The sequence below is a fragment of the Quercus suber genome, unplaced genomic scaffold (genome assembly GCF_002906115.3).
Source record: "Quercus suber isolate HL8 unplaced genomic scaffold, Cork oak 2.0 scaffold_293, whole genome shotgun sequence".
Taxonomy (NCBI): domain Eukaryota; kingdom Viridiplantae; phylum Streptophyta; class Magnoliopsida; order Fagales; family Fagaceae; genus Quercus; species Quercus suber.
Genome location: NW_027069749.1, coordinates 342,108 through 413,933, shown reverse-complemented (window position 1 = coordinate 413,933; position 71,826 = coordinate 342,108). Strand labels below are relative to the sequence as shown.

Here is a 71,826-nt window from a genome sequence, read left to right as displayed (position 1 = left end):
CTAAAATTAGTACACTTATATATAATAATAATTAAAAAAAAATAGGGGGCAAGTCCAATCGTGGCTCCATCCTGAGTTTTTGGGTTCCATTGGTTTTACCCATGGACAAAGCTCTATTTTTAGAGTTTTTGAAAACAAGATTGCAGTTTTTTGGAAAATAATAGGAAAATTCAAAATGATAGAATTTTGTTCATATGGGTTTTGGAAAATGAGGATTTATTTATGAAATTTATTCAAGAAAATAGTTTTTGCATTTTTGCGAGGAAAAGAAATTTTGGAGTTCTTTTTTGAAAAATGAAAGATGCTTGTTTTTAAAAAGGAGGAATTTCCATGGATTTTGAGGAAACAATTTTTTAGTGTAAAAATTCATTAATAGAAGATAAAGGCCAAATTTCCTGTAGGGCTGTCAAGTTAATTGCAAAAGGATTTGTTCAAAATATTACACTACAACAAAGTTGATTTTTTTGGGGGGTCAAAACCCTTGAAAAAGTATTAAAAGCCTTCAAAAGATATTATTTTGAGGGTTTAATTGACCCTTGATGACTTTTGAAACAAATTCCCTCGAAACAGAAATTTCTATGGCCTTTGTGACCCTTGAAACCGAAATTTCAACAACCTACATGACCCTTGAAACAAATGTTTTATTTTTATAGGATTGGCAACATTCGAAAAAATTGAAAGGGATAAAAGAACAATAACCTTTTTTTTAGGGTCTCCTAACCCTCAAAATAAGGTTTTTCTCTTTTTAAAAAATAATATAAAAATAAAAACTCACATATATGCACATTGGCTTTAAAGAACCACATTAAAAAATTTATATTATACCAAAACACAAATATCAAAACAAAATTCAATTAGCTTTACAAGTTACTAAATTCTTTTGAAGTTTATGTAGACATTTTCATATTAACATAAAGGAACTTATTTTAACTAGATAAAGGAGGGAAAAAAAAAGGAAGAAGAAGAAGAAGAAGAGAAATGAATTAGTACAAGAACCATGCATGATCAAAATCCTAATCTTAATATTATTCTATTTAAATGCAAAACAACCTGATATACTAATATTTAAAGGGTCTAACATTAAGGAAAAAAAAAAAGTAGCAAACCTAACAAAGTTACAGATGATTAGGCCATCAGCCTTTTTTCTTTTCTTTCTCAATAAGAATAATATCAACACAAATTAAGTAAATGACAGATCCATGAGTCTACTTGCCTAGCATATTCAAATAAGATTTATCACCTCCATATTTGCTCCATCTTTATCAATTATAGATAAAAGCCATTTGATTTATTTTCGACACCTTGCTTTCTTCTCTGAAGACATAGGAGATGCGCTTCATTTGCCATATACAATATCCAACAATTAGTAGAATTTTCAACCCAATAACCAAAATAATTGGAAAAAGAATTGCTCCAAAGTGCAAGACAGAGATTATGATATTATGAAATTACTCGTTATGATATTAATCTCAAAATGAAGTACTTCACATTGAACATAAGTTAGGCTTCAAAAAATCCATGTCAATGATAAGAAAAAGGAGAAAATAAATCTGAATTTCATAAGAGCTCTAAAACAATTATGGATTTTCGGAAATCATATTTGTTGGAGAATTTAATAAATGGTGTGGATTCAAAATGTCCATCTACAAATTTATTGGGTGAAAAATATATCCATTTTACAAAAATCTAATCATGGGAAAGTGGCTAATTTATGGCAACTATGAGGTTGGAGCCTTTAGGGATGATGGCAACCTGGAAAGCATTGCAAGGCATTCAACTTATTATTTTTATGGCAGAGGGAAGACCTATCTAGAAACAATTGACAACATCAAATTTTCTTAGGCTCTTACAACCTAATTCTTACAACCTGATTTGAAGCATAATAATTATAACAGATTATGTAGGTCTTTTTTTTATCACTCCAAACAGCCCATGTTTGGAGGGTCTTGAAGTAGGTGGTCAAATTAATTAGAAACTCATAATCAAATTTCCTCCACAATTACCCTAAATGAACCAATCAAGGTAGAATCAAAATAACTGCATCTCTAACAAAACAAAAGCAATCCTGGTAAAACAAATTAGATGAAGACAAAGTGGTCAAAGAAGAACACACACAAGGGTTTTAAAGGTGCTAAAAGCTTCTACCAATGGATGTAACCCACAAATCCACTGAAGAACCTATAAATTTTGATTCCAAAAACAAAAATAGATTTATAAATAAGCAAGAGAGTCATAGTCACTATATTAAAGCAAAATTCCAATTAACAATTATTAACAACTTAACATAAATTAAAAATTATTAATAAAAGTTGCTCTGGAGGCTATTGAATTATCTACCAGAATTCATACAATATGTTATAATTGTTAACATCATCTCATAAGATTGATTCATAATCTACGTCCATTGTAGCTTTGGTTGTCCCAATATGCCCAAAATTGCTATTGAACATCAATCTTTGAAGACCCACAATATTAATTCTCCCCCAAGCTGCCAATGACTAAGCCTTCACTCAACAACAAAAATCCATAGTAAAAGAGACATCAGTGAAATCCACAGAGCTTTGCAAAACTGAATCAATAATAAAGGGCACAAATCAATGATTAAAAAAAAAAAGATTTATAGTCACAAAAATTTTCATCATATAACAATATCAATACAATCGGGTTACATATAATACACGGTAAACAAATATCTAAATTTGATTGCAAGATTTAAAGCAGTAAGATCTATCACTGAAGGTTGAAAATTTGGCAATCATTAAAGCATGTCCAACCAAATTCAATTTCCAATCTAATATTATCCAACACTTGCACCACTTATAAATGTGTATTGATAGTTATTCAAAACAATACTTTCACAACAATTCTTTTACACATGTTCTATGCCTTTTACACCAATAACGATAACAGTAAAGCCTCAATATCCCTTTTACATTTTCACAAAAAATAAATTATTTTTGTAATATATCAACAACCTTACATTCAGGGTTTGTGGAGTCAAATTTTATGGAGGTAAAAGCCAAATTCAATAACATACCTTTCTTAAGAAAAAGCTTCTCAAACGGACTATGAACAAAGAAACAAAAAACCCTCATTTTGATCGTAGCCTCAATCCTCAGATTTCCTTGCATTATTTGTGAAATAAAAGCAGCAGCTCAACTCAATCAAAAGGTATTTTGATCTATCAGAAAGAATATTGCTAAGGATTATCAAACTAAACCCTAGAAATCAATAAATAGCAAATAGAAAAAATCCTAACCTTGATTTGATTGCTCAGTTATGGCAATCGAAGAAGGAGTGCTAAAGAAAGAGAGAGAGTATGAATTGCTGAAACTGTCGCTAGAAAAGGGGAAGCCTGGCTATTATGTATGTTGAGTCATATTTTATGAAGGTGGAGTATTAGACAATGTAAGGTTTTCTGCGTTGGATTAGTACTAAGGTTTTGTTTCTGTTTTTCAAAGGTGGAGCTAGAGCATCACGTTGGATTAGTGTGTTATAAATCATTGTACCAATTTAAACTATAGACATGAAAAGCTCATTAACACACAAGTACACACACTTACCCACTCTGTTTTGAACTTAATCAACTTGACTTGCACCATAAAACTTTGAGTTTTTTGAGAAATGTGTGAAAGGAAAAGTAAGTTCATAAACTGTTCGTCAAGCAAGGGCTTGCAAATAGGAAATGAAATATTGTCAATCACTGTGTAACATAATAAATAGTAGAGGTACAGGCATGCGTCCTTCAAAGACTCGCTTCCTATTCATTTGTGGGTTGGAACATGAGGGCCTTTTTTTCTATAGAGGCAATTTCAAGAATCAACCAACCAGAATATCTCACAAATGGAACTTCTTGAGAGTAGTATACTACTTTTAATGCTTCAAGAAAGTATTTTAGTGCCACAGAAATACCATAAAATCCTTTTAGAAGCAACACCGACCAATTGCAATCTTTAATAAAATATCACACAAAACAGTATTCAAGAGGTTAGTAGGAACTATGATTCAATTGCAAGCTTACAACTGGACCCTAAAATATAGTAAAGGTATTATCTGTTATTTTTATTTCAAATAAAAGATATCAATGCGACTGACCTTTTTTTAAGGAAAGTCATTTCCACATGCAAGGAAAATTGCAGAGTTTAAGAAGCAAGTAACTATAACCAACATTTCTTGGACTCCTCAAAATCAACCAGACAATGCATAGCAACTTAACTTATAGCAAGTGATACTAGATCCAAAACTCATGTTTAATTTAAATTTTAATAAATTTAGATATCCTCTGCCTCGAGACAGTCAAATTCTATCATTGGATTGATGTGACAGTGATCCTTCCTGCAAATTCAAAGCTCCTTTTAATACAAGTTTAGACAACAAAGGAATGAGATGTGGCATATTGGGTTTTGGCATACAAGTTTAGATAATTTCAACAAGTGGTTTAAAACTTTAATCAAGAGAAACAACACAAAATACCAAAAAATTCCAGCCAAATACCACAAAAAGTCAGTCCCATAAATTCCTATGAAACATACCTTATAACACAAATCAGTACTTTGCCCCACTTTAGACATTTTTACTAGAAAAAATTGGCCATATACTGGATCAATTAGAAGGAAAACATTAAAAAAAAAAAAAAAAATAGCAAGATCTATGAAAACACAACTAGGACAAACAACAGAAACAAACTTCAAGCAATTAAACAGAATAATTGTTCGCTCATCAAATATGCATGCAAAAAGCCATGTCTCATCCCATTTTATTGTTTGGAGAAGGTGCAAATTGTCATGGTTTCTACACTAGGACAGATGAAAGTCACTAAAAGTAAGAAATAGAAGAGAAACAGCTACATAGAATGAAGAAGTGATCATTTACAAGAATAACACCATCTGCAATCTGCAGCTTGCACAACTTGGTAGAAGTAACCCTTAGTATCTCAGCTGCCTGCACAAAACAAACTTTTAATATATTAAAATTAAATTAACAACAGGCAAAAAATCCTAAGAGTGAATGCTGTATAAACTTGTGAAGCAGCTTTGGCACTCTTCCATAAGATTGCCACACATGCTTCTGGACTGAACAATGATGAGCATAGAGCCAAAACAAAAGAAACAGATGAGAACATAGGTATTTATCATATTAAAACAATTTGCGAAAATTGAGTTAGGAAGGACTTGTATCCATAATGGGAAAGAAAAAGATAAAACTGCATCACATGATCCAAAGCATGGGTGTGTGGCCACATAAAGCTAAAGATGAAACTATTTTGTTTATAAGGCAGGACCATTAAACAACATAAACATTACCTCATTTAGCAAAAATAGCTCTTTGCCTACCTCAAATTGAGAATCAAAATGGAGAACTATGCTAGCAACTTCTAATGCTTATAAGGAGACTCAGCTCATTTTACAAATGACTATATTATTAGTAGCAAAAGGATATATTCAGTAGCCTCACAAGCAATTATTACAGATGACACTTTTTGAATCTAGGTACATTTTTGTACGACATTAATCCATAGTAATTAATTTTAATGTTAAGGTAAAGGTATGCATCATGAAAACTTGGAAGTCATCATTTAAATGTCAAATTGCCCATATTTGCAATCAAAATTTTAACTTAGATGGAAGGTCTTATTCTTGTCACCCACATACTCAAATGGTGAATTTTCTAGCACTACAAGAAGTTTTACAAGTTTATAATGCATCAATATTTGCATTGACACCATACCATAACTACTCCGAGTTAATACTTTTAGGTCAAACATAAAATCTTATCAAAAAGAAAAAGAATGCAAGCTTTGTATTCATTGGAACAAAACAATAACAAATATAAGGGAAAAACATATTACCAATTTGAAGCCACATAACTTGAAAATGAATTTATAAAATTCATAAGCTCTAGTAAATTTTATAAACAAAATGAGTGTAAAAATCTCTGCAATGTAAAGAAGTTGAACAGAGCATTGAATTGTAATGACCCAAACCAAGCAAAAATTAAATTGATACTATTGATAAACCAATGCTTGTTTCCATAGGAAACCTCAAATTAACAAACACAGCAACACAAAAACACCTCATAGATCCAACCCATACTTAAATTGATATTATTGAAATACTACACCATTAACAGTTACCAACTCCTTTTTAAGCATTTCTTCAATATAACATGTTCAAACCTCATACATCCAACTCGTACTTCAGATTCCAAAGGATAGGTATGTAATTTCATTTCCAAAGTATCCAAACCCTAGCCCCAAATTATATTTTTGGTGAGGAAGAGAAATATCAATGGAGAGAATGAGAGAGAGAAAACAAGAGAGAATGCCAAAATTCCTTTGCAAAGTTCTACTAGGTAATTTCCAAATTCAATTTTTTTTCTCGTGAAACAAACAGAGAGAGAGAGAGAGAGAGAGAGAGAGAGACCTGTAATCAAACAAAGAGGCAGAGGAGAGGGCTTTGACTATCAACAGCTGGTCGTCGTTGGAGATAGGAACGCCAACCACCACGCCTCAACCTATCGTCGGAGATGAGATGAGCTCCAGAGAGAGAGAGAGAGAGAGAGAGAGAGAATTTTCTAAGAGTTCTCATTTAGTTTGGAGGATGGTTAAACAAAATGAAAATAGGTTTTCAAAGAGAGTGAGCAAAGACTTTATTCAAAAATTGGTTTTCTGAATTCTGAGTTTGTGAGAGAGAGAAAGAGACTTTATTCCAAGGGTTAAAACATTTGGATATCTTTTATTAAGCATGAAAGCCAGGATCTTTCAGAAAATGAAATGGGAGGTATCGGGAAGGAATTGGAATGGGGTTGTATTGGAATTCCATTGAAGAATGTAAAAATTTGGAGGCAACAATAACGCAAGATTTTAGTGTTTTAGTTTATTTCAAGGGTTTTAATGACCACCGTAACAAGATTAGTCATGCGCCAGTTTTTAATGTTTGTTTCAACCATTTTCACTGAACCCTTGGAAAAAGTGGGTTAAAACAAGTCATGTTTTTTGTAGTGATATTAGGATCATAACCTCAAAGCTTTATGAATTGAGTTGTCGTCAAGGGTTTTGGAAACGCCGGAGTAGGTCTACCTATACTAGCAGTTTCGCAAACCGTCATTGTAGGACTCCTATAGCAGTGGTTTAGAAAGTGTCCGTTTTAAACTGCTGTAATAGGTCAACCTATACCAGCGGTTTCTGAAAGCGCTGCTATAGGGTAACCTATTACGGTGGTTTTTAAAAGTGCTAGAAAAAACAAACACTGGTGTAGGACGAGTCTTTTGTAGTGGAGGTTTAGAATCTTTGATTTGATTATCTCAATTTTTTATTGTCTTTTGGCCTCAAAATCCCAAGGAACTGGCTTTTGGTAACATTGTTAATAACCTTGTGTTTGTGTGTGTCACAAGTTTCCCATTGGTGGGTTTCGAACTTTCTTCAGGTCAAATTGCTAGAGAGGAGGAGAAATTGTCAGCACTACAGGTCACTAAGAACAATCCAAGCCAATTTTCATATACGTAATTTGAGTACATAAAAAAGCACTAGCAGATAATACACCGCATCCCTTAGTACTGGAATTTGAAAAGCAAGATACATGATCTTGACTTACCACAATATTATTAGACAACAACACTATTTAAGTCGTTGGAACAAGGAAATGACATTATTCAATCAACCATATATAAATATCTTGATCATCCTCTTTTTGTCATAGAAATAGTCACATTGATAAATTGAGTCTTCTCTTTAGAAATGTGATCAGAAATAATTTCCTTGTACCTACGGAAGACCTCATCAATTATTGCATCTCCAAAGTGACTAACAAGTAAGGGTTCAGCCACTGCTCTCATGCACTTTGCAACATTGTATCCATCATCACGAAAAGCATCAGATGGGTTGAAGTCATTGTCATAGACGTTCCAATTGACTTCAGAAACCTCAAGGCGATCAATGGCGAAGTATCCTCCTTTTGAAATTTCGAATTTCACTTCTGACGGGGATGGTGTGTATTGAGGAATGTTGAATGAATCCATTTTATCTTCTTCTATGAGTCCCTGGAATATACATCCCATACTTTAGCACAATAGACTTTATGCAAAGTTGGGAAGAGTTTTTCCTTCTTGAATGAAAGTTTGTTTTATTTATAATATATCAAAATATAAGAAAAAGAAGAAGAAACAGAAAAAATCGTTATCAATAGACAAAAGATTTATGGCTTAGTAAATCTTGCCTAATCCATTATAGTGAAAAGATGTGTTCAATTTTAATCTTCCACTATTTAAGGGGGAAAAAACAAAAATAAAAAACCGAAAGATCAGTTTATTAGTTGTCAACTTGTCAGTGGCCTTATATTCCAAATTCTCAATGGTACTTCGTTCTCCTGTAGAAAATAGAGAGGAAAAAAAAAAAAAAACCTTTTCTCCCACTGTTACATGCAAAAAAATCAATCGCTTGTTAGAACATGGCCAAGAACCTCCAGTTGGTCCACAACAACATATTTACCTTTGCTTTTGAAAATTGCATTAACTAATTCGAAAATAAATAAATAAAATGTTGATAAGGCAATAATACATTGTTATAAATTTATAATGGGCAATTATCTTAAACACACAAGATATCATATACATTATAAAAAATAAATAAATAATGTTCCTAGATTAATTACTACGTTAATTAATTTAATTATACATCGAATTTTTTTTTAAAAATATAGAAGAATCTGATTCTTTTTGGTCAATTAATAGAAGAATCTAATTTTGTTATTAACTTTTCATCAATTCAACAAAATTCAGAATAGCTTCTAAATTGTTAGTAAATACTTAATAATGAGTCTGCTAATCATAATTAAGTGAAACCAATAGGAAACTTTCCATCATTTGGTACCCAGAGTTGAATTTGTAGTAGCGCAAGTTACCTCAGAGACCATGTCATTGAGTGCCATTGCCAAAAGCTCCCAAATGTAACAACATTCTTTGCTAGATGGGTCTTCACTTCTTCTCCCCAAAAATGTTAATACCATTTTCCCTCCTGCTACCAACTCCTCTGCACGACACTTCAAAAACATCGAAAAATCTATTTGAAATTGCTCATAGTAGGCCTTAAGTACACTTGTTGGGCTTGTACATGCCATGTAAATGTTCCCTTTATTATTCTCCAGCCCTTCCGGAACCTAATGCACAATAACATTAACATTCATTAATGCTTTATTTTAATGTGGTGCCAATAGAGTGTCAATGTGTGAACTATATTAATTTGTCATTGCATATCTTGAATAGTGACCTTAAAACAAACACTTTCACTTCAATAACTCAATCCACTTGCAAGTCATTACCAATTGCATTTGCATATATATATATATATATATATATTCTGAGGACCTTGTTGACTGAGCAATTCCAAATGACCTCATATTATTCCCTTCCTCTTGCAGTTTGGGATGCTTGAAAGTTTCCTTATTCTTGTGTTTCTATATTTAAGATCAACGGAATGTAAAGGTTTTTTTTTTTTTTTTTTTTTTTTTTTTGAAGGGAACGGAATGCAAAGGTTATTCTTTGAGTGGTTGAAAATATAAATTACACTATTCATATATAACCACTTACTTCACAATGCTTAAAATTCAAAACATGAAATGTGAATTTCTTTTGTAATGCATTGTATTATCAGGGAAGGTCTAAAATAAGATGGATTGTTACAACTTTGATTTTATTATAAACCCATATCACCTAATTTTAGATATAATTAATCATTTTAGACTTCTCTGTTTTAAGAATAAGTTACCTGAGACAACCATTGGAGACCATAAGAAGAATGGACAAAATGCAGACTTTTGCTAGGAAAAAGCCTGCCATAGAAGGAACCAGGAGTTCCTGATAACAAACATGGACCAGAACCATGCCCCAGTTGATAACTCATTTCTTTCTGGAAGCTTGGCAACAGTGACTTGAAAATGGTATTAAAATCATTTCCGGGAAGGTCGTTCAAATACACTTGATATTCAGGTGATTCATGGCCTAGCTTTTGGCGAAGCTTGTCCACTACCTTGATAATTTCAGAAACCACAAATAAAGTATTTGGTCCTGAAGAACAACCCAAGTCTGCAATGGCTAGGTTTCTTGGCATGGTGCTGCAGTAGAGATTAGTTATAGCTTCTTCTCTGATGGGTTTGGTCATGTATATTACTTTTTGCTGCCCAAAGTCCAAAACAAAGAGTAGTTTGAATGAGTTGTGATCTATATTTTGCACATATACTGCGCAGATAAGATAACTCATTACCTTCAGTGATTTTAACTATAAAATATAAACATGGTGCAATTGCAATTTAACAATAAAGATAGAGATGAATTGTGGACAAATTATGTATACGTATTACTCCTTGTTACGTCTAAATAACATTATTAATTCCTTTGTATTTTTCCCCTTTCGCACAAGTGAACAAAAGGCACGTATAAAACTATATATTTTACGGCGTGACTGTGAGAATATACCTAAACAAAACAGGAACAGCTAGGATTTGGAGCTGGGGGAGGCAGTTTTATTGTTGGCTATATGCAGTAGTTTTGGCTTTTGACTCTATTGCTTAGCCAGCAAAAATTTTCTTTTATTATTATTTTTTTATGTGTGTGTAGGGCGTGTCTTTTATTGGTAAGAACAAAATTATTTTGTTTAAAGTTTTTTAAAAGGCTAAGTTGTTTGTTTTTGGTAAAATTGGTTAATTAGTCTCAAAAAAAAAATTTTATTGTCTATTAGTAATTTTTGTTGCTGGGCTAATATTTTAGGCTTGTATATATATATATATATATAGATTTTAAAATGAGGAAAATACTAGATCTACAAATTTTTTTATAAATTTGTTGTGATTAGTGGTTATTAGTAAGTAAAAAAGTGATATAAGTGATGGACCCAAATGCAAACCAGTAAAAATTTGCTACTTCAATAGTCTGCAAAAATGTTATATAAAAGTTTATAACTATAGCATTTCTCTTATAATAATCAATAAAGGGGACAAAATGTAATTTTATTGAATGAAGTTGCTAAAATTAGAAACTAATTATATAGTTATATAATTATATTATTTAAAAAAAAAATTAGTGGGGGCAAGTCCATGAAACAAAATACCATGCGTTAAAATCATATTCTATTAATTATAGCTTGAAATACATCAAAACTATTCTACGTGTTATTGTTTATGGGATGTATAATGCAATTTTTTTTTTTTTTTTTTTTGGGTATAACAGAATGTGGCACACAAAAATACCCATTTTGCAAGGCATTGGCCTGGCTTGAGCAATCAATGAAGTTGGAGAATCATCTAGCTACCACCTGTATGTAGTTTGTAAAATATTAGTGGAGGACTGGGCTGCTAATTAATTAAGTTTACCTGAACCAGGGAGTTGTTGGCATAACTTGTTTCTCCAATTCCTCCATTCATGTGGAGCACTTGAACAACTTCCATCTCTCTCTCTCTCTCTCTCTCTCTCTTGTATAGCTGAGTGAATGTGAGTTTGAGCTGAATGTGTTGAGAGAGAGCAACCCAATTTATAACCATGGGTGCCTCCTTGAACAGTGGTCATGGTTGTCCATAAAAAATAAAATAGTGTGGCCATGATTATTTTGGTTTCATGGGGTTAATAATGGACATAAAATGACTGAAAATTGGGTTGTATGTGCTTGGGCACAAATCGTGGAATCCATGGCCTGGTACGAAATGTCTGCGACAATGACCTTTGCCAATCATCTTTGCATAAATAATAGTAATAAATGAAAACTTGAAAAAAAAAAAAAAGAGAGAGAATCATTCTTTACCTGGCATGTGTCCAAACGCTTTGGTTGGTAAAAGATCCATAGAAACTCTACTACGTTTCACACCTCCCACAAGTCGTTTTCCAGATTTAGGTAAGTTCATTTTATTTCCTTTATTTGGGATAATTGTTATCTGGGTCATTATTTTATTTCGATCATCCAAGTTTGTAGTTGTTGTCAATGTGATGTAATAAGATCATCTACATTTCATTTCAAATGAAAAGAATTCCCGATCTAATCATATATGGAACATCGTGTTATTTAAAATTTTAAATAACGTAATATTAAATGTATCTTTTAATTATAATATTTAATCTGTAACATAAAATTAATCAATATCATTCCTACAATATATATTTTTTTCCCCCTTCAAATATTGGTTCTAAGAAATAAAATAAACTATTTTTCAAAAAAAAAAAAAGCTATACAACCTCAACTTTGAAAATCATGTCATCCCTACTTTATGAACCACCGACCGGTAACTATCCCAATTTCCCATAAATAAAAATCATTTATCTCACTTTTTATAATTTATTTTATACTCTATCAATCAATTACGTCAATTCATCTAAGTGTTATCTTTGATCTTTTTTGTTTTTCCTTCAAAGAAAATTAAATTATACATTTGGAAAATATTTCACCTCACATCTTTTCCAAAAAAAAAAAAGATGGATATTAGTTTTTCTTCTTAAACAGAAACCTTTCTGTGTCTTTTTTTCTTTTTTCTTTTTTCTTTTTGGCTAAGCTTTTGTGGCTATATATTTTTATGAATGTGGGTGTTTAGAATTTTTATTTTTTTTCGAGCGGTTGATTATTCTAATGAATATATAGAAAATAATTTTCTTAAGGGTAACCCTGTGACTATTTAAAAGAAAGAAATTGGAAGTGAAAGTAAAACATTGGAAGGCGATTTCGTTACGACAAATACAAACCGACCTCATATCCATGAGGTCATCACTCATCACAATGACGCTGGCTGGCTCTATAGTGTTTTCATATAGTATAGTACTTATGTAGTATTATTGCTTTTATATTATATATAATTTGATTCACAAAAAACTAATGTGTGTTAGTTGAGTAGAGTGTTCACCAACCACAGTTCTGTCCGTTTCGAGTGTGCTAGTAGCAGAAGCAAACATAGATAACATCGTAATAAAAATATAAAATACTTGTCACATGGTAATCTTAGTGATATGTCTACATGACTAGGTTCAACGTATTCAGTTCAGTTCTACCAAAAAAAAAAGTACTCAGTTCAGCCACCTCTTGCTCTTAGTCTCTTAAAAAAGAAAAAGAAAAAAGAGATACACTCATACACGTGATTTTTAAAGTTTGTTCAATTTTATAATTTCTGTACCTTGAATTTTTTTTTAATGAATAAGATTAATTATATAAATATGGAACAAGGAATAGGCCCAAGACTCCAAACCATCTCATTTTTAAGGAGAAAAGACCCAAAAAGAGGAAGAGAAGAGCCCATCCTAGTTCCAAAATACTAATTTGTACTCTATATAATGTCAAATGTTTCAATTTTGGTCCATACAATTAATCTTAAGGCTAATGTGTTATTTGATTGGGTATTATATTGGGTATTATCCCCCCCCCCCCAAGAGAGAGAGAGAGAGAGAGAGAGAGAGAGAGAAATAAGTGATCTAAAAATTATATGTGAGCAACTATAATGTAAAATAAAAGTGTTATGTGATCACAAGTAATTTCTGTTAATCTTGTTAAGACTTAAGAGTCTTGTAACTCAATGATATTGTTTGTTCTCTTTTAAGAGGAGAACCGAAGTTGAAAACTCTCCCCGCCTCCAATTGCCATAACTATCGAATTATCAACTAGTCAATGAAGCACTTTTAATCTACTTGAAATGCTTGCACACTTTTCAATTTACCCAATCAAATGATATATCCATGTTCAGATGAGCATATGAATTAATTAGGACCATTTTATTTAATTTAGAGAACAAATTGCTACTTTGAAGCTAGAAGGAAATTGAAAAGCTCAGCAAATTTCAAAGACCAAAGAATATCTCTGCAAATTTGGAGAGAGAGGTATACGTGATGTAAATCACCAGCATATTTCTTTTTCCTTTTTTGGGTAGAAAGGGGGAATTTATTCAAATATTAAAGAGCAAATACATCAAGTATATTCATCAAACACCTATAGGTGGTGTCTAGTTACAAAATGAACCATAGGGCATTCTCTAGGAGTACATATCTGCAAAGGGTCCCAAGTATATCTACATAGAACAAAAGATGGACAATTGAAATAGATCTCTAGCTTGCTTCTTTGCTCCCTTTTCCTTTTTGCAAGCCCGTTTGCAATGCTATTTGCCTCACGGTATACCTAGACAAATTATCTACTCTCTATTCATGAGAATTTTGCAATCACAAATTAAAAGAGTCAAGCTGGAACTATGTCCCCAGAAGAAGTTAAAGCAAGTTATCACTAAAGTGGAATCAACCTTTACATTTAAAAAAATTTTACCCATGTCCCATGCAGTAAGAGCTATATTATTTGTTGTCACACCTATATGACAGCCAGGAGAAGCCGGTAATCCATCTCCCTTAGGAATCTAAAAAAACTAGCATGTTTTTGTCCTTTTGCTTGTATATTGTAGGATGAGGTTTTTTATGTGGTTAAAGTGTGGTCAAGATTAGTCAAAAAAATAATGTGGGTCGAGAAGAGAACAAAAATGTGGTAGAGAAAAATATTTCTTCCTAGTGGCGACTGGCGAGAACCAATTTTATATATAAATAAAGGGATTTTATATGATGGGATGTAAATCCCATCGTATTTAACAATTTTTTCATCATTTGTAAATTCTACGTATGGTGATGCATGGATTAGAAAGTAATTTACAATATATAGTGTATTTTTAATGATGCATTAAATTTTATAGGTAAATACTATTTATGAAGGGATTTTTTTGGCACCTCATCTTGATCTGAAAAGAGTGATTATTTTATTTTTCCTTTTAACAAAGAAAAAGTTTCATCAATAATACAATAATGCATATTACAATTCTATGTAAAACTTTCTCACAAGGGTTCACGACAAGTAAGAAATAATAATTGAATGACTAACAGTACGTATTCATCACAAAAATGATCTCCTTTGTAATTGGAATATGGACATTTTAACAAAGCGTGTTTGCAATACCACACCAAACACGCAGTTTGGAATTTAGGTAGAAAAAAGTGCCTTTTGGGCTCCTTGCAACTTGTTGCAGGTGATTGATAGATACTTGAGACAAATTTGTCTAGCTTTTATTCACATATATTTCTGGTATCCAATATTATTCTATATTTATCCGTATTTTTAGAATAAATTTTGAAACCGACAAAGAGTGTTAGATTTTGAATCATCCCCTTGCAAGTTGCAAGTCAGGTTGATTCAAGGTTTCCTTTGTTGACCTGGTTCTCAGCTAGATTCTGGTGACATATGTGCCTATGTTGAGGAAGCACCTCATGTACTCCATGGAAAAGGTCTCTCACAAGAATGCAAGTCCCATATTTTCATAGAATCCGCATCCTTGTGAGAGGCCTGCTCCAAACAAGAGATAATGGTCACTGTTAATCTGGGTTAACTTGTGTGGAAAACACATTAAGCATCCCCAAATTATTGGTCTACCGAAAATTAGGACAATTGTCAGCTGACATAGTAAAGCATCCAAACCTCCAAGGCCTCAGATGCATCTCAAAATAAAAGACATTTGTTTATATAAGGAGAAAATTGCTTTTTCTGCCATTTAGATTTTGTTGTTGCAACCTAAACGTACAATGTTCCACTTAAAAACCACATGCTTTTATTTTCTTTTTATAAATATTTAGTGAACTCTGGAACCATATGTATCCAAAACTAAAATGTTTGTTTTAATACCTTCATCACCTATGCAAGTGAGCTAAAGCATAAGTATGACTTACAATGGTCACTTAGATTAGAAATCACAGAAAGATTAAATAATAAAGGGGAAAAATGCAAATTGTCCCCTCTATGTTTGACCAAAATTCATTTCAGTTCTCTTAACTTCACATTTTTTTCAAATGAGTCATCTAAGTTTCATGTTCATTCAGTTAAGGTCTCTCCGTCAAATTTCATAAAATGGTGCGGTTAAGTGTCCAAAAATCAATTGAATGAAAGCAAATTTAGATGACTAAAATAAATTTTGGTCAAACTTAGAGGGTGCACTTTGCATTTTTGCCTAACAAATAAAACCACACTTGTCAAATAGCCCTCATCTATCCTTTCCTAGCAATCATCTATCCTTTCCTTCCATACACTTGAAAAGCAAAAGCTATACACCAGCTAATATATGAACTTAAGAAGATAAAACAACTAGCCAACCTAAGTGCCAGTATCTGTACAAACTTCTAAAGCATGTTCAACATTCGCAAAAAAGATTCTTCAAATTATAGAACATCAGCTCAAAAGCTCATCATCTAAAACACATATTTTACCTATTCTTCACCACCATCTCCCCAAAAGAAAGGTAATTGTGATTCATTTCTTGGCTCGCCTTGTTCCACTAGATAAAGAGTTTCAGGACCTCCCAAAAATCCACGATCAGAGCAACTGAGTGAACAGACAACATAATGTTAGCAAAACAGACACTGAAATAACGGCAATTCAATCTTCTAGCTATCAAAACAATTTCATGAAAAATTAACTCCAGTCAAACATTACTCGCATGAATGCCACCAGAATTGTTTGCTTTATCAAGCTCAGACTTGGTGGAAATATATAGCATGTTAGCAGAAGTATTGAATTATCTTTCAGTTTGTAAAGATGATGCTAATTGCAATCTATTGATAGTATATCATTGTAGCAATAGCATGTAAAAATCTTTATGAAAATTGTTTTACAATTAACAGATTTCAAGGTGCTTTTCAAAACTGAGGGTAATGATTAAATATTATTCCTATTTGATATGCATCCAAAAATCTTATGGTGCAAGCTCGCCAACAGTTTATGAAGCCAGAGTATAAAGTCCAGTAGTCATCTAGCAATATATAAACTAGGTATTGAGGCAGTGGCCATATACTTCCATAATAAATACAAAAGTGTAAACATTACAAGCACCAGGACAATAAAAATTAAAAATTCGTTTAGATATCTACAAGATAGGAGAACAGGATAAGATGAAAATAATAGATCAGATTGTAACATGCTATCTTTGGATGGTAACTTTTAAAACATTATAACAAAGATTAAAAAAAAATGATGCCAGGAAAGTTAAACATGAGTAGGAATTTATCCTTACGAAAGAATGGAGTCATTAACATCAATCTAAAAAAACTGACAATACACCATATCACAAGCAGTTTAATTTGAGCAAGTGGAAAATTAATTTAAGACCAACCTCGACATGGAAATCCTCTACCAATGCCAGAATAAATATAAAAAAATGAAACATTTCAGTTGGTGTGTACTTCAATTTTTGAATTCCAACACTATTCGAACTTCTAATTGATTTGCTTGTAATTGTTTTAGGTACTTTGCATTCATCATCGTGAACATATAGATATAGTACTTTTTTCACGTTCAATAAAACTTCTATTACTTATCCAAGAAAAAAAGGAGAACTTCCAAAAACATGGCAAATTATGTTAAGTCCTGCCACAAATCATCTAACGAACTAACTAACAATGAATAATAAATGCGAACTATCTACAGTAAAAAATAAGTGATTTTTTGTTAATAAAAAAATGCTGAACCCCAAATACAATGGCAGTACACTTGAGCAATAATGTAGAAGCACAAAGATTTTATCATAGAAAAACTACTCCAATCTAAAAAAACAATATGCTTAATAGTTTGAGAAAATATATTTGGCACCAAATCAGCTACAGAACACCATACAAGAAAAAATTATACATGATAATGTTAAAGTAGTTTGATTAAACTCATAACTATAGTACCTTGCTTTGACATTTTGCACATTCGGATGATCTCCTCCAACAGCATCCTTAAGAGGGATGAAACTTGGTACATGGGTAATTGCTTCAAAGACTGATTGAACTCCATGAATCACAAGAAATCTAAAATGTCTTTCTATGGGATCATATGCATATAATTCCCTCTTACCATGTATCATTAATAAATCTCCATTCTCCAGTAGCATTATTGGTCGATGTGGGCCACCAAAATGCGTGCTTATGACATACTCTTTAGTCCAAGATGTTGGATCACCATACTCCTTCATCATCCATATATCCAAATGATCCACAAAAGTGCAATCACATACAGAAAGACAATCTCCTAATACTCCCATATTCAAATGGTGCAAATTCTCTTTTTCTTTGTGTTTCTCTCCAAAGTGAGGAGGCAGCGGGAACTCATTGAACCTCTCTTCCTCAAAGTCAAAACCCACAATAAAAATCGAACCCTTCTCATTATCACTTACTCTTAACCAATGAATAACCCCATTTAGATATGTTGCAAACAACGATAAATCAAGGTCAAATGGAGCAGGTCCAATGTTCCTCCATGAGGCTGTGCCTAATGTATAAACCTCAGTCATCCTTTGAAAAATGTTCTCAAGACGAAACACCAATCTTACAACCTTGTATTTGTTACTTTTTCGACAATGACCAAACCCTGGAACCACAGAACCCCACAATGAATTGTCATCTACAGATTTCGGGACAGTTATAAATTCGCCTGTAATCGGATTGCATACGATATGAGGATTGTTAAGCATGGGTTTGCTTAAAAGAAGTATCCCATTACATGAATTTACAATAAAAAAATCATGGTCCATAATACTACTACTGCTGCCACTACCTTCAGTATCAGAATGTGCAAGTGGGAGATAAAGTTTGGTATTGAGCTGAGTCTGGTGGTGATGGTTTGGGTGAAAAGGAGGAGAGGTATTGAGAATGGAATGAGTATCAACCCAATGAAGGGTTGTGGTTACATGAGAGAGGCTATTGGGGCGGAGAAAGAGCTCAAGGGGTTGTTGAGATCTTGAGAGGTAGAAATAGGTGAAAAGAGGGTCTGAGATTAAACAGTGCCAAGTAGTACATACACACCTAGACACCAAGATTGAGTCGAGAGGTAGCCTTGACAAAATGTCGATGAGTGTGTGGCCTGGAAGGTCCATTATGGTTGTGCATGGTGTTGAAGATGATGGTGGCTTTTTGGTGATTTGGGAAATGGGTGGGGTTGGGGTTGGGGTTGGGGTTGGGGTATTCCAAAAACATGGCAAATTATGTTAAGTCCTGCCACAAATCATCTAACGAACTAACTAACAATGAATAATAAATGCGAACTATCTACAGTAAAAAATAAGTGATTTTTTGTAAATAAAAAAATGCTGAACCCCAAATACAATGGCAGTACACTTGAGCAATAATGTAGAAGCAACAAAGATTTTATCATAGAAAAACTATTCCAATCTAAAAAAACATATGCTTAATAGTTTGAGAAAATATATTTGGCACCAAATCAGCTACAGATCCAAGAAAAAATTATACATGATAATGTTAAAGTAGTTTGATTAAACTCATAACTATAGTACCTTGCTTTGACATTTTGCACATTCAGATGATCTCCTCCAACAGCATCCTTAAGAGGGATGAAACTTGGTACATGGGTAATTGCTTCAAAGACTGATTGAACTCCATGAATCACAAGAAATCTAAAATGTCTTTCTATGGGATCATATGCATATAATTCCCTCTTACCATGTATCATTAATAAATCTCCATTCTCCAGTAGCATTATTGGTCGATGTGGGCCACCAAAATGCGTGCTTATGACATACTCTTTAGTCCAAGATGTTGGATCACCATACTCCTTCATCATCCATATATCCAAATGATCCACAAAAGTGCAATCACATACAGAAAGACAATCTCCTAATACTCCCATATTCAAATGGTGCAAATTCTCTTTTTCTTTGTGTTTCTCTCCAAAGTGAGGAGGCAGCGGGAACTCATTGAACCTCTCTTCCTCAAAGTCAAAACCCACAATAAAAATCGAACCCTTCTCATTATCACTTACTCTTAACCAATGAATAACCCCATTTAGATATGTTGCAAACAACGATAAATCAAGGTCAAAGGGAGCAGGTCCAATGTTCCTCCATGAGGCTGTGCCTAATGTATAAACCTCAGCCATCCTTTGAAAAATGTTCTCAAGACGAAACACCAATCTTACAACCTTGTATTTGTTACTTTTTCGACAATGACCAAACCCTGGAACCACAGAACCCCACAATGAATTGTCATCTACAGATTTCGGGACAGTTATAAATTCGCCTGTAATCGGATTGCATACGATATGAGGATTGTTAAGCATGGGTTTGCTTAAAAGAAGTATCCCATTACATGAATTTACAATAAAAAAATCATGGTCCATAATACTACTACTGCTGCCACTACCTTCAGTATCAGAATGTGCAAGTGGGAGATAAAGTTTGGTATTGAGCTGAGTCTGGTGGTGATGGTTTGGGTGAAAAGGAGGAGAGGTATTGAGAATGGAATGAGTATCAACCCAATGAAGGGTTGTGGTTACATGAGAGAGGCTATTGGGGCGGAGAAAGAGCTCAAGGGGTTGTTGAGATCTTGAGAGGTAGAAATAGGTGAAAAGAGGGTCTGAGATTAAACAGTGCCAAGTAGTACATACACACCTAGACACCAAGATTGAGTCGAGAGGTAGCCTTGACAAAATGTCGATGAGTGTGTGGCCTGGAAGGTCCATTATGGTTGTGCATGGTGTTGAAGATGATGGTGGCTTTTTGGTGATTTGGGAAATAGGTGGGGTTGGGGTTGATTCTCTTCTTGTTCTTCTTATTCTCCTTCTCTTTGTGGATTTTCTGATTCTCCTCGAGCGGTGATTGGTGAAATATTGGAAGAAAAATTTCATCTTGTGGATGTGGAAATGGAACACACAGACTTGGTGGGTCAAGTGAAATTAAAATCACTCAAGTGATTTTCCTTTCCTTGACTCAAGATGGCTGATTGTTATTAACACCATATCTGAGGTGAGGTTAGGAGGATGGAGGAGGTCCACGTGAAATGTGACTGGTCAGTGATTGGAAGGAAAACATCCTCTCTGTTTGAAATGGACAAAACAGAGAAGATTCAGCTGAACAATGACTCACTTCAGCTGCAAAACCTGAAGACACATGTACAGAAACATGAGACATATTAGATGAAAATAAGATATTCAAGTTGCTCTAAAACAACTATTGTCAAATATATATTATATTTGGTCAATAGAGCACTCAAATGCTCTCTCTCTCTAAATCTCAGTCCTCCATTAACTTGGAAATAATCTATATATTTAAATATAAATCAGGATCTAAGGGCTAGTACAATTTTGTCAATTATTTGTAAACTCACTAAGAGACCAATCTCTTTAAAATACCATTCACTTGACTTAGTTATTCAGGAAAATAAAGTGTCATTAACAGGACTATGAGGTCTAAAAATACCAAATTATTGGATGTAAGCTGCCATTTTAGATTCAGTCCTTCAAGCAAGGAAATGAGATGACCAATGGCAACTAAAACCAAGAGAGGCACAAACCATGAGGTTGACTTAGACTAATGCAAGAGTGAGTGCATGCTCCAAAATGGGAATGAAAAGAATATTTTGCAACATGATTTCACCCCAAAAAAATACACCCAAGACAAACTAAGCACATGACAATTGAACAAAAGATTAATGATCCTGTGTTGGCAAGATTGAAGAAAGGTCTTCATCAATTTCAAAAAAAATTCAAGTTGGAATCCTAGGTTGGATGATTTTTGTCCTAGTTTAAAATGAATCCACATAACTTCAAGCCTGACTGAATTATGTTGGTCTTTTTAGTGAAATTTGAATTTGTGGATATAGGTTGATTCCTTACTAATATCTTAATTAATTTGAAATTTGATTGGATTGGTCATGATTTCAACTATTTGCTTCCTTACTTTTTCTATATGTAAAAAATGACAAACCTTGTTATGTGTGGTGTATATTGCAGCTATAACATTGTGTTTTAACAAGAATAAGACATAACTTATCTCCTAGTTGCTCAAGTAGATCCTACTCATTATATGTTAAGATCCATAATCTTGTATTACTATGATGAAACTTTATAGAAATTTAAGCTATATGTTAAGCTCAACAACAAAGTGGAGGTTCTTATACAATCTATGGACCTGTGGACCCAAATGTGAAACTAGGGTCACTTGCATGACTTGACATCAAAGCTTTGCCTGTCTCTGGCCAAACTCCTCGACAAGCGCTAGCAGACCTGCACACTAAGCTTTTGGGTCTTCCAAAAAACCTACATATTGAATATTTATAATTGCCTAATTATATATTACAATCTGATTACAACCTCTTCAGTAGAACCGAGCTAAAAACAGTCATAACCCTAAAAATTCTACAAATTAATTATATGCACCCTAAAACAGTCAAAAAACTGCAGGTGAAGGATTTACTAGCATCTTAGTAGGGAAGTTTTGGTCACCACCGTAATGTCCCAATTTGGAGGCTTGTGTCTCATTCCTTAATGTGGTGTATTTGGCGGGAGAGGAGTGCTCAAAGTTTTGAGGGATGTGAACAGTCTATTTTTGAGTTTAAATCTTTTTTCTTTTATACATTGTTGGATTAGGCTAGAGTTTTTCAATTATCCTGCTGTTATTATGTGTTAGATTTGTTGGAGCATTGCAATTTGAGACGTTGAGGCTTGTTACTTATCAAAAGAAAAAAAAAATGCACCCTAAAAAATTAGATACCAAGGAATCAGCACAAATCCAATCAGATATGGTGATGGAAAGTTCAGTTCAACATTTCTTCAAATACTTTAGGATTAATAGAAGGGAAAAAAAATTAAAAAAAAAAAAAAAAAAAAAAAGAGTTTTTTGGACTGAGAATATATATGGAATTATAATTAAAAAGAAAATTATATTGGCAAAAAGAAAAGGGGTTACACAAAGTCACAAACTGTTTGCAATATACTAAAGAGACTTGTTCATCTTATTGTCTTAAACATAAACAAAGAAATTTATTCTTCACTCACCCTATCCTAATCCACTTAAAGCTGGTAGCAAATTTAACTCATGGATGTGGAGGGGATAGTAAAATATGCTCCCACTTTAAATAGGCATAGACACAGAAACTTACCCCCAAGAGAATGTACTTCTGATAGAATCAATGATTTGAGAACTTCTACTTCTAAGAACCCATCCAACAGAAGCAGAGGCCTCACTGAAACACCATATCTACAGTTCTGGTTAAATATCAATCAGTCAACAAATTGCGTCAATCGTTTTACATATTCAATTAGTACTTGACTGACAAACACAATACAAAAGCAAACTTGTGAATTTATAAGCCATATGCATGCAAACCCACATCCCAGTGTCCAAGCCAAAGCCAAAGCCACATTTTTCAGCTTGGCTCAGGCATTTTGTCGAACACTTTGAGGGTAATGGGGTTGGCATTTCATCTCATCTCATGCAATGAAAGAGTCTATCAGAGAGGGTACTGATTTCCACTCTTTATTTAAAAAACATATCTTGGAAAAACGAAAACAAAAACAAAACAAAACAGAGTGAATCTAAAAATTACTACAAGAATAGAGAGAGATCATAGAGATTGAGATTGAGATTCATAGACCTGGTGAGGCCAACGATTTGGGGTTGTTCTGCGTCTGGGTCCTGATGGTTTCAGTTTGAGGTTTTTTTATTTTTAATCAGATCGTTAATGGCTTTCTTTCTTTTTTAGAGAGGTTAATGGCTTTCTAGTTCCTAGTATCAATTGGTATCTTCCCGGTTTAATAAAAATATTATATGAAAAATTCAAAAATATATTTTTTAATTATATAATTAGAATTGAGAAATACCAATATCAAAAAATTTGAAATAAGATATATTCTAAAAATAAAATTACAAAATTACAAAGTGTGGGGAGATTGTTTTAGATTATTATAAGATAAATAATGAAACTATTGTTAAATTTTTTGAATTTTTTTTTTATAATTAAGTTCTATTTTTCTTTTCTTTTTTGAAAAATGACCATCAAAACTTTTATTTCATCGATGAACTAAATCAACTCTAACAAATACATCAACATCTGATGGAACCTAAAATCATAGTCCATATTTGTTTTACTAGCAAGAGCATGAGCAACATTATTTCATTGAAAAACATACATGAGAAAAACAAATGCTCTTTGTTTGCTTTGCCAACAACGTTGCACCTTAACTTTTAATTAGAGTAGTTTTATATATATATATATATAGTTTCACTAAAAGTAAACTATATTAATAATTTATAGCAAAAATATCTTTCTGTCTTTTTACTACTTTTTTTTTTTATAAGACTTTTTTTTTTTTTACTACTTTTATATATATATATATATATATAGTTTCACTAAAAGTAAACTATATTAATAATTTATAGCAAAAATATCTTTCTGTCTTTTTACTACTTTTTTTTTTTATAAGACTTTTTTTTTTTTTACTACTTTTTAATAATTTGATAGTTTCAACTTTCAACAACGTGGAGAGGAAATTAGTAACATGAACCTCTCCATTGAAAACATCAAAAGACTCTTGAGTCTTGGCACCTCTTGGTCTCTCTTACTTTAGGTTTGCAGTCATTTTGGACTCTCATATTCTAAAATTGTCAATTTACATCATCCAATTTAAGAGCACGTCTAATAAATTAAAGGTCACATTAATGAGTGTCTTTAAAAAAAATTTTAATAAATCATATCAAGAAAGTTTTTACATCACTTTTATAAGAAATATTAAAAATTGTCAATAAAATTAATTGTATTATCATTTTCTCAAAAAAAAAATTTAAATAATTCTTAAACCAATACTCTTAGGACATTTTTTTAACATTTCACATAAATTAATAATATAACCCTTCCATCCATATTTGTTTAAAATTTTCTGCTAACTTCACTATTTTTATTACCATAAACAAAATAACAAAAGCATAAAATTTAATGGACTAGAAAAGCATAATAAATTGTATTAACGGGAATTTGGACGAATGTTTAATCTTTAATATGCTTCATAGTTCATATTGGGAAGGCCCTAAATGATTTGGAAACCTTTTTTTTTTTTTATAAGAATGATTTGGAAACTTAATTCAAGTGCAAATCTTTTTTTTTTTTTTTTTTAATCAGAAGGGCAAAACGTAAGGCAGAAAAGTCTTAGACATACATTTATGATATGGGCGAATATTTTGCAAGAAAAAGTAGCTATCTTTTTTCTTAGTTTTCCGTTTTTGAGAACAATTTTCTATTTTCAAACTCAAAAACTTGTTTGGTAACTTAAAACAAGTAGAAAACAAAAATATTTTTCATTCTCAAAATACAAAGGAAATTGAAAACTGGCTTTTACCTATTTTCTATTCCTCGCTCTTAAATAACACGGAGAAAATAATCAGAAAATCACAATTAATGAACCTGCGTCCTAGTTCGATCCCCACTAGCAAAACACGAAATGTCAACAATTTTTTCCCTCTTTTTCTCTCTCACATGATGGGCTGTTTCCCTGCACTCCACTACGTGGAACTTGACGATCTTAGAGAAAAGGACCACCTTTGTTCTTGGTGGCATCAATAGGTTTCAAGGGGCTTCAATTTATTGCTGGTGGCATGCATCAATAGGTTTCAAGGGGCTTCAATTTAATGCTGGTGGCATCAAATTGTAAACTTGTTTGCCGTCTTGTTCCAAAACAATTGCTACTTATATGTTTGCCTCACCAGTATTTGCGTTGATGCCTAATGGCAACGAAGCTGTGAGTTTGGCCAGGCCGTGAATTGGGTTTACAAATAGTAGACCAATTTCCCTTAGCATTTAATAGATGAACTGCGGCTTATGGTTTAGTTTTATCTGATCAATGGCTATGGTTTCTTTGATATGAAGCTAGAGCCTTATGGTTTATCCGATGGTAAAGTGGGCGCCCATTTTGCTTAACAATTAAAATGTGGGTTTGCAAATGTAGTGTGTTAAGTTGGCGCCATATACTAAAATGTACGTCACCAAATTGACTAAGCAGTTGAGCATCGTAGGACATTTGCTAATTGTTGGCAAGTGGCAATCATACTCCTACCAAAGACGTCATAATTAATGAAAAAAGACAACCATATTTACCCCTTTTTTTTTGTGGGAAAACAGTTTTATTCTTTCAAGTAACCAATCGTGTTTTTGATTTTGAAAACACAAAAAAAATTGCTTTTTGATTTTATTCTTAAAAACAAGTTTTTGAAAACAAAAATAAAAAACATTTACCAAACATAACCTAAACAATTTTTATGTGGGTTCAACCATTACGACTTACGAGGGAGTGCTACATGCCAAAATTTGACGACAAACATTGTCGTAAACTAAGGCTACAATTTCTTTTTAAAAAATTAACATTATTATATTTTTTTGAAAATATAACAATTAGATTATATGTTTTTTATGCTCTTAACACACGTCAAATTTTGTGTCAATTGAATGTTTTTTACTATATGATTCATGTACTGATTTTTTATGCATAATCTTAGACTATAAAAACTAGCAATTTAAACAATTGATTAATGATATAACCATTGATTTTTGATTTTCTGAAAATTTTGTAAGCATAAAGAATATAAGAATAAAATGTAATCCAATAGTAATATACATCCAATAAAAATATATTGAGTGAAGTTACAGGCTTGGGCTACATGTAGTGGTAGGTAGGTTTAGGTTTCCTTTAAGGGGGGGGGGGGGGGTTCAACATGTTGGTATATTCTAAATATATAAGATGATTTAATTTTGTACTTTAAAGTTGTTAAAATTTGAATTTTATTCTTAATATTAAATAAGGTCATGTTAACAAATGTCCTTAGAGTAATTGTTAATAAACTATTTTAGGAGATTTTTTATACCAAAATTAATTAATTTTTTTACATAAAAAAATTCTAAAAATATTTCCTAAACCAATACCCTTTAGAGCATCCGTTAACTTTTTCCCTTTACATATTAGGTGGATTTAAGTCATTAATGGGATTTGATAAGGTGTTCCTTAACAAAGGCGACTCCACATGTTGTCCAGGGGTTCAAATGAACCCCTTAACTTGAAGAAAAATTTATATATATATATATATATATATATATATATATATATATATATATATTTAAAATATATATATATATATATATATATATATAATTTACTAATTTAATTTACCCTTAAAAATATTTTTGCACTATGATCACATATCAGCCCCACCTAAAACCAAACAACATAGATCACATATCTCTCTCTCTCACTCCCTCCCCTCTGATCTCTTTTTTATGAATCTCATCTCATTTTTTCTATTTGACTATCTTGATATCTATGACTTTAAAAGTAATGAGTAAATGTTTGAGTTGTGAGTATCTCTCTCTCTTTATTATAATTTTATATTTCACGTGTACGTATGTGTCTGATATTGATTGTGTGTGTTTTATTTATTTATTTATTTGTTATAATGTTATAATAAATTTTTGTTATAAAGTTAGTGATTCAAGAAAAAAAAAATATATAGTTTAGTTAGTGATTATTCAAGTGTTTAATCGGTTCCTTCTAAAAAAAAGTGTTTAATTTTTTAAGTAAACATTTAGTGTATTATTTATGTATGGATGAATGTGGTTGTGTGGGATAATAATAATTTTTTTTTTATGAGAAATGTTGCAATTTTTATTAATTTGTTTAAAACAGTACATCTTGAGTCAAAGCGGACTCGATAGGTGTAGGGATATTCTCATCAAAACATTTAGGTCTTTTTGGTCAATAACTCAGTATATTCAATTTCTCTTTTTATTTAATCTTATTTAATTTAAATTTCTTAATGTAGGGTCACAATTTGTAACCCAATCCCAAAAGGTATGAGATATAAGCCCAATGAGCCCAGTACAATGAAGTTGTAAAGAGTGGGTGAAAAAGCTAGGCTTTTGGTGGTTTGGACAACAGTTAATAAGGATTTCAAGGATGAACAAGCATGAAACACATGTAAACCTCAATAAAATGATTGTCCAAGGAGATAGATTATGAATTAATCCAATAGTTCTGAAGGTTAGTACAGTTCTTAGTACTACAGTAATTCATTTTCTCTCTTTTTCTGTCTTCTTTTTTTTGTCTTCTTTTTTCTATCCTCTTTTTTCTGTCTCCCTCTTATGGGAGGTCTTTTACATTATATAGTTCCTTTCAGGCCATCTTGATCATACACTTATTAACCATCTAAGCTTTCACTTGAGTGCATGTCCCATCAAACATTTTCTTTGGCTCTCTGTGAATGGTGGTAGCTGAGACTGTACTGTTCAGGGATCTTCTCCACATAAATGCGGCCAGAAAAGTTACTGCAGTGCATTTAATGAGGTAATAGCAGCTTTTCTTTTAGATATTTTTGTGTTCTTATCACCTTTGTACATACTTAAGGTTCATCCTAATCATTGGAACTCCCTGGAAGGTCACCTAAATTATCCAAATGCATGCTTGACCGATATTCATCGTATCCGAGAAGGAGCTACTCCTCGGACTATATTCCTCCATTTTTTACTTACATGATTCTCAACTTTAGGGCCTCTCCCAATCATTTATTCCTCCTTGAACATATCCATGTCTTCAGATAAGGCCCAAGGCCCAATATACAAATTTAGGCTCTTATCCTCACAATATCCCCTCAAAATTTCAGTTTTTCCCTCGCATTCGAGGAGAAGAAGTGGAATTTTGATTTACCTTAAAATTGAGGGCTAGAAATGTCAAAATATCTGAGTTTAGACGTGTGCAGATATAGTTTTTCGTGCGTCATCATTGCTACTGACGTTTCGAAATCCGCGAAGCGTCATTAATTACTCCAGACGGCGTTATATTCCCTGCATCTAACGGTGAGACCTTGATCCGACGGTTAACATTTTTTCATTAGGATTTGGGTGGGATAACTCCCACCCATTATTTGCCCACTATATAAAGTCTTGTAGGAAGTCATTCTTCCCTTACTTTACAATCTCTCAAACTCTCCAGCAAACTCAAGCATTCAAGTTCACAAGACTTGTTGAACTATCGAACTCCTACTTCTTCAGAAATCTTTAAGAGTTCTTCTAAAGATTTCAAGGATCACTGCTTATTTTATTCTGCGTAAGTTTTGATTCCTTTGAACCCTTCTTTTTCTCCTCAGCCAACCTCCTCGACCTTCAACGTCTCATTTCCACCAGTTGTCATTTCCAGTGTTTTTCCTCTTTACTTGTCCGAAATAGGTAGATTTAAGTATTTAGTGGATAGCCTTGGGAAAATAGAGATTTTTAAGAGGGAGTATCACATACCACATGAGGTCGTCCTGCGGTATTGTTCCCCGGAAGGAATAGCAACTAATCGAGAAGTGGGAGAAGTCATAATCCCTATGATAGCTTTCATAGAAAGGAGAATGACTCTCCCCATGGGTGATATTACAAGAGAATATCTCCGTAACCATAGGATCTGTCCTCACCAGTGTGCACCCAATCTTTTTAGGATTCTAGGCAGCATTGACACTCTGAACCAGCATTTAGGGTTGGGGCTCACTTGGCATGACGTGGTTTATATGTACGAGTGTCACAAACAAAAAGGGGCGGGATTTTACCTTAAATCTCGATCCGATATTGTCAAACTCATCTCCTGTCTCCCTAAATCTAACAAATGGATGAAAGCTGACTACTTGATTACTTCAGGAGCGTGGCATGACGGTCTTCATTGCCCAACCCAATCGGGAGAGTCAAATGGGATATATTAGATTTAGGTTCCCTAACAATAGATTTAGGCACTTTGTCATCGGCCTTGTTTTACTTCTTTTTGTCTTATTGTTTTATTACTGTTGCTGTTTTTTTTTTTTTTTTAATAAACAATGGACTTTAAGTTTCTGACTACGCTTAGTTCTTTCTTGGTATCAACAGATATAAGGCATACCTGCTGAGATCCCAGATTTTTGTAAGTGAAGACGGGCAACTTCGGGCTGTCCATCTAATTTTGGATTTCAAGCCTCTTTCGGACAAATTTCAAGAGGTCCGCAAGCTATAAAGGCGGGTGACCAGCGGATAAATCGGATCGACGTGTCTCGGCCAAATTTTTTTGCTCCATACGACCTTCCCTCAGTAGCTCACCTAGTCCCATAGGGTGTTCCTCCGGTCACCCTACCGATTCAACAAGTTCCCCTCGGAGTAGCAACAGTTGAAGAAGGGGTTGCTTCTTCTAGTTCCTCGCTTGAAGAGGAAATTGATAAATTTCAATTCGGAGAAGAGGAAGCATAGGGCGTTCAAGCGATTTTAATATCGGAGGCCAAGGAAGAACCGGATAGACATTCAAGTGTTCATGCCCCTGCTCTTGTGATCACTTACTTGGAAGACACTTCAGACGAAGAAGAGGAAGACATGGCTTTGAAAGCAGACGGCAAGAGTTTAAGGGAGCTTATGAAAGGGAGGAATAAAGTATCCACCTCGAAAGAAGCCAATAAGTCTAAACCCTCAGCGAATCTTCCTCCTCCCCCTCCTCAGCTTCCTGCTGACCTTGGACTGAAGCTAATCCCTGAGCTGAAAAAGAAGAGGCCAAATGAAGTCCTTGAAGAAGGCGAAGTGGGCCCTTCGAAGGGAAACAAACAACAAAAGGTGGTCAAGGACCAGCGAGGCAAAAGGTCCTCTTCTGTTGAGAGCCGAGAGGATCCTCTCGTGACTGATGTATGCCGACCACCGCGCATATGGTCCCCTAAGCTAAAGGTAGATGGTGCCCCCATCGCTTAGGACACCTCAGTCAAAAATTATCAAGGAGGGCAGGCAATTCATATTATTGAGGCTCTGGAGCAGCCACTTCTCCTGCTAAGAGATATGGATGTTTACAGGTGCTTCAATCAGCAAGAACTTTTCCTATCCCTTAAGAGGGATCTGGCCATGGTAAGTTATTTGAACTGCTTCTTTAAGTAAACATTTGATCGTTTTTACTCATTCCTCTTCTTTGTTTTATACTGAATTTTTTCATTTCTGTAATATAGATTACCTAACAAGTTTATGTGGCCGAGGAATGGGTTAAGGATGCCCGCCACAAAGCTAAGGCGAAGGCCCATTCTCGGTCCGAGGTCAAGAAAATCTTGGGTAATCTTAGAGAGGATCAGGCTAAGTTATCCAAGCAGCTAAAAGAGGCGATTAAGGCCAGGGACAGTTCTGATGCAGGCCTTAAGACTGTAGAGAAACAAGCCGAAGATCAATGCCAGAAGTTGCATTTAACCGAGATTAATTTGGCAACAGAAAGGCAAATGGTGAAAGATCTTCGAGTTGAGCTTCAAAGAGTCAAGGAAGCAGCCCAACTGGCTAAGAAGGCAGCCGAGGCTGAGAAGCAAGCATCGTATAAGCTTGGGGTGGAGGAGACTCAAGTCAGGCAGTGTGTAGAGAATACTGCGATGTGTCTTGGGGTAAAGCCCTTGATGCTGCTGGGGTCTCTGCAAACTCTGACTTAAGGTGACTTGAGAGTGTATATTATGATCTTGAAATTCGCAAAATCCTAGGTCCTGACTCCTCTCACTCCCAACAAGCTCCAGAGGCATCCGAACAGCCATTGGTTAACCAAGCCCTTCCTACTCTTTTTAAAGCTTCTAAAGAGTCTGAACAAGCTGGTGGCCTGGGTCAAAGAGCCGAGGATCCTCAGGACAAGGGTAAGGGCCAAGGTAAGAAGAAAGTTCCTTCTGAATCCAAATACCAAGCCCAAGTCCAAGATGCTGCTGCCTCCTAGCCAAGTCAGGCAGCTAACCCTCTTGCCCCCAAAATGAAGACTTAGCTATTAAGACCTTTATTTTATTTTATTTATTTAATATTTTTTTTTAGGGAATGTAATATACTCTTTTTCTGATCAATGAATGTATTCTTCTTTTATCTCCTATGTCTTCACTATATATACTATCAAGTTTATTGTTATTATAGATAATATTGATTTGTTTTTACGTTAACCTGAACAGAATCAATAATAACACCCTACTAATGATGCCAATAACTTAACTAAGTATTAACAAAAACTAGCTCGTATAAGAATTAGTAATAAACTTGGTAAATAATGGAAGATAAAGGTGCATTTTATATCCTTCGATACTTAAGCCAATAATTAAGTACTCTACCTTACTCAAGGGTGTTAATCTAAGGGCTTGGTTAGAGCTTTTAGGCATATTTTTGTACTTAGTGACTTTGCCTAAGTTGGGCCCTGTCTAACACTCACAAAGAACGCCACTGAGTGTTAATTTAAATCAAGTATGTCGTCCGAAAGAATTTGCATGATTTAGGATCCGTTTAAACACTTATAAAAATTGTAATGAAGTGTTAACCAACTTATATCATCTGGTCCGAGGACTTCAGGTATGATTGAGTTTAAGTTTAAACACTTATAAGAATTATAATGGAGTGTTAACCAACTCATATCATCTAGTCTGAGGACTTCAGGCATGATTAAGTTTAAGTCTAAACACTTATAAGAATTGTAATTGAGTGTTAACTAACTCATATCATCTGGTCCGAGGACTTTAGGCGTGATTGAGTTTAAGTTTAAACACTTATAAATGAGTTATAGTAACAGAAAGTACAAAACCCTTATGTAACAGATAAACATATTGATCAAGGAAAAACTCGTTAATAATAATACCTTTTAAGATTGTTTACATTTTATGGGCGTGGTACTATATAATTATTTAAATCTTCTAGAAAATATGCCCCTATGCCAACCCCTGAGGTAATACAGTATGGTCCTTCCTAATTGGGTCCTAACTTTCCCCAAGCTGAGTTCTTTGTAATGCCCACAACTTTCCTTAACACCAGATCACCAGGTGCTAAAAGTCTTAGCTTCACATTGGCATCATAACTTTGTTTGAGTTTATGTTGATAATATGCCAATTGGACCATTGCATTTTCCCTCATTTCTTTAATCAAGTCCAAATTCTTCTCTAGTAGTTCATTGTTTGCGCTCGAACTAAATGAACTAATTCTTAACGTTGGGAAACCAATTTCTAAAGGGATGACAACTTCAGCCCCATAAGTCATTGAGAAGGGGGTTTCCCCAATAGATCTGCGGGGAGTGGTTTGATATGTCCAGAGAACATGTGGCAGTTCTTCCACCCATTTGCCCTTTGTATCATCTAACATTTTCTTTAATCCATTCACTATGATCTTGTTAACAACCTCAACTTGTCCATTCCCTTGGAGATAAGCAGAGGTGGAATATCTGTTCGTAATTTCTAATTCATAGCAATAACTTCTGAATATTTTGCTATCAAACTGAAGGTCATTGTCCGAGATGAGGGTATGAGGAATCCTAAACCAAGTGACAATGTTTCTCCAAACAAATCTCTTAGCGTATACATCTCTAATGTTTGCTAGAGGTTCAGTTTCAGCCCATTTGGTAAAATAGTTCGTGCCGACCAGCAGGTATCTCTTGTTTCCTACCGCCTTGGGGAACGAACCTACAGTGTCTAAGCCCCATTAAGCGAATGGCCAAGGGCTAGATAGTAGATTAAGGATCCCTCCAAGTTGGTGTATGTTTGGTGCGAACCGTTGGCACTGATCGCATTTTTTCACATATTCTTAGGCCTCCCTTTTCATATTTAGCCACCAATAGCCTTGGGTGATGGCTCTATGTGTTAGGGATCTACCCCCAATATGGCTTCTGTAAGGTTGAAATTTATCAACCATCTTGTTGGCTTTATTCAGTGCCAATTTGCTTGTAATTTAGCACTTAGTAACTCTGTATTTAGGTGAGATTCATGTAAGGGTAGTGTGTGAAGAGAATGTGAAGAATTACTAATCTTTGTGCAAAGAAGCAGAGACTCGTGGCTAGGACTCGCGACTGACTCGCAACTTGCAAGCCGCCAAATGCTGTGCATGTGAGAAGCTTGCGGGAAGGTGAAGGGTCACGCCAGCTGTCGCACTATAGGACAAAAGTCCTAGGCTGGCCAGGCTGTTACCTCGCGACTTGGACAAGCCATGAGGCCAAGCTGCCAACCAGCCCTATTTGACAAAAACTGAGTCTTCATATTCCAAACACACACCACTATATATAGACCCTTATTCTCACAAAATATAGAGAGCTTTCAGAGAGAATTTTATGAGAGAAACACTAGAGAAAAACAAAATTGCCTCATCCCTAATCTTCACTAAGAGACTCTTCAAATTCCTCTACTCTCTTCCTCTCCATTAATACATTCTTGAGAGGTTCTTGACCAAATCATTTTCTAATCACACCCACGTCTGTGAGAAGGTTCCTTTGGTACTAAGGGAAGCAGTTTGAAAGGGACCAATGACTATTGGTTGATGCTATAGTTTATAACGGAATCCAATAAGCTAGAAAAGAAAAAGGTTCGGCGCAACCTCATTGGAGCAAGAAGCTTGGAGGGCTTAGGTACCTGGGTAGATTAGGCTTGGAGGGTTTATTGTTGTTCATGTATCCCAACTACATTTTCTAGTAGATTATTTACCACTTGGAGGACGGCAGAGAGGTTTTACGCCCAAGGCTTCGATTTCCTCTTCAATAACACATCGAGTGTTGTCCTTGTGTTTGCATCTCTCCTCCTTTATCTTTGCCATTTATTTTATGTTGTAGATGTGATTATATTTAGCTTAGATTGTTTATCAATTCTGTGTTTAGCTTATGTTCATGTTCCGCACATTAATTGTTTGATAATAAGCTTGAATTGATATTTTGTAATTTAGGGTCTAAACGTTCAAGGGTGTTTTACACACATTTTAAACTTTTAGCTTCCACAAATTCCTTCATGTACCTCATTGAGGAGTAATTCAATTGTCTCAAGATGTACACACAACAAATATGGTCTTAAAAAGGAACATTTATATAATTTCTGGTTCTCAGACAGCCAGAATCGAGTGGTCTTTCTCCGTACCTTGTCAGCCTCTGACTTTTCTTCAGGTAAAATTTCTTCCTTTAGGAAGAGAATGATAGGGTCCATCTAGCTGGGCCCTACTCTGACCTGGTGAACTCGGACTGTCTCTTTTTTCATCTCTACAGGTTTGTACAAATCCTCTACGAGGATAACCCAAGGTAGATTATGTGCCAAAGAGGTCGCAAGTGTGGCTAGGGAGTCAGCATGTGTGTTTCCACTTCTGGGGATGTGCAATAAGTTAAAAGATTCGAACTCTAATTGCAGACATCTAACTTGACTCAAATATCCCTGCATTCTTTCATCTTTCGCTTCGAATTCTCCTTTTACTTGGCCAACGACTAACCTTGAGTCTGAAAACATTTCCACTGCCTTTTTGCCCATTTTTTGAACCATGGTCATTCTCATCAGTAGAGCTTCATATTCAGCCTCATTTTTTGTAGCCAAGAAGTCCAACCTCAATGACTTTTCAATGGTTATTTTCTCAAGGGATACCAGCACTAGCCCCACTCTGGACCCTTTTTAATTTGCTGCACCGTCAATGTACACCTCCTAGGATGAGGGGCCTTGTTGGGCGATCATGCCAACCGATTTTTCATCCATGTTCTGTGTTAGTACCAATTCTTCTAATGGGGGTTTAGCGAACTCGGCCACCAGATCTGCGAGGACTTGGCCCTTGACGAAGGTACGAAACATGTACTTGATGTTGAAAGCCCCTTGAACCGTACCCTATTTAGCTATCCTCCCTGTGTAATCGGCAATTCGGAGTATAGTTTTAAGCGGAAGTTGGGTGAGGACAACAATTATATGTGCTTAGAAATAATGGGGCAACTTCTATGTACCATGTACTACTGCTAGGATGGCTTTCTCCAGTGGTAGATAACGAACCTTGGTCTCATGCAGCGACTTACTCACATAATAAACTGGCCGTTGTACACTACGATCAACTCATATCAATACCAAACTTACAGCATAAGGGGCCACAACAATGTAGGCAAATAGGACCTCATTCAGTTCAGGACTAGACATGATTGGTGGCCAAGCTAGATAATCTTTTAGTTATTGGAAAGTTAAAGCACATTCTTCAGTCCACTCGAACCCCTTCCACTTGTTGATCAATAAGAAAAAAGGTTTGCATCTATCTGCTGATCGAGAGATAAATTGGTTCAAAGTAGCGGCCATTCCGGTCAATTTCTACACTTCTCTGGGATTCCGAGGTGATTGCAAACTGTTAATAGCCTTTATCTGGTCGGGATTGACCTCAATTCCCCTATAAGTTACCATATAACCCAAGAATTTGCCTGATCCCACACCAAACGAGCACTTGGAAGCATTTAGGCGTAACTTGTATTTTCTAAGAACTTCAAAGATGTTTCCAAGGTCTCCCACATGCTCAAAAACTACCTTGTTTTTCACCACCATGTCATATATGTAGATTTCAATATTCTTACCCAACTATGGCTCAAACATCCTCGTCATCATTCTTTGGTAGGTGGATCCCACATTTTTCAAACCAAATGACATCACTTTGTAGTGGTAGTTCCCAATGGGGGTGACAAAAGCAGTTTTCTTCTGATCATCTAGGGCTAAAGATATTTGGTGATAACCCTGAAAGGCATCGAGGAAGCTCATCCGTGGATGGCCTACAGTTGCATCCACTAGCTGGTCTATTTTAGGCATAGGGAATGGATCTTTAGGGCAAACCTTATTCAAGTCTGTGAAGTCTGCGCACACTCACCACTTCCCACTCTTCTTTTTCACCACCACAAATTCGCTAACCATTTAAAAAAAAAAAAAAAAAAAAAAAACATCCTTAATAGCTCCAGCTTGCTTGAGGTTCGTTACTTCCTCTCGTACTGCATCAGCGTGCTCCTTGGATGGGTGTCGAAGAGGCTGTTTCTTAAAGGCGACTAATGGATTGACATTCAGGCGGTGACAGATGAATTCTGGATCCACTCCTGGGGCTTCATAAGCATTCCAGGCAAACACATCTACATTTTCCTTAAGAAATTCTAATAGCATCTCTCTTTCTTGAATGGGTAATTGAGAACTAACCTGAAAGAACTTCTCAGGATCATCGTCAATAACCACCTTGACCAAATCTTCGCATTTCGCCCTCTCGACTGAATTATCTATGGGTCACGCCGGAGATTTTAACTGCTATAAATCCTTTCCAGCATAGGCCGAGGACTCAATCTCAGGCTTATGTTGGATGGCAGTCACAAAACATTGTCTAGCCACAGATTGATCTCCCAAGATCTCCTTAACCTGGCCTTCGGACAGATATTTAACCTTCTAGTGGAGAGTAGAAGAAACAGCTCCTAGTGTATGAAGCCAGGGTCTGGCCACGGTTGCTGTATAGGGTGAATATGCGTCTACAACGATGAAATCTACCTCTACTACTTTCGGACCAGTTTGCACAGGTAGTCGGATTTGACCCCTTAGGACAACGACCTTTCCTTCGAAACTCACCAGAGAGGAACTGTAGGAAGTTAAGTCCTCGTGTTTTAAGTTCAGCCCCTTATAAAGGTCAAGATACATTATCTCAGCCCCACTACCTTGGTCCACCATCACCCTTTTCACATCTTACCTTACAATTTTAAGGGTGATTACCAAAGTATCGTCGTAGGGTTGGATGGTTCCGATTTTATCTTTATCCGAGAATCCCAAGACTGGTGAAATTTCCATTCTAGCCCTTTTCAGATCTTGATTAGTGTCTCCCGTGAATAGACGAGCTATAGACATTACCTTAGATGGGCAGGATCCTGTTCTTCCTGGTGCAGTGAAAATGACATTTGTCGTTCCCAATGGGGGTCTTAAAGAATCATCTCTCTGAGATTCCGAGTTTTCCTGGCTCCCCTAACCACTGGAGTGATGCAAGAGCTGTTTTAACTTGCCTTCACGGACAAGCTGGTCCAAGTGGTCCCACAGACTTCTACAATCCTCTGTATTATGCCCATGATCCTGATGGTATTGGTAATAGAGGTTATGGTTGCATTTTTCAGGGTTTCCCATCATTTTATTTGGTCATTTGAAGAACGGCTCATTCTTAATCTTTTTCAAAACTTGATGCACTAGCTCTCGAAACACAGTGTTGATTGCTTGAAAATTCACCGACCTTAATTGTCCAATAAAATCTCTCTGTGGTCTATTGTTACTGTACCGATCCAACCTGAAGTCCCTCCTCTCTTGAGGGATAACCTTATCCTTCCCCTTCCCCTGTTACTGATCCTCTTCAATCCTTTTATACTTATCAATCCTGTCCATCAGTTGACGCACACTAGTAACGGGTTTGCTAATCAGAGATTTCCTCAAATTGTGGTCGGCGGGGAGGCTGAACTTAAAAGTACTGATGGCCACTTCATCAAAATCACCATTTATCTCGTTAAACATCTCCCAGTACCTATCTGAATACATTTTTAGAGTCTCACCCTCTTGCATGCTCAAGGATAGTAGGGAAGTCAACGGCCGAGGAACTCTGCGACATATGAAAAAACGGGAACCAAATGCCTGAGTGAGCTCCTTGAAGGAACTTATAGAATCTACTCTCAGGCTATCAAACCACCTCATTGCAACTGGTCCTAGACTAGAGGGAAACACCTTACACATCAAAGTTTTATCCTTGGAATGGATAGCCATCCTCTAGTTGAAATGGCTCACGTGCTCCACAGGGTCTGTTCAACCATTATAGATGGTGAACATTGGATGATGAAAACAATGAGGAAGTCTTTCCTCTTCAATCTTACGTGTAAAAGGCGACCTGAAGATTTGGTTCAGGACCTTGCTCATAGCATCATTTCCTACGCCTCTACATGACGGGCTTCGAAACCATTGCTCACGATGATGCTCTTCTTCATAGGAAAAGGATTCACTGGGGGGTGGGGTTCGAGACATCCGCATGTAATTAATGTCCTGTTCGTCATCAGAATAATCGTCAGAATTTGAAGAAGCCCGCTTCCTCTTTGCATGGTGTAACTCCCTTTTTAATTGATCAATTTCTAGTTACATGTTCTTGTTGTTCTCTGCATGGGAAATATGACTTCCACCTTGAGGCTAACTTCAGTCAGTGTGTGTGGTGTGCACACTTCCTTCATGATCACCTCTTTGTTCAAGGTTGAGAAAAGGATCGCCATGTTGGGACGCCTTTGATCCTGCTAGTTGTGGACCTGGTTCTGCCATCGTTAACCGTTGCTTTCGCTATTGCTCAAGCTCTTCCCACAGACAGCGCCAATTTTAGGGTCACGATTTGTAGCCCAAGCCTCAAAGGTATGGGATATGAGCCTAATGAGCCAAGTACAATGAATTTGTAGAGAGTGAGTGAAAAAGCTAGGCTTTTGGTGGATTGGATAACGATTAATAAGGATTTTAAAGATAAACAAACATGAAACACACGTAAACCTCAATAAAATGATTGTCCGAGGAGATAGATTATGAATTAATCTAATAGTTCTGAAGGCTAATACAGTTTTTAGTGCTACAGTAATTCATTTTCTCTCTTTTTCTGTCTTCTTTTTTCTGTCCCCCTCTTATAGGAGGTCTTTTACATTATATAGTTCATTTAAAGCCATCCTAATTGTACACTTGTTAACCATCTAAACTTTCACTTAAATGCATGTCCTATCAAACATCTTATTTGACTCTCTGTAAATGGTGATAGCTGAGACTACACTGTTCAGGGGTCTTCTCCACATAAATGCGGTCAGAAAAGTTGCTGCAGTGCATTTAATGCAGTGGTAGTAGCTTTTCTTTTAGATATTTCTATGTTCTTATCACCTTTATACGTGCTTAAGGATCATCCTGATCATTAGAACTCCCTAGCAGGTCACCTAAATTATCCAAATGCATGCTTGATCGATATTCATCGTATCCGAGAAGGAGCTACTCCTCGGACTATATTTCTCCATTCTTTATTTACGTGATTCTCAACTTTGGGGCCTCTCCCAATCATTTATTCCTTCTCAGACATATTCACGTCTTCAGATAAGGCCCAAGGCCCAATATATAAATTTGGGCTCTTATCCCTACGCTTAACAACTCTGAAAAAAAATTTCTAAAGCCACAATTGTAATCCTTAAGAGGCAATTTGTAACTTTTTGGGAGAAGGGGTCAAGAACAAATTTTTGGGCCAAAAATTTAAAATCTTGTATATATTTACTCTTATTATTTTTGTTTTGTTTTTTTTTTTCAAAGAAAGGGAAAACATCCCCTAGTCTCTTAGACTATAACTAATTTTGGTGAAAGTTGCTATAAGGGGACCGATCATGAACTTGATCACTTTTGAATTTTCTAGTCCACAAAAGTTGCTGTAAGGAATCAGGACATTTACCTGAATCAATGGGCAAGATTATTTTTGGAGGAAAAGTTTATGCACGCCTAAAGAATAAGATGTATTCATCGTATATAGTTTATATGAATCAATGCAATTTGTACAATTTATAAATAGGTCCAACCGTCTGCTATGTTTATTTATTTATTTATTTTTAAATAATTTTTTATGATAGAGTTTTATTCTATGACGTTCGTTTTTAATGATTGTGTTCATTATCATCAGACCAAGGTAACAATTGGTTTTTGGTATAAACAAAAATTGAACTTCAAATCTCTTATTCAACTATCAGATACTTTACCAATTAAACTAACTGAAACCCACATCTGTTTGTTATGTTTATGATATTCTTGATAGCCAAACAAAAAGTTTGTTTGAAAGGCTGTAAGTATTTATTTCTCTGATAGGTGGGTTATTAGATGCCCAAATAAAGGCTGTATTTATTTCTTCCACGACTTGGTTAATTGGCTTGTTAGGGAGCCTTAATGTGTTTGCACCAAATATTTTGACGATTGTGGACGGCTTATATGAACTGAAAGCCACAAATAAAGTTTTCTATAAAAATAAAAAAATAAAAAAAGCCACAAATAAAGTCATATTAAAACTCCCAACATCCAACTAAAAACAATAAAAATCTCAAGCCAATATTGAATTGGTTGAATCTTCAATCCATTGAGGGGCATATAGTCATGATTAGGTAAGTATTTTATTTATTAGTTTAGTCACACGAACTTGTGTTAAAGACAATAGTTCTAGGACAAGCGGTTGAAAATGTGCCAAGGAGGGTGAACAACCCAGACGTTTCGTTACGCCAGTCCTAGTCCTCGTCCTAAACTCTCCTTTAAATAACATAATTATCCAAGAAGTCGGTTTGTGATTTCCATTTAGAATAGAGAGAGTTGAAAAGCTCATCTACCATGGTGCAGAGGACTGTCTTGAAGGTCGATATTGCATGCCAAAAATGCAAGAAGAAGCTTCTCAAAGCGGTTTCTTCACTACAAGGTATATACGATTGATCATATTTTGTTTGGAATTAGAATCATGAGCCAACATACATGTAAGGTATTAATTTTTATTTTTCCACCTTTGGTTTTTTCTCTCATCCATAATCCCTATGGTCATATGATCATTCAAAGCCCATACATGTAGCTTAAGGTATCAATTTTTGTTTTTTTGTTTTTTGGGATGAAAATTCTGTATGTGAGAGACTTTAAATAGCGGTCTTTGTTACGGTCATCTCTAAATTTTCCTTCAAATTGCAGGGGTTGATAAAGTTGAAATTGATGAAGGCAAGGGGACTTTGACTGTAACAGGAAGTGCAGATCCATATGAAATCATAGTACGTGCAAGAAAAACAGGGAAATTTGCTCAAGTGGTGAGTATTGGGCCTCCTCCAGCTCCACCAAAAAAGCCTGATGAGAAGAAGCCTGATGAGAAGAAGCCCGATGAAAAGAAGCCTGATGAAAAGAAGCCCGAGGAAAAGAAGCCCGATCCGAAGCCCCCAGTTTTCTATGTGCCTCACCACTGCGTATGTGAGAGAGTGGGTGTTGTTCATATTGACCAGTGGCAGGAGCCCAATCCATCATGCACTATACTGTGACAATCCAATACATCACTTCAGGTCCATAAAATAAAATAGAAAAAGGATTATCCATCTCCAGCTCATATTTTCTGTGAAGAATTAATGTATCTAATCTATGGCTATTGGTATAGAATGATTGATTTTTTTCTATCTGGTTAAATGGTTCTGTTTTGTGCTGTGGCTGTTGGCTGATTTATTATTATATTTTTTAGTTGAATTGTGGGTTAATCTGATTTCTTTTTTTTAGTTTTGACAAAATGAAGAGAATCCCTATTTACATTGTACCCTGGTTCCTGACACAATTGGCAATCGTATAAATGAGTAAAACTAAAATATTTATATTTCCTATTTGAAAATCCTAAATGCATGGTGCAAGTCTGCAACCGACGTGGAGACTTTGACTTTCCCTAATCGAGCAATATGCCAATTGCCAATTGCCACGGTGCCTATTGTCACGTGGAGGTACCCAACAAACAATGATCCTCACTGAAGTCCAACGAATAGCCACGAGCCATATGCCCAAAGTTCAAATACATATACATATATTTAATATTTTTACAGGCCAAATTCCACTTTCACCCCTTAATGATGTCTTTAAAATTTACAAATCTGAGTAATATATATATATATATATTTCTGTTCAAAAATATATATATATATACATATATTGTGGGGTTAGGATTTGTGGCCCAAGTCCAAAACAATAGATTTGTAGAGCGTAGATGATAGAGCTAAGTTGATTATGGAATTAATAACGGTTGATTACGACCTCCAAGAATAAACCAGCATAAAGATATACGTAAAAACGAAATGAATTGAAATCCGAAGAGGTTTATGATAAATCGAATAGTAATTACAGTTCTTAGAGCTATCTCCCAGCCTTTTCTTTCTTCCCCCACTTCTTATCAAGAGCCCTTCTTCTTTATATAGCATCCTTCCCCATCATTCCCATCGTCCACTTGTTCTTTATCTGTGTCCCTGCTTGAATATATGTCATATCATGTATCTTCTTTAGTTTTTTGTGAGTGGCGGTAGCTAAGGTTACATTGTTCAGGGGTCTTCTGCACATAAATGCGGCCAGAAAAGTTGCTGCAGAACATTTAATACGGTGGTAACAGCTTTTCCTTTAGATATTTCTTCGTTCTTATCATCTCCAAACATACCCAGAGCTTATCTTTATCACTAGAGTTGCTAAGAAGATCATTCAGACATTCCACACGTTTGATTGATCAAGACTATTCGTATCTGAGGAGTAAGACCTCTTCGGACCAATGGTGACCTCTTCGGCTCGTACTCTTCCTTCGTTTCCAAGTATCTTTCTTCTAAATGGACTCCATATCATCCGGGTCCTTCTCTTCGGACACACAGTAATCCTCAAATAGGGCCCTAGGCCCACTACGTAAGGTTGAGCTTTTCCCCCCACATATATATTTTGGTAGAATGTTTAAAATATTTTATTGCAAGCAACACAAGTCCCAAATTAGAATTACAAACGCATGCTGTTGACAGTTGACAAATAAGCAAAGGAAACAGATCAACAAAGTTACAAGATAAGGGAAAGCCCATAATAAAAATATAATAAGAACATGAAATCAAGAGCCTTATAACTTAATAAGTTGCTATTTTTTGGTGTTTTTAAATGAGATACTCATGAATTATACACAACTATTGAATTATGCACACAAAAAAATAAAAAAAATAAAGAAGAAAAACACAAGTCGCAATAGTAGCCTCTCTCCTAGTCCAAACAAAACATTCTTTCAATAGAGAAGACAATACAAAGCAGGTGACCTACACTAGGTCTTTGATGGTTCACAATGGTTTTGTGGATTAGTTGGGTTGATGATATATTCCTTGGAGTACTTTTAATAATGACATTTCTTAACCTTTCCCTTGCATGCAACTTGAATTCAAAATCTTATTGCTAAGGCCTTAGCCGGCAAAAAAGAACAAAAAAATGGGACTCATAAATAGTACCAAAAAATGCAATAAAACCCTTGAATAATAGCAAAAATAAGCTAAATAGTAAAAAAAAAAAAACAGACTTTTTAAGCCAATGCCAAACGCACACCAAATCTCTTGTAGTTGTATGATCTTGTTCTGTCATGGCCAGAGCAACATTTTACTTTTTATTTTTTTGGAGTAATGTAACATTACAATTGATTTTACTAAGGCCTGTAAGGGACTTTACACCATTTCCTACCAAGACCGAACGGTAATTATGGACTTTGCTGCCCCCTCCCTTGAACTCTCTAGATATTTTTTGAATTGTGACCATCAAATCCCTAACATTTGTTTCATTCAATTGGAAGACTCATTCATTTCTTGCTCCCCGCAACGAATCCATGACTAAGGTAGTCAATAAGGTGAAATCCCTCACCATACCTACTGGTACATCAATTTAGTGTTTTGAGAATAAAGGATACAAGTTCCTTGGTTGAATTCAAAATGTTAGAAAATCTATACGAAAATACAAAAATAGTTGTTTTTCTAAAAATGATTCATCCAACTGTTTAAATTTAATTACAAAATCTAATTTAATTAGGCTGTGTTTGGCTCAATATAAAATGTTTTTCAAAGTATCAACTTTTTTCAGGTGAAAAATATTTTTTAAAAAGGAAAATATTTTCAATTTTTTGGTTTCATTCTAGAAAATATGCCAAAAAATGGTCTCTCATATTTAGTTTGCCTGTAAAATTATTACCGAAAAATATGTATATACGCCAAAAATTACACCGGACGGTGTCTCGGTTAGAGCTTCTCTCTCGGTTTGGATGCAAGTTGGAAAATTGAAGTATAATTCGGTTGAAAGTAAAATAGAAGTGTAAAAGATTTCACAATAAAAGAGCCCTTATTTTATGGTCAAACTGAAATTGACCATATTTTCTAGTTCACCCAAACACTGGACGTGTAAAATATTTTCTATATATGTTTTTCACCGAAACAAACTCACTCTTAAGCCAAGTTACAACATATAATTGACTGAAAAACAATATATATATATATATATAACAAAAACAAGAACAGAACAAATAGCTGAGGTCTCTCTCTGTCTCTTACCACAAAATAAATTCTTCTACTTGGCTTGTACCTAAAATTGGGGTATAGCATTAGCAAAGCATCTCTGACAGACATAGACTGACTCATACGGTGAGTCGGTGAGTCGGTTGACACTGACAACGGATAACATAAAGATCTTCCTCAATCCATTTTCTCCATGATGATATATATATTATAAGCAAAGCAAGCCAGCCTTGCACAATTTTGCACATCAACTCCGAAATCCGAATCTCTAGAGCTTTGAGAGTTAAAAAATGGCGGACCGTAATCGAACTCTCCGAGTTTTCTGTGTTGGAACGGCCGATACAAAGCTCGACGATCTCCAATTCCTATCCAACTCAGTCCGAACCAATCTCAACACCTTCTCCAACAACTCTTCTCTAAAGGTATATATACATGAGGCCAAATCTTTTGTACCACTTTTTGTACGCCGCTTCCACCAATCACTATTTATCACGTTTTTATTTTACTTCCCTTATAGAATAACTGAAATTTAAAGTGGAAAGTAACACATAGTAAGTAGTGATCCGTCGGAACATTGGGTGATACCTAAAAAGTGGTACAGTGTATTTGGACTCTATATATACAGTACACTTCCTCTAATTTCCTTTTTTATTTTCAACGTGTGTTCCTTACATGTTTGGTTGTAAGAAAATTACTAGTGTTATTACAAAAAATAAAAGAATTCTAATATAGTGTTTCATTCTGTGAATTGCTTCAGAGATAAATAGTTTTGATATTTATTATGTATTTAGCTTTTGGTATTATATTAAAGTCAAAGCACAGTGAGAATCCAAATTGAATTTAAATTAACTTTTAATTCTAATCTAATTTTTGCAATTGTCGTCCAGTTTAATTTTTCATAATTTTGATGCCAAGTCACCCATTCATAATACTTGGCGCGTAAGCCATTAAGGCAACCTCACTCTCCTATTGTCGAAGCCCGAATGTGTGTTTTCGTGCATAACCACGGGTTACAACTTACAACCTAGTTTTTGTTTAAATTTGGTTGTCTGATTCCTTAAATCTTGTTTTATTTATTTATTTATTACTGTATAAGTAATATTGCCAATCATTTCTGTATCTTAAGATCTATAAGTAGGAGGTCTACCAACTTAAAGATTTTATAGTAAAGATAAGGCTTCAAGTGTAACTAAGTATGACTTTTTATACCTATCAAATTATCAAAGTTCATTGTCACAGTGTAGCTCTTTTTAGGGCCATATCCTCTGTTATAGTAGGGGCATCGAGTTTAGCCTCTTTCCTACTTGATTTTTGTAAGTACGTGAAATAATTTCTGAATGTTTCTTATATTGAGTAACACAACATTTTCTTTAGTTTTTTTTATGTGGTTCTCTAAAAATGTAGGTCAATCAAATAAGTAGGTTACTTTAGTTATTTGTTTTTGTTGTGAAAAAAAAAAGAAAAAAAACTATGATTTCTTAAAGTTTAACTGATGAGTGATTTTAATTCTTGAAGTTTAAAGTGATCATTTTTAGTCCATAGACAACGTGAACAATTTAAAAACTAACTTTTTCATCACTCCATGGGGGCTAAATGTGATCACTTTAAACTATAAGGACCAAAATTATTCATGTTTAGGGACCAACAATGTATTTTGGCCAGAAAGCTAATTTGCTCTTGTTTTTTGTTAAATTGCTCATGGAAATGATAGGTACAAGTGGTGATTCTTGATGTTTCTTCTGGGCAGAAGGAGATTGAGAGTTTGGGAGATTTTATATTTGTGTCAAGAAAGGATGTTCTCTCTTGTTATTCTGAGTCAGTTGGGCAAGCCCCAACATTGCTTCCGGATGACAGAGGCAAAGCTATTGCTATAATGAGTAAAGCACTTGAACATTTCCTTAAGAAAGCTCATGAGGATGGTGTTGTTGCTGGAGTCATTGGTATTGGAGGCAGTGGAGGGACATCTCTTATATCATCTGCCGTCAGAATTCTTCCGATTGGAGTGCCTAAGGTCATTGTGTCAACAGTAGCTAGCGGTCAAACGGAACCTTATGTTGGGACATCAGATTTGATATTGTTTCCATCCATAGTGGATGTTTGTGGGGTTAATAGTGTAAGTAGAGTCGTGTTCTCAAATGCTGGAGCTGCTTTTGCTGGAATGGTGATTGGAAGGCTTGAGAGATCCAGAGATTTTTCTAGTGTCAATGAAAAATCTACGGTTGGTTTAACGATGTTTGGGGTTACAACTCCATGTGTAAATGCTGTCCAAGAAAGATTGCATAAAGAAGGTTATGAGACCTTGGTTTTTCATGCCACTGGGGTAGGGGGAAAGGCTATGGAGTCTCTTGTTAGAGAGGGATTTATACAGGTACCTCTCTTTATACAATCCATTTGCATCTAAAACTCTAGATGCTTTGTCAAAAGAAGTGGATCTTTTAAGTGTTTGGAAGTTGGCTATAAAAAACTTGAACCTTCTCATATGTTGGTAGTTGGGAAATTCTAAACAAAATTTTTTTCTAGGTTGTGTTTTGACCTTAAATTTCTAATTGAATTGATGAAGATGTTAACATCATCAATTTTAGGTGACTTAAAACTTGTCTTAGAATAGCTAGTTGAAAACAATGAAACTCATCCGCTTAAGCTAGAGATGGGTACTTATATGTTTTATATTTGAATGTTTCTTCTGTTAATGTTGGTACTTAAAAGCCGATGATAAATTTTCAAACTTACTTTTATGTCATATCATGTTATAATGGTGTACATCGAATAAGAAATCTTTAATTGACTCACAATACAGACTTTTATTGAGTATTTTCTGATTTATATATCTTTCTTTAATTCTGTCTGTCAAGGTGTTCAATATGGGTTGATGAGTTGGTGGAGCCAGATTATTCAATCCTTATAATTTCTCTGTTTTTTTTTTTTTTTAATCCTTTTTTCCCCTGCTTGGTGATGGCTTCTTCCTTTTATATATTTACTCTTTTCATTTTCATTTTACTTAGGCTGTTTTGGACATCACAACAACAGAGGTCGCAGACTATTTAGTTGGTGGTGTCATGGCTTGTGACAATTCCCGCTTTGATGCCATTATAGAGAAGAGGATCCCATTAGTCCTAAGTGTTGGAGCCTTAGACATGGTCAACTTTGGAGCTAAAGATACCATACCTTCTAATTTTCAGCAAAGAAAAATTCATGAACATATTAAGCAGGTGATGAGTCTCTACAACCCTTATTCTTCTCTTTGATCTTTGTCATTTTATTCTGGCATTATTTAAGGCATTTTGGTGCCTCGATTTTCAAGATACTACTAAAAGTTATCGTCTTAATGTTAATTTATACATATGACAAAAGAGGTTTCATTTTCCTTGTGATTCTAATGGCAAAACAGAATCTCTGATCTTTGTGTCTCTGCTGGAAGATTGGAATATCATGTTTTATGCCATAGCAATTGTTTAATACATCCTCAGCTCTGATGAAATTATATATCAGAGTGTGTATGACAGAATCTATATTTCCGTTTTCAGGTTTCACTGATGCGAACTACACCAGATGAGAATAAAAGATTTGCTGAATTTATAGCAAACAAACTAAACAAGTCATCATCAAAGATCTGTGTTTGCCTGCCACAAAAAGGTATCTCTGCTCTGGATGTTCAAGGGATGCCCTTTTATGATCTTGAGGCTACTAATACTCTTATAACTGAACTACAGAGACTTATTCAGACAAATGAAGATCGACAGGTATCATTATTGCTCATTGACTAGAGTGTCACAATTTGAACCTTCTCTTTGTGCTTGGGTTTAATTGCCATAATCTCATACAGTAACTATCTTTGTTTACCTTATATAATTAAAATTTGTTAGTGTTTTATAGGTGAAGTTGTATCCTTGTCATATTAATGACTCTGAGTTTGCAAATGCATTGGTTGACTCATTCTTAGAGATCAGTGCTAAGAATTCTAAGGATTCCAGTTTTCTGCAAATTGCTAGTCCTGAAGCCAATCAAGAATTTCAGGAAAATACTGTTTCCAAGATGAATTCGTCAAGCTTTGGGGCCATTCCCTACAGCCCAAGTGACTTCCCAGATGCAAGGCCAGGTTTAGTTTTAACACTTGAATTCATATGTTATGTATGAAAGTACAGCTCAATAAAATGAGGCCCTGGTGTTGTTGTTGGAAAGTAGTAATTGCTTGTTTTTGTGATAGTATATTGGTGTTAAATTATTGATTGTCCCAAAAGATTAAGCTATTAGGATATGATAAATTTAATCATTTAATCAATACTTCTATCACTCCCCCTTATGTATGAGCTGAAACTACCTTTTAATAGGTGAGGCCTAACACGTGGGAATTTAAATAGGAGGTAGAGTGGAAGAGACAGGGATTGAACTCAAAATCTCCTGCTCTGATATCATGTTAAATTACCGATTGTCCCAAAAGCCCAAATTATTATGGTAAATTTAATCATTTAATCAATACTTCCAACAATTGAAAATCCTAATTGCATTGTTAATCTTTCATATAATGGATGCATATGTCATACTGTATTGTCTATACCTTTGCAATTTCCATCAATGTAGTCTAATTTGTACATGTCCTGTCCACTTGAGTGTCTCTTTTTAGAGATAAAATTTTTTGTGAAAGAAAAAAAAGAAAGTATGCAATTTAATTTGTGATTTATATTTTATTATGAGAAAAAGCATGTCAATATGTATTACTTGATTTCAAATTAACTAAGAAAGCAAAATAAGATAAACTTATTACTTATGTATCTCAGGGTTTCAATTACCAGCTACCATAGTAGTGAGGAATAGATGTTGTATGTCATGGTGGACTCAGGGCTAACCAGTTACCGATTATTTTTGCTACAGAAACTTTACAAAGAACCAGGTCAATATTGCAGCAGCTGAAAATTCAAATAAGTAAGGGAATCCCAATATTAGGAGCTGGTGCAGGGACAGGCATATCTGCAAAGTTTGAGGAGGCTGGTGGTATTGATCTGATAGTGTTGTACAATTCAGGTCGCTTTCGCATGGCTGGAAGGGGCTCCTTAGCTGGCTTATTGCCTTTTGCTGATGCAAATGCTATAGTACTTGACATGGCCAATGAAGTGTTGCCAGTAAGTTTCAACTGCTTGCTTGAATTAAAAGTTGTTTACAAGAGATCTTTGTTAGGAAGCTTTTTATTAAATCATCTGGAAACATTGTCTTAAACTTCTGCTAACTTTCAATTACGTGACTAAGCATGTATTCAAACTCAAATTTCAAAATTTTGAATGTGAAACGGTAAAAGGAGTTGAGGGAACTAAGAGTCACCATGTTATATAAGAGGGAGAGTGGATCATCACCAGTTTGTGGCAATTTTAACCAGCATCTGACTCAAAAGAAACTTTTGAATCCTATGAATTACAAACTTGAAATTTGTTGAATTTAACAGATCATAAGAGATGGGTTGAACATCTTTCTTGTAACTTGTTATTAATAGCAATCAACTGGATTCAGGCTGTAAAGGTAATATATTTTAATATGGGGTCATTTGGTCAATTATCAACATTTTATTTGCGTAATAGGTTTGTGGATATATTTACTTAACTCTTTGTTCTGTTTCAGTTATCTTCTATGTCCGCTCATATATATATATATATATATTATGTATAATGTATTTTATAGGATGGCCAATATAACTTAAAGTAAACACGGAAAGACTTGCTTGGTTATGTTTCTCAGTCAATTTCTGCTCCCCCTATTGTAAAATTTGTTACTGAAATGGAGCTCACAAGCATGTATAGGTGGTGAAGAAGGTACCAGTTCTTGCTGGAGTCTGTGCTACCGATCCTTTTCACCGAATGGATTACTTCCTAAAGCAGGTGGAGTCAATTGGATTCTCTGGGGTGCAAAATTTTCCAACTGTTGGGCTCTTTGATGGCAATTTTAGACAAAATCTTGAAGAAACAGGAATGGGATATGGGTATGCCCTCACAGAAACTTTTACCCTCATTTATACCATTATGGTGTTTTTTGTGCCTATTAAAGCTATTATTTTTCTTGTTTTAATGATCAGCTTAGAAGTTGAGATGATTGAAAAAGCACATAAACTGGGTCTCTTGACAACCCCATATGCTTTTAACCAAAATGAAGCCGCAGAGATGGCAAAAGCTGGGGCTGATATCATAGTGGCCCATATGGGACTAACAACATCTGGCTCTATAGGTGCACAGACAGCTGTATCGATGGAGGAAAGTGTAGTTCGCGTTCAGGCTATAGCTGATGCTGCACGTAGAATTAATCCTAATGTTATTGTGCTCTGTCATGGAGGTATCTAGCAAATATTTGCTTCTTGTTATGAAGACTGTTGCGAAGTTTTGGTGTTTCTTTAATTCTGAATTTGGCTTCTTTATACACTGGCATGAAATTCTTTTAATTAGTTACTCCTTTGCGTGTGTGTGCACGCCCACACTAGCATTAACATATTTTCTGTGTCTTTGTTAAAGTAATCATTTATCTTCTTTATGGTAGAAAATAGTTTAGATCCACATACTGTAGATTGAATGTTATAGAGCTTTTCTTACAAATTCATATTCTGGATTTGTTCTTATTCTCCAATTATGCTAATGTTCTAATTTCGATTATTTATGTTTATATTTTCTTATAAGTGGAGGAGGGAGATTTGAACCTAGGATTTCCCTGGGCAATGCCATTGAGCCACAAGGCTCTTGCCGCTATTAATCTTATTTATAGTAACAATATGATTATTAAACTGTCAACTTTGGCATCATGCTTGGGCTCATCCTGACTCCTGCTTTTATTTTACGTTGATTTTTGTGTATGGAAACTTTCAACACTCAAAAGCATTTTCAAGGTTGTTTTTCGTTTGCCATTCTAAATGTTCTTGGTTCCTTAATCAACATAATCTGCAAAACAATCTGGTATACTTTGCAGGTCCTATATCTGGTCCTAGCGAGGCTGAATTCATACTGAAGAGCACGAAAGGAGTGCATGGGTTTTATGGTGCATCAAGCATGGAGAGATTACCAGTTGAACAAGCGATAACAAGCACCGTCCAACAATACAAATTGATTTCCATTGAGTAAAGGTCACTGTATCTTTTCTTGGTCAAGTCCTGTGCTCTATGTATTGTGATATTGTCTTTCTTATCATTGTGAGAATGCGAAAAACTTGGATTTGGGGTTTTGTTTATCAAATAAGCAAATGAGCTTTGTCTCAAAGAGGCACTTCCTCCTCCCACTATAATAGGTGGAGGGTGAGATGGTGGGTTCAAAACCCACTAGGTGCTTGTGTAACAAACTAATAAAAAAGATTTTCTTTTACTTATAAAATAAAGAATTTAATATCAAATAATTTTCTTAAAAATGCATACTTTTTGTAATCAAAGATTTAATTGGATTAATTATATATGTTAGAAAATAATACTTTGCTAATGCTATACCCCAATTTTATACATACTTCTGTTTAATTATATATGTTAGATATATATATATATATATTTTGTAGGGTCTCGTTTTGTAGCTTAAGCCTAAATGATATGAGATATTGACCCAATGAGTCCAATACAATAAATTTGTAGAGAGTGGGTCAAAGAAGTAGGCCCCTTATCACTTTAACAATAGCTATTATGGATTTAAAAGATGATCAAGCAAAAATCAGAACGCATAGGACTAAATGAATTCATTTTCCGAGGAGGCAAATTTGTGATATAAACCATCAGAATTAATTACAACTGCAACTTTGATTGTTACAGTGTCTCTTCTCTAGTTTTTTTTCATCCCCCCCTTATGGAGAGTTTCTCCTATTATATAGCTCCCATTTGGACCATCTTGACATTACACTTGTTGCTCATCCAAGCCTTCACTTGAGTACCTGTCTCATCAAACATCCTTTTTGACTTTCTGTGAGTTGTAGTAGCCAAGGCATCACTGTTTAGGCGTCTTCTCCACATAAATACGACCAGAAAAGTAGATGCAGTGCATTTAATGTAGTAGTAGCAGCTTTTTCTTAGATATTTCTGAGTTCTTATCGCTTTTATACGGGCATGATGCACGTCTTTATTGGGAGAACCTTTTGGACGATCACCCAGGTTGTTGGAAAATATATTCGAACTGTTATTTATCACGTTCGAGGAGGAGCTACTGCTCGGACTCCTCTCCATCCGTTCCTTCCTTTCGAGACTTTAAATTTGGTACTTCTCGCAATCATTTGCCTCCCCTTGAACATGCTTACGCCTTCGAATGAGGCCCAAGGTCCAATGTGCAATTTTGGACCTTTGTCCCTACATATACATATATATATATATATACACACATATATTTATGTTTAAAATATTTTATTGCAAGTTACACAAATCTCAAATTAGAACGACAAACACATGCTGTCGACTGTTGACAAATAAGCAAAGGAACCAGATTAACAAAATTATAAGATAAGGGTAGGGAAGGCCCATAATAAGAACGTGAAATCAAGAGCCTTGTAACTTAATTGATTACTATTTTTTGGTGTTCTTAAATGAAATACTCATGAATTATACACAACTATTGAATTATGCACACAAAAAAATAAAATAAATAAAGAAGAAAAACATGAGTCGCAATATTAGCCTCTCTCCTAGTCCAAACAAAACATTATTTAGATAGAGAAGACAATAGAAAGCAGGTTACCTACACTAGGTCTTCAATGGTCCACAATGGTTTTGTGGATTAGTTGGGTTGATGATACATTCCTTGGAGTACTCTTAATAACGACATTTCTTGACATTTCTCTTGCATGCAACTTGAATTCAAAATATTATTGTTGAGGCCTTAGCCACCAAAAAAGAACAAAAAGTAGGATTCATGAATAATACCAAAAAATGCAATGAGGTTCTTGAATAGTAATAAAAATAAGCTGAATAATAAAAAAAAATGGCATTTTAAGCCAATGCCAAACACACACCAAGTCTCTTGTAGTTGTATGATCTCATTTCGTTCTGTCATGACTAGAGCAACATTTTTTTATTTTTTGGAGTAATGTAACATTACAATTGATTTTGACAAGACCTGTAAGGGGCTTTACACCATTTCCTACCAAGACCGAGCGGTAATATATGGACTTTGTTGCCCCCTCCCTTGAACTCTCTAGATCTTTTTTGAATTGTGACCATCAAATCCCTAACATTTGTTTCATTCAATTGGAAGACTCATTCATTTCTTGCTCCCCACAACGAATCCATGACTAAGGTAGTCAATAAGGTGAAATCCCTCACCATACCTGCTGGTACATCAATTTAGTGTTTTGAGAATAAAGGATACAAGTTCCTTTGTAGAATTCAAAATGTTAGAAAATCTGTACGAAAATACAAAATTAGTTGTTTTTCTAAAAATGATTCTTCCAGCTGTTTAAATTTAATTACAAAATCTAATTTACTTAGGCTGTGTTTGACTCAATGTAAAACGTTTTTCAAGTATCAAATTTTTTAGGTGAAAAATATTTTCAATTGTTTGGTTGCGTTCTAGAAAATACGTTGGAAAATAGTCTCTCATATTTAGTTTGCATGTAAAATTTTTACCAAAAAAAATGTATATATGCCAAAAATTGCAATGGACGGGGTCTCGGCTAGGGCTTCTCACTCGGTTCGGATGCAAGTTGAAAATAGAAGTGTAATTTGGTTGATGGTAAAATAGAAGTGTAACAAATTTCTCATTGAAGGAGCCCATATTTTGTGGTCAAACTGAAATTGACCGTATTTTTTAGTCCGCCCAAACAAGTTACACTAGGGGTGTAAAATATTTTTTGTATAAGTTTTTTACGGAAACAAACACTCTCTTTTAAGCTAAGTTACAACATATAAATTTTACTAAAAAACAATACGAGAGGTGTTATATCCGCGACATTTTTACAATATTTTCACAACAAATCGTAGGTTGATAGTTGTTATTGATTTAAATTTGATTATAATACTAAGTTTTCTTTTTTACCGTAACAATAACAATCAACAACTTAACAATTATAATTTGTTGTAAAAAATTGTGAAAATTTTATTTACTTATCATTTCTCAAACAATATATGTAACATTAAAAACAAGAACAGAACAAATAGCTGAGGCCCCTCTCTGGCCACTTAATAAGTACAAAATAAGTTCTTCTCTACTTGGCTTGTACCTAAAATTGGGTTATAGCATTAGCAAAGCATCTCTGATAGACTGACTCATACGGTGAGTCGGTTGTAACTTGTAACAAATTTTCTATTTTCAGCAGAAGTATGTATAAACTTCATCTTCATCTTCAGGCGGTGGATTTTACATATCTAACCCTATACTCTGCTTCAAACTTCAGTCATTGCCCCTCTACCTGCAAGTTGACACTGACAACTGACAACATGAAGATCTTCCTCAACCCATTTTCTCCATAATAATATATATATTATAAGCAAAGCAAGCCAGCCTTGCACAATTTTGCACACCAACTCCGAAATCTGAATCTCTAGAGCTTTGAGAGTTGAAAAATGGCGGACCGTAATCGAACTCTCCGAGTTTTCTGTGTTGGAACGGCGGATACGAAGCTCGACGAGCTCCGATTCCTATCCAACGCAGTCCGATCCAATCTCAACACCTTCTCCAACAACTCTTCTCTAATGGTATATATACCCATTACACTTTCTCTAATTTCCTTCTCTTTTGTTTCTTTCAATGTGTATTGCTTACATGTTTGATTGTAAGAAAATTACTACTGTTATTAAAATTAAAAAAAATTCTAGTGTAGTGCTTCATTCTGTGAATTGGATTCAGAGATAAATAGTTTTGACATTTATTAAGTATTTAGCTTTTGGTACTATGTTAAAGTCAAAGCACAGTAAGAATCCAAATTGAATTTAAATTAACTTTTAATTCTAATCTAATTTTTGCAATTGTAGTCCAGTTTTATTTTTCATAATTTTGATGCCAAGTCACCCATTCATTGTTGGGAGAAATTTTTTATATAATTGTGTATAAATTTTAGCAAGTAAAATGAAGTACAACCATACAAAATACACAAAAATTTACATGAAAATCCTTTCTCTTAAAATAAAAAACAAGTTTACTGTATTAAATAGAGATTACAATATTTAGAAATATAACAGAAAAAAAAAAAAAAAAAATCTCCTTTTCTTTTCACACAAAGTTTATCCCTCTCTATTTTTCTCTTCTCCTTTGCTTACTCACTCACTCACGCAGTTCTTCAAGATTGCACTTAGTCCTCACTTTCTCTGGGACTTCACTCTTCACCCATCTCCAAATTGCCGAATGGCCTTACTTTATGTTTCTTCATCCTTTTCTTCTTTTCTTCCTTCAACGTGTCTCACAAGTTTAACATCTCATCTTCATTTATGTGGCTTGACTTCTGTACATCCCTTCATAAATGTTGCTGGACTTTTGTACATAATTATAGAGAAAAAGATGAACCCAATTCTTCTCTTTCGGTCAAGCTACTCCAGTAAACCCATTTCACTCGGCTGACTTCTCAGCACTTGTCCAACAAGCTCATTTAATGAGCTAAGCAAAAGGGTGGGCTGGACATGTGGATGTCGGCACCCAACATTCATAATACTCGGCGCGAAAGCCATTAAGGCAACCTCACTCTCCTATTGTCAAATGTGTGTTTTCGTGCATAACCACGGGTTACAACTTACAACCTAGTTTTTGTTTAAATTTGGTTGTCTGATTCCTTAAATCTTGTTTTATTTTTTTATTACTGTATAAGTAATATTGCCAATCATTTCTGTATCTTAAGATCTATAAGTAGGAGGTCTACCAACTTAAAGATTTTATAGTAAAAATAAGGCATTGAGTTTATCCTCTTTCCTGCTTGATTTTTGTAAGTACACGAAATATTTTATGAGTGTTTCTTATATTGAGTTACACAACATTTTCTTTAGATTTTTTATGTGGTTCTCTAACAATGTAGGTCAATTTAATAAGTAAGTTACTTTATTTATTTGTTTTTGTTGTGGAAAAAAAAAAAAAAACTATGATTTCTTAAAGTGTTACCGATGAGTGATTTTAGTTCTTGAAGTTTAAAGTGATCATTTTTAGTCCTTAGACAACATGACAAATTTAAAAACTAACTTTTTCATTACTCCATAGGGACTAAATGTGATCACTTTAAACTATAGGGACCAAAATTGTTCTTGTTTAGGGACCAACAATGTATTTTGGCCAGAAAACTAATTTGTTCTTCTTTGTTGTTAAATTGCTTATGGAAATATAGGTACAAGTGGCGATTCTTGATGTTTCTTCTGGGCAGAAGGAGATTGAGAGTTTGGGAGATTTTATATTTGTGTCGAGAAAGGATGTTCTCTCTTGTTATTCTGAGTCAGTTGGGCAAGCCCCAACATTGCTTCCGGATGACAGAGGCAAAGCTATTGCTATAATGAGTAAAGCACTTGAACATTTCCTTAAGAAAGCTCATGAGGATGGTGTTGTTGCTGGAGTCATTGGTATTGGAGGCAGTGGAGGGACATCTCTTATATCATCTGCCTTCAGAATTCTTCCAATTGGAGTGCCTAAGGTCATTGTGTCAACAGTAGCTAGCGGTCAAACGGAACCTTATGTTGGGACATCAGATTTGATATTGTTTCCATCCATAGTGGATGTTTGTGGGGTTAATAGTGTAAGTAGAGTTGTGTTCTCAAATGCTGGGGCTGCTTTTGCTGGAATGGTGATTGGAAGGCTTGAGAGATCCAGAGATTTTTCTAGTGTCAATGAAAAATCTACGGTTGGTTTAACGATGTTTGGGGTTACAACTCAATGTGTAAATGCTGTCCAAGAAAGATTGCATAATGCAGGTTACGAGACCTTGGTTTTTCATGCCACTGGGGTAGGGGGAAAGGCTATGGAGTCTCTTGTTAGAGAGGGGTTTATACAGGTACCTCTCTATATACAATCCATTTGCATCTAAACTCTAGATGCTTTGTCAAAAGAAGTGGATCTTTTATGTGTTTGGAAGCTGGCTATAAAAAACTTGAACCTGAAGCTGGCTATAAAAAACTTGAACCTTCTCGTATGTTTGGTAGTTGGGAAATTCTAACCAAATTTTTTTTCTAGGTTGTGTTTCGACCTTAAATTTCTAATTGAATTGATGAAGATGTTAACATCATCAATTTTAGGTGACTTAAAACGTGTCTTAGAATAGCTAGTTGAAAACAATGAAACTCATCTGCTTAAGCTAGAGATAGGTACTTATGTTTGTTATTTGAATGTTTCTTCCGTTAATGTTGGTACTTAAGAGCCGATGATAAATTTTCAAACTTACTTTTGTGTCATATCATGTTATAATGGTGTACATCGAATAAGAAATCTTTAATTGACTCACATTACAGGCTTGTATTGAGTATTTTCTGATTTATATATCTTTCTTTAATTCTGTCTGTCAAGGTGTTCAATCTGGGTTGAGTTGGTGGAGCCAGATTATTTAATCCTTATAATTTCTCTGTTTTTAAAAAAAATCCCTTTTTCCCTTGCTTGGTGATGGCTTCTTCCCTTTATATATTTACTCTTTTCATTTTCATTTTACTTAGGCTGTTTTGGACATCACAACAACAGAGGTCGCAGACTATTTAGTTGGCGGTGTCATGGCTTGTGACAATTCCCGCTTTGATGCCATTATAGAGAAGAGGATCCCATTAGTCCTAAGCGTTGGAGCCTTAGACATGGTCAACTTTGGAGCTAAAGATACCATACCTTCTAATTTTCAGGGTAGAAAAATCCATGAACATAATAAGCAGGTGATGAGTCTCTAAAACCCTTATTCTTCTCTTTGATCTTTGTCATTTTATTCTGGCACTATTTAAGGCATTTAAGTGCTTCGATTTTCAAGATTCTACTAAAAGTTATCGTCTTAATGTTAATTTATGCATATGACAAAAGAGGTTTCATTTTCCTTGTGATTCTAATGGCAAAACAGAATCTCTGATCTTTGTGTCTCTGCTGGAAGATTGGAATCTCATGTTTTATGCCATAGCAATTGTTTAATACATCCTCAGCTCTGATGAAATTATATATCAGAGTGTGTATGACAGAATCTATATTTCCGTTTTCAGGTTTCACTGATGCGAACTACACCAGATGAGAATAAAAGATTTGCTGAATTTATAGCAAACAAACTAAACAAGTCATCATCAAAGATCTGTGTTTGCCTGCCACAAAAAGGTATCTCTGCTCTGGATGTTCAAGGGATGCCCTTTTATGATCTTGAGGCTACTAATACTCTTATAACTGAACTACAGAGACTTATTCAGACAAATGAAGATCGACAGGTATCATTATTGCTCATTGACTAGAGTGTGTCACAATTTGAACCTTATCTTTGTGCTTGGGTTTAATTTCCATAATCTCATACATTAACTATCTTTGTTTACCTTGTATAACTAAAATGTCAGTGTTTTATAGGTGAAGTTGTATCCTTGTCATATTAATGACTCTGAGTTTGCAAATGCATTGGTTGACTCATTCTTAGAGATCAGTGCTAAGAATTCTAAGGATTCCAGTTTTCTGCAAATTGCTAGTCCTGAAGCCAATCAAGAATTTCAGGAAAATACTGTTTCCAAGATGAATTTGTCAAGCTTTGGGGCCATTCTCTACAGCTCAAGTGACTTCCCAGATGCAAGACCAGGTTTAGTTTTAACACTTGAATTCATATGTTACGTATGAAAGTACAGCTCAATAAAATGAGGCCCTAGCATTGTTGTTGGAAAGTAGTAATTGCTGGTTTTTGTGACAGTATATTGGGGTTAAATTATTGATTGTCCCAAAAGCTTAAGTTGTTGGGATATGATAAATTTAATCGTTTAATCAATATTTCTAACACTCCCCCTCACGTGTGAGCAAAAACTACCTTTTAATAGGTGAGGCCCAACACGTGGGAATTTAAATGGGAGGAAGAGTGGAAGAGACAGGGATTGAACTCAAGACCTCCTGCTCTGATACCATGTTAAATTACCGATTTTCCCAAAAGCTCAAGCTATTGGGATATGGTAAATTTAATCATTTAATCAATACTACTAACAATTGGAAATCCTAATTGCATTGTTAATCTTTCATATAATGGATCCATATGTCATACTGTATTGTCTATGCCTTTGCAATTTCCATCAAATGTAGTCTAATTTGTACATATCCTGTCCACTTGAGTGTCTCTTTTTAGAGATTAAATTTTTTGTCGAAGAAAGTGTGTAGTTTAATTTGTGATTTAGATTTTATTATGAGAAAAAGCACGTCAATATGTATTACTTGATTACATATTAACTAAGAAAGCAAAATAAGAATAAACTTATTACTTTTATATCACAGGGTTTCAATTACCAGCGACCTTAATAGTGAGGAATAGATGTTCTATGTCATGGTGGACTGAGAGCTAACCAGTTACCAATTATTTTTGCAACAGAAACTTTACAAAGAACCAGGTCAATATTGCAGCAGCTGAAAATTCAAATTAGTAAGGGAATCCCAATATTAGGAGCGGGTGCAGGGACAGGTATATCTGCAAAGTTTGAGGAGGCTGGTGGTATTGATCTGATAGTGTTGTACAATTCAGGTCGCTTTCGCATGGCCGGAAGGGGCTCCTTAGCTGGCTTATTGCCTTTTGCTGATGCAAATGCTATAGTACTTGACATGGCCAATGAAGTGTTGCCAGTAAGTTTCAACTGCTTGCTTGAATTAAAATTTTTTTACAAGAGAGAATCTTTGTTAGGAAGCTTTTTATTAAATCATTTGGAAACATTGTCTTAAACTTTTGTCACTTTCAATTATGCGACTAAGCATGTATTCAAACTCAAATTTCAAAATTTTGGTTGTGAAACGGTAAAAGGTGTTGAGGGAACTCTACTAAGAGTCACCATGTTATATAAGAGGGAGAGTGGATCATCACCAGTTTATGGCAATTTTAACCAGCATCTGACTCAAAAGAAACGTTTGAATCCTATGAATTACAAACTCGAAATTTGTTGAATTTATCAGATCATAAGAGATGGGTTGAACATCTTTCTTGTAACTTGTTATTAATAGCAATCAGGCCGTAAAGGTAATATATTTTAATATGGGATCATTTGATCAATTATCAACATTTTATTTGCGTAATAGGTTTGTGGATATATTTACTTAACTCTTTGTTCTGTTTCAGTTATCTTCTATGTCCACTCATATATATATATATATATTATGTATAATGTATTTTATAGGATGGCCAATATAACTTAAAGTAAACATGGAAAGACTTGCTTGGTTATGTTTCTCAGTCAATTTCTGCTCCCCCTTTTGTAAAATTTGTTACTGAAATGGAGCTCACAAGCATGTATAGGTGGTGAAGAAGGTACCAGTTCTTGCTGGAGTCTGTGCTACTGATCCTTTTCGCCGAATGGATTACTTCCTAAAGCAGGTGGAGTCAATTGGATTCTCTGGGGTGCAAAATTTTCCTACTGTTGGGCTCTTTGATGGCAATTTTAGACAAAATCTTGAAGAAACAGGAATGGGATATGGGTATGCCCTCACAGGAACTTTTACCCTCATTTATACCATTATGGTGTTTTTTGTGCCTATTAAAGCTATTATTTTTCTTGTTTTAATGATCAGCTTAGAAGTTGAGATGATTGAAAAAGCACATAAACTGGGTCTCTTGACAACCCCATATGCTTTTAACCAAAATGAAGCCGCAGAGATGGCAAAAGCTGGGGCTGATATCATAGTGGCCCATATGGGACTCACAACATCTGGCTCTATAGGTGCACAGACAGCTGTATCGATGGAGGAAAGTGTAGTTCGCGTTCAGGCTATAGCTGATGCTGCACATAGAATTAATCCTAATGTTATTGTGCTCTGTCATGGAGGTATCTAGCAAATATTTGCTTCTTGTTATGAAGACTGTTGCGAAGTTTTGGTGTTTCTTTAATTCTGAATTTAGCTTCTTTATACACTGGCATGAAATTCTTTTAATTAGTTACTCCTTTGTGTGTGTGTGCACACACACTAGCATTAACATATTTTCTGTGTCTTTGTTAAAGTAATCATTTATCTTCTTTATGGTAGAAAATAGTTTAGATCCACATATTGTAGATTGAATGTTATGGAGCTTTTCTTACAAATTCATATTCTGGATTTGTTCTTATTTTCCAATTATGCTAATGTTCTAATTTCGATTATTTATGTTTATATTTTCTTATAAGTGGAGGAGGGGGATTTGAACATAGGATTTCCCTGGGCAATGCCATTGAGCCACAAGGCTCTTGCTGCTATTAATCTTATTTATAGTAACAATATGATTATTAAACTGTCAACTTTGGCATCATGCTTGGGCTCATCCTGACTCCTGCTTTTATTTACGTTGATTTTTGTGTATGGTAACTTTCAACACTCAAAAACATTTTCAAGGTTGTTTTTCATTTGCCATTCTACATGTTCTTGGTTTCGTTAATCAACATAATCTACAAAACAATCTGGTATACTTTGCAGGTCCTATATCTGGTCCTAGCGAGGCTGAATTCATACTGAAGAGCACGAAAGGCGTGCACGGGTTTTATGGTGCATCAAGCATGGAGAGATTACCGGTTGAACAAGCCATAACAAGCACCGTCCAACAATACAAAATGATTTCCATTGAGTAAAGGTCACTGTATCTTTTCTTGGTCAAGTACTGTGCTCTATGTATTGTGATATTGTCTTTCTTATCATTGTGAGAATGTGAAAAACTTGGATTTGGGGTTTTATATCAAATATGCCAATGAGCTTTGTCTCAAAAGAGGCACTTCCTCCTCCCACAATAATAGGTGGAGGGTGAGATTGTGATTTCAAAACCCACTAGGTGCTTGTGTAACAAACTAATAAAAAAGATTTTCTTTTACTTATAAAATAAAGAATTTAATATCAAATAGTTTTCTTAAAAATGCATACTATTTGTAATCAATGATTTAATTAGATTAATTATATATGTTAGAAAATAATGGATAAGTGATTAAATTCACAATTTTCGACCAACTTAAATTTTTGGAATTAGTGATAGTTTGTCATAGCATCATGAGAAAGAATACATAGTCTTGAGTTTGAACCTTATCTCCACTTTACTTCTCATTTAAAAATAAAATTCCATGTATTGGGCCAACTTTTTATTAAGGGGTAGTTGAGCATATGTTTTAGAAAATAATGGTTTTTAAGTGTTTAATTCCGCAATTTCCTATCAGCTTAAACTTTTTGGACTTGTGGTAGTTTATCAATACATCTATCACCAGGTGCATGGGCATGTGTGTGTCTTTGTTGCACACCTGCATCTCAAGAAGGTGATGATGAAACTACAGATTGTATCATCTCCCAGAGGGAAAACAGAATGCTTTTGAGCTGCATTCCACTCTATGCCAACCCTTTTTTTTGGAAGGTGGAGGGGTGTTTGGGGTCTTTAATTACAAAATTAACTATAACTCGACAGACAGGCTGATGACATTAAAATCTAAAAGAAGTGAGAAGTTCCTTTTCTGCTGTTTCTGTCAAGGGTTTCAGGTGTATCTGCAATGAGGAATTAGCACCTTCCATTTCATGAACATGCAATTACATCAAAAATATATGTTTGGTTTTGGTTTTGGCAGCTGCTTCAGCATCCGGGCAGTCTGGTTTGGAACTTTCCAACTCCTCTGTGCCCTAATACTTTTTTTCTTTGAACTGGTCTATTCTCAAATATCAAGGCAGTGGTAAAGCAATTTTTTTGGCTTGTCTATTGTTTCAGGACACGATTCCTTGGCTTGTCAAAACCTCGCTAATTATCAATATAAAGGATGGGAGGAACAAGTACATTGTCATCATATTAGAATTGTATACTTCCATTCAATCAGGTTAAAACTATTGTTTATTTTAAAATTTTATATTCGTTTAATTTCTTTAGTTTCTTGTAGTTTCATATCCATATACTCGCAATCTAATAGAAAACCCAAGTAATATCATATGCAACACTCCTCTCATACTTTAGGACCTACATAAGTGGACCTCTCATGCATGTAAGAGTGATATTTCATATAGTACATTATCCCATAAATATCGAAAATTTAAGCATATATCTGGAGTTTGACACCCGTATGCTTCTGAGGCAGTTAAGGGACCTATATTACCGTGTGATGCTTGGTACACTAATAAGTCAAGAACATATAGTAGGTGATAATCCATACCATGCATGGGCCACACTATGTTTTCATTTGGAACCCAAAAAAAAAAAAAACCTGGAAGTTGACTGTCTATGTGACTCAACATGCAATCTCTATTCTATGTTATGAGGTTCATCTTATAAAGATAAAAATGCTACTAGAAGGTTCACTTCAACTAAACAAGGTTGCGCATATTTCTGGCAAGTTGTTCCCATCTTTCAAGCATGCATGCTAGTTACTTCTTAAACTTTGGCATAGAGAATGAATTCTCTGCGCTCATTTTTGCTTACTTCCCACCTCTTATGGGCTTCAAAGATATTGGACAGCCACTTCTCAGTCTAGGAATATGTGCCTTCTTTTCTAGGCAAGTATCAAGATCTACTGTCCACCTACCCAATGAGCGGGGAGTGTTATTATACACTGTGCCACAAGCTAAAATCGCGTTTTGAAAAACGCGATTCCAGTTATGTTTTCAAAACAAGCTATTTCATAATGTATGACGGCAGTGTGTGATAAATTGTGTGCAACAAGATTTACTGGTTGTTATCAGTAGAAAGCATAATGGAATATTAGTGCAGTGAAAAAATAACTCACTTGTATCCACTAGTCAGTCTCGGGTAAAAAGACCATCATCGGCACTTTTGCCATATTCATTCCAAAGCATGTCCTGTGTCCTGATCCAAAAGCTATGAAACTATATGGCTTTTGCATTTCCTGGAGGATAAATGCAGATTCGTTACTTTATGTCTTAGTCTTAGGCCTAAAAGCTATTACTGTAGCACATACCAAAACAAATATGCGAAAATCAAGAGCCGGCCAGAGAGCTAATTACATCACCTCTTGATGGATCGAATTGCATAGGGGTCCCTTGTACAGATCTGGGTCATAGTGTATACAAGTTGCATCAATATTTACATGCCATCCTTTCTTTATCTCAAAAACTGCCATACAAATGCACAAATGGAGAGGAAAAGTTGATAAAGAATGGAAGTAACAGCTTTCATGAGTGAGAATTGATAGTCACAACTTCGATGAAGTTTACAAAAGGACCCACGATGAGCGTTCAGTATAACTAGTTTCTTGTTTACATATCTATGTTTTAAGTTTATATTTTTTTTAAATCACTTTTAAAATTAAAATGAATAGTTAATAATTTGTTATTTGGGATTATAAATGTCATAAAAATTCATATTAAGTTATGATATATTTAATGCGACTTATCAATTTATAGATGACCATTTAATTATAATAACGCTATATTTACAAAAGTCAATTTATAAACACAATCACACAACCATTACTGAGGACACGTTTGGTACACTGAATGAGGATTACAATAAGAATTGTAATATTTATTACTAGAGGAATAAAATGTGTTGTGATGATGCCGAAAATCTCACCAGTGAGTTGCACGACGCGTGTACGCTCAAAAACAACACCTGCACAATGAAAAAGAAAAAGACCTCACAGAGAGCACCGGTGTGGTGCCGGCCAAATACCCTCCGAAGGTCAAGTTAGAACTTCTTTCAACTCTAGAGTGCTAGAGAGGGGTTAATTATGCGTACCTCGACTTATGAGGGTATTGGGGCTTTTATAGTAGTAAAGGGTGGACCTTTCTTTCTTGGAGTAGAAGTCTTTTCCTTATAGGAATCCTTATGCGCGTAGATTGCGGAATCCTTTCCTTATAGGACTCTGATTCTGGGCGTGGAACACAAGCAATCTCCCTAAAACCTATGCGTGGTGACCAAGTCATGGTCTGCGTGGAGTCGTCAGCTTCTAAGCCGTCAGCCTGCACTTCCCTTCAGCTTAGCGTCAGTTTCACACTTCGTTCAGCCCGTCGGTTTTGTCTTGGTTTTAGTCAGCATGCATTTTATTGTTCAGTTTACGTCACAACTTGACTCGTCAGCCAGAGCACAAGCTGACGGGTTAAGCTCATGGCGCCCGTCATAATTCTTCCATATCATGTTGTAATGGAATAATTAAACATATTCATTAGTTTGGTTATGAATTGTAATATTAGAATAAAATTTAAGATTTTTTTAGAAAATATCTTAATCATACAATTATATTTCCTTAAAAATAATATTTTTTAAATTTGAAAGAGAGATGAGTTATTTTAATGATTTTTTACTTTTATAATTGTTATATATATATATATATATATATATGAAAGTTTGTTTATTTGGAAATCTATTAATTTTAGAAATCATTGTACTTACTAAAGAATATCTATTATAACCCTTTTAAGGAATAGTTATTCCTTATTTTGAAGAATAGCTATTCATAAGTAATGACTATTCATTGTAATAAAAACATCACCAAACTAAGGGTACGTTTGGTACGCTGTAATAACTCCTGTAATGAAATAGCTATTCATATGTAATATCAATTCGGTCATTTGGTTGCATCTTTATTACATAGATTAATTATTACATTGGAATAACCATTATTTAAATTGAAGAATAGCTATTCCTCTTTAAAATGGATGTAATAGCTATTCCTTGGTGTATATAATAGGCTTTAAAATTAATATATTTTCAGAAATGTAAAGTTTCCTTATACATCTTCTTTTACAAGTTTTCCATATGTAACAACCAAACTTATGAATAGTAATAATTATTCCATTACAATGTCTTCTATTCCCAGTAATAAAGATTACTATTCCTAATGTAATCTACATTCAGTGTACCAAACGTACCCTAAAGAATAACTAAATTATAGGAATGTTTATTACATTACAATACCTATTACTGTTTATCAAACATACCCTTAATCTATAATGAATATATAAATTACTTACATCTATATATATATTTTCTTTAAATTTTATTACGTTTTTGTGTATCTTATGATACACACTATGATACAATACACTATACAGAAAAATCAAAAAATCAATTCACGGTAATTCACGTTTTGGCAACAATGGATTAAATGATTAATTTGTAATAAAAAAAATTAATCAAAATAATAGTAAAATATCAAGGTGGAATTGGACTTTGGGGGCCAAAAGTCCAATAACAAAGCCCATTAAACTCGAAATGTACTATAAAAAAGAAATAGATTATCGGACACGGTCTCACGCCCTAACTTGAATTTCACTTCCAAGTTTCATTCCTACCATTCAAATTCTCTCTCTCTCTCTCTCTCTCTATGAACGACTTGATTCAAGTGTACGAAACTGAAATCCTAATAACATTTAAAATTTCGATTGTTGTTTTACTTGTATTTGAAGTTTAATTCATTGTATGTGAATATGTTTGGGTTTGAAATCACCAAGTTTCATTCCCGCCACTCAAATTCTCTCTCTCTCTCTCTCTCTGAACAACTCGACTCAGGTACGAAACTCAAATCCTGATAACATATAAAATTTCAGTTGTGTTTTAGTGTTTGTTACTTTATTTAACTGGAATTTGATTTAGGTTAGGTTTGAAGTTTAATTTAATGCGATTTAAAATCTGTGTATATATATTTAGGTTCGAAATTTGTGCGGGAGTGGATTTGTGTTTTCAACTTCTCTATGGTTTGAAATTCAATTGTGTTCGTGTTTGAAACTCGTCTGTGTATATGTTTAGTAGTATAAAAAAAACCCTAGGTTCGTGAATTTGCAATTGAAATTTGTTTTTGAATTTTTGAATTAATAGGATTGAAATTGGGTTTTTTTAAGGATTGTGTGAATTTGAAATTGTGTTTACAAAGCAATTTATAGGCCGTATGCCTAATCAAACTCTGTTTTTGAATAGGATTGGGAAATGGCCTAATTGAATTTTTTTTTTGAATTGTTGATTTTAAAGGATTTTGAAATGGCCTAATCGATTTTTGTTTATGAATTGTACAGGTGGAAATGCAAAATGATGATAGGTCATGTGCTGTGTGCAAACAACGATGCAAAATCACAAAATCAGTTGCATCTTTGCTGGTGTTTTAACTGGGGAACGGTCGTGGAAGTACAATCTGTTGAAGGCCACTTTGAAGATTAAGAATTAAAATGTTATGCTGTGGAATGTGAACCAAAATGAATGAGAGTCTGTTATTGACTCTTTAATTAAAGAATCAAGATGGAGAATTCATGACCTGGTGTTTCAATGCGCCTCCCACGCTGCAAAAAGCTTTCCAGGCCGCTTCGATCCATTGAACTCACCGTTCATTCTCTCCAGCTACAAGTGCAAGCACTTTTCTTCCAGGGGGTAGAGCACAACAGCAAGAACCTAATGCACACCCACTTAATGCAAATTCCGAACAATACATTTTGAATAATTCCTAACGATGCCAATAGAAAGTACAGTGAAAATAGAAAATATGATTGGAAAAAGAGAGTACAAACTACGGAGTAGTTATATGAGTGATGAGTAGAGTATATCATTTTAGGTTAGAACTTTGCGTCCAAGTGTGCAGATGTACACGAGTGACTTTCAGGTGTAACCAAAAGCTAAAAGAATCTTTACATTTTGTAATTGATTTTAATAAAGTGGTATCTCTTCCTCGCTCTCTTTCTTGGCGTGTGAGAACTGATAACATACACTTGGAACCACTTGTCACACATGCCTAATTTTGGTAATAGACGTGTGTGAAGGATTCAACTACCCTAAATTGTAAGTGTCTCTTGCTGAGAAAAAAAAACAAGTCATTGAGTGTAGACACCCTATTTCATGCCCATAATTTAACTTTGAAAGAGGGCAAAATGGTCATTTTATGTACCCAAAAACCATGGTTGCGTTTATTCACTAACTCATTCATCACATGACATGAAAATGATTTTGAGGTTTTAACGATCACAACAATATGTTTGGTTACCAAATTAGACGGTCAAATCGAAATATATCACAAGATTAAATTTTAACATTCTGCATGCATTCATTTGGGTGAAACTTATCACGTGTGGTTAATTAAAATTAATTTTAATTGGTTGTTAATTAAAATAATTTTTGTGATTGGTCAAGTATTTTTCTTAAGATGTGATTTGTTGCATGAGAATAAAACAAGTAAATTGATAAACATTAAATTTGGATAGATTATCAAGTTTTTGTAGTAATTATCATAAATATAATTATTTTAAAACCCTAATTATTATTTTGGAATGAAGTTTATCATGAAAATGACTCTTGAACAAGTCCAAGTACATTTTCAAACTCAGGAAAATGCTGAAAATAGTCCAAAATTTGCAAAAATCCGAAATTGGACAAATCTGCCGGAATGCCAAATCGGCATTTCAAAATTGCCAATTGGAACTTCAACAGTGCCAATTGACACATTCCCAAGATATTCCTCGATTTGTTTTATTTGACTTAAAACTCATCCAAATCCATTTTTTTAGAGATAACCCTATTTTGTGTCTACTAACTTCTAAATTAGATCTAACTTATTTTCTAAGCTATTTACACCTCTATAAATAGAGGGAAATACTCATCATTCAGCACCCTGACCCCTTTAACGTTAGAGAGACTTTTGAAACTCTAATGTTATTCTGATCTTCACTAGACTAGAATTTCTGTAGAAATTTCCCTTCAATCCTAGTTTTCGTTACAATAAGGATGTCAGGACTATTTGCGTTAACCATGTTAGTAATTAATTGCTGGAAGTTTGGGCTAAGAGCCCCTCTACAATTCCACACCATGATACTCATTATTAAACAATGGATAGGGAGCGGACAAAAATCAATATGGATTCTTCCCCTGTTCTATCATCTCCAGCCTTGTTCTCCTCAAGAATGGGCGATTGGCTTCTTCGCCAGGCACTAGAGTCAATATATTCTATAGGACTTGCATCTCTCTCTCTCGTATGACCTGATCAACAGGCTCATACATTTTACTTGGTGAAAAAGTTCCTAGATACTTCCTACCACGTGTGTAGTAGGTATGCATTCAAGGCTTATGCTGTAGATGCATATTCATGCTTCACTGGGTGCATGATCTACCACGTGTGTGATCGCCCTTATCCATGTCCGTTAGTAACATCAGTTTCCCCATGTATATGACATGCATTATGTGTTCAGTACTTTGGTGAGCCTCGGTGTATCTTAGTCTAAGCATATTGATGCATGCCGTATATATAGACATGAAACCTTGTCGGGATGTCGTGTCACACCCTAACATGAAATTCTGCCGAATTTTTGCGATGAAAATATGACATCTTCTTGCTATATTCTCATCGCAAAAGCTTGGTGAGGATAACATTATGACACTTACCTAACCTAAAATGCTGCTAGATTTTCACCACAAAAATAAAGCGAAGTACTACTAGATTTTCATCGTGGAAATTTGGTGACAATTCCAATGTGCTAGCAAAGCATTGGTAAAGGCCACACACCTTTCCCAAATCAAACCTAAAAGTCAAAATTCTTCAAAGCACCAAAAGCTAATGTCAATAGTTTGTTATCTGCCAATGATGAAAAATTAAAATTTTATCAAAATAAAGGACTGTCTCATGACAGGTGTTGTGGGGTGCCTAACAACTTCCCCATATGTAACCACCCTTTCAAATTCATTTAGATTAGGAAAAAACTAACTTTTTCTTAACCTAGGATTGGTAATATAATCAACATAGAGTTAGGTGATCAATCACACCTTAGAAAAACCCAACGATTGGTGACGACTTCTGAACCTTAATTATTAAATGACTCGTTAGTCATAATTCACACCCAAGAGCGTGCATCATTCTCAAAAAGAGGGAAGAAAGGGTGAACAAGGATGCCGCATAAGCGCCCTGCCGCCCGTTTCTACAAGCCCTATCAACAGGTATGGAGAGCATGTGTAGCCGTCCAGGGTGGTCAAAGACCACAAGGCATCGACAGTATGTGTGCGCATGCATCATGCATAAAGCATGTGCACACATGCATACTTGCCCAGAAACTCAGTTTTAAAGCAGCAATAAAACAACAATCTAACAAAGTCTAGCATGCTTCTAATACAAAAGCTATAAAATCCTAACTAAAGCATAGATAACAAAGCAGTAAATAACACAAAAACAAACAAGAATGAAGGAGACAAGGTAATTAGACCCTTACCTTCCATTTCATGAACATTCAATTACGGCAAAAATTTATGTTTGGTTTTGATTTTGGTAGCTATTTTAGCATTCAAGCAGCCTAGTTTATATACTTTCAACTCCACAGTGCTTTAATATATATATATATATATTTATTTTTTTGAACTATTCTATGCTCTAGTATTATGGCAGCAGTAATCTACAACAAACATGGACTATGGTGACGAAACTTTTTGTCACAATATGTCTTTATTTCGTCATCGAAAACATATGGTGACGAAACAACATTCGTCACATAATGTCGGTCACTAAATGTCCTAGTAACGAAAGTTTTCATCACTAATAGGTATAAATGTTTTTAATAAAAAAATGATAAGTGTCGAAAATTTTTCATTACTTAATATTTTCGTCACTAGTTTCTCAAAAAAAAAAAAATAATAATAATAATATTTTCGTCACTAAACATTATATTCAGACAAATAAATCATCACCAATGATTTCTAATTTATAATTTTTTTATTTGACCATATTAGGTGATGAAATATTTCGTCACTAATTTTTTTTTTTTTAATTTTTAAAATTAATTTCAATAGATTAGTCAACGAATTGAAGCAATTTTTTTGGGCATGTCTTTTGTTTTAGTACATGAGTCCTTGGCTCGTCAAAACCTCGCTAATTATAAATACAAAGGATAAAGGAACAAGTACATTGTCATCATATTAGAATTGCATACTTCCATTCAATCAGGTTAAAACTAATTTTTATTTTAAAATTTTATATTCGTTTAATTTCTGTAGTTTCTTGTAGTTTCATGATATCCATATACTTGCAGTCTAATAGAAAACTCAATTAATATCTTATGCAACACTCCTCTCATACTATTGGACTTACACAAGTGGACCTCTCATGCATGCAAGTAAGTGTGATACTGTAATAGTATATGGTGGATTATCCCATATATATCGAAAATTTAAGCATATGTCTGGAGTTTGACACCCGTATGCTTCTGAGGCAGTACTCAAGGGACCTATATAACTGTGTGATGCTTGGTACACAAGAACATATAGTATATTGGTACACTAGATGATAATCCATGCAATGCACGGCCCACACACTATGTTTT

General features: G+C 34.6%; 5 protein-coding genes across 8 annotated transcripts; 3 read left to right on the top strand and 2 right to left on the bottom strand.

Moving 5' to 3' along the window:
- Positions 1–7,470: 7,470 nt before the first annotated feature.
- Positions 7,471–11,609, bottom strand: LOC112035143 (S-adenosyl-L-methionine:benzoic acid/salicylic acid carboxyl methyltransferase 3). Its single transcript, XM_024067976.2, has 4 exons — positions 11,361–11,609; positions 9,761–10,168; positions 8,898–9,152; positions 7,471–8,037 (listed from the first exon to the last, which is right to left on the bottom strand). Exons 1-4 carry the CDS (start codon positions 11,526–11,528, stop codon positions 7,678–7,680), a joined length of 1,191 nt encoding a protein of 396 aa, XP_023923744.2. The 5' UTR covers positions 11,529–11,609; the 3' UTR covers positions 7,471–7,677.
- Positions 11,610–15,703: 4,094 nt separating this feature from the next.
- LOC112035141 (F-box protein At3g07870) lies at positions 15,704–23,574 on the bottom strand. Of its 3 annotated transcripts, XM_024067971.2 has the most exons (4): positions 23,404–23,574; positions 22,909–23,014; positions 19,308–20,908; positions 15,704–16,360 (listed from the first exon to the last, which is right to left on the bottom strand). In XM_024067971.2, exons 3-4 carry the CDS (start codon positions 20,654–20,656, stop codon positions 16,246–16,248), a joined length of 1,464 nt encoding a protein of 487 aa, XP_023923739.2. In that variant the 5' UTR covers positions 20,657–20,908; positions 22,909–23,014; positions 23,404–23,574; the 3' UTR covers positions 15,704–16,245. The 3 variants fall into 3 exon arrangements, with proteins under 3 accessions (XP_023923739.2, XP_065638269.1, XP_065638270.1); XM_065782197.1 differs by lacking the exons at positions 22,909–23,014; positions 23,404–23,574 and adding an exon at positions 21,939–22,547; XM_065782198.1 differs by lacking the exons at positions 19,308–20,908; positions 22,909–23,014; positions 23,404–23,574 and adding an exon at positions 17,707–18,971.
- A 17,225-nt stretch (positions 23,575–40,799) lies between these two features.
- Positions 40,800–41,771, top strand: LOC112035134 (heavy metal-associated isoprenylated plant protein 43). The gene is made up of 2 exons (XM_024067967.2): positions 40,800–40,974; positions 41,235–41,771. Exons 1-2 carry the CDS (start codon positions 40,890–40,892, stop codon positions 41,570–41,572), a joined length of 423 nt encoding a protein of 140 aa, XP_023923735.1. The 5' UTR covers positions 40,800–40,889; the 3' UTR covers positions 41,573–41,771.
- A 2,798-nt stretch (positions 41,772–44,569) lies between these two features.
- Positions 44,570–51,946, top strand: LOC112035133 (toMV susceptible protein tm-1(GCR26)). The gene is made up of 9 exons (XM_024067965.2): positions 44,570–45,000; positions 46,290–46,946; positions 47,581–47,787; positions 48,103–48,318; positions 48,452–48,674; positions 49,448–49,695; positions 50,365–50,543; positions 50,637–50,890; positions 51,515–51,946. The coding sequence occupies exons 1-9, from the start codon at positions 44,869–44,871 to the stop codon at positions 51,664–51,666; spliced, it is 2,268 nt and encodes a 755-aa protein (XP_023923733.1). The 5' UTR covers positions 44,570–44,868; the 3' UTR covers positions 51,667–51,946.
- A 2,778-nt stretch (positions 51,947–54,724) lies between these two features.
- Positions 54,725–68,209, top strand: LOC112035131 (toMV susceptible protein tm-1(GCR26)). 2 transcript variants are annotated; one of them, XM_065782196.1, is made up of 11 exons: positions 54,725–55,202; positions 56,813–57,469; positions 58,122–58,328; positions 58,644–58,859; positions 58,993–59,215; positions 59,987–60,234; positions 60,899–61,077; positions 61,171–61,424; positions 62,047–63,194; positions 63,308–63,413; positions 67,558–68,209. In XM_065782196.1, the coding sequence occupies exons 1-9, from the start codon at positions 55,071–55,073 to the stop codon at positions 62,196–62,198; spliced, it is 2,268 nt and encodes a 755-aa protein (XP_065638268.1). In that variant the 5' UTR covers positions 54,725–55,070; the 3' UTR covers positions 62,199–63,194; positions 63,308–63,413; positions 67,558–68,209. The 2 variants fall into 2 exon arrangements, with proteins under 2 accessions (XP_065638268.1, XP_023923731.1); XM_024067963.2 differs by having other exon boundaries at positions 62,047–63,413.
- Positions 68,210–71,826: the final 3,617 nt, after the last annotated feature.

Coding starts and splice junctions, on each gene's coding strand:
- LOC112035143 (XM_024067976.2), bottom strand. CDS start 11,528: ATGGTTATAAATTGGGTTGCTCTCTCTCAACACATTCAGCTCAAACTC. Junction 9,153..9,760: donor GTCTCCAATGGTTGTCTCAG/GTAACTTATTCT, acceptor ATTGTGCATTAG/GTTCCGGAAGGGCTGGAGAA. Junction 8,038..8,897: donor TCAATGACATGGTCTCTGAG/GTAACTTGCGCT, acceptor TGTATATTCCAG/GGACTCATAGAAGAAGATAA.
- LOC112035134 (XM_024067967.2), top strand. CDS start 40,890: ATGGTGCAGAGGACTGTCTTGAAGGTCGATATTGCATGCCAAAAATGC. Junction 40,975..41,234: donor AGCGGTTTCTTCACTACAAG/GTATATACGATT, acceptor TTCAAATTGCAG/GGGTTGATAAAGTTGAAATT.
- LOC112035141 (XM_024067971.2), bottom strand. CDS start 20,656: ATGAAATTTTTCTTCCAATATTTCACCAATCACCGCTCGAGGAGAATC. Junction 16,361..19,307: donor GTGCAAAATGTCAAAGCAAG/GTACTATAGTTA, acceptor CTGTTCACTCAG/TTGCTCTGATCGTGGATTTT.
- LOC112035133 (XM_024067965.2), top strand. CDS start 44,869: ATGGCGGACCGTAATCGAACTCTCCGAGTTTTCTGTGTTGGAACGGCC. Junction 49,696..50,364: donor TGGCCAATGAAGTGTTGCCA/GTAAGTTTCAAC, acceptor AAGCATGTATAG/GTGGTGAAGAAGGTACCAGT. Junction 50,891..51,514: donor TATTGTGCTCTGTCATGGAG/GTATCTAGCAAA, acceptor TATACTTTGCAG/GTCCTATATCTGGTCCTAGC.
- LOC112035131 (XM_065782196.1), top strand. CDS start 55,071: ATGGCGGACCGTAATCGAACTCTCCGAGTTTTCTGTGTTGGAACGGCG. Junction 57,470..58,121: donor TTAGAGAGGGGTTTATACAG/GTACCTCTCTAT, acceptor CATTTTACTTAG/GCTGTTTTGGACATCACAAC. Junction 59,216..59,986: donor CTTCCCAGATGCAAGACCAG/GTTTAGTTTTAA, acceptor TTTTTGCAACAG/AAACTTTACAAAGAACCAGG.